Below are 72089 nucleotides of genomic sequence, written 5' to 3' on the forward strand. Positions count from 1 at the left end.
AAGAGAACGGAAATACAAACGGCATTTAAGCCGGACAAGCATGGTGAGGCTCCAGACACACTGAGGAAGCCGCCGATGGCACATTGAGGCGGAGAAACGCGTATGTGGAGGAGAAGAAAAGCGAGTGAGTTCTTTACTAACCGGCCGGCTAAAGCAAATTAATAACCGATCATCAGGCATACTCTGTATCAAGGCTTAATAGTTCAATAATCAGCTCGATACCCGGACATCCAGTGCTAAGGGGGAATAGGGAGTGTGCTCCCAGACCTGAATTATATTGCAGCCTATATTACATCCAGAGATAGCCTTGGGATCGTATGGTGGAGGAGACGGCTAATTTACTAGCTTGCTAAAACCACAAATCAATACCACATTTGCTGACTTATGGGACTGTTATAATTAATGATGAATATATAACATAAACATATAGACATAAGGGACTATAAGAATATTTGAATCCCTCATCGATATATATTCTCCAATCAATTTACGCATTGCAGGGACGCCTGCAATGTGATATGAGTTATTTGAAGCAGTGTCATAATCAGCAATACGGATAATTATACCATGTGTGCATTCAGTTCTTAAATTTGTGTTTTGTATTATATATTAATTCAGCACTATAATAGTGTTAGGAATCTGTATAAGTATATATATGCTATACTATATATATTTTTTTATGAAATCCGGCTGGTAATTGTTTAAATTATATTAAACTGTATTAGAAATAAAAAAAAAAAATTATATTGGATACTAAGCACGGTTCCTATCTGTTTTGTCTTGTTCTATTTAAGTGGTGGTAGAGAAACCAAGCCCCAGGAGCGTGCGGCTAATATCCAATTTAAACATCAGCGCCCCATTTTTTGCTTTTTTCTGTTGTGACTTAATTGGTTTGATTGAGGCAGCTTTTTGTTTTATATATTTTTGGGTAATAAATAATGTAATATATTATTTTATAGTATTTTTAAGATTATTGTTTTGTATAGAACTCATAAATTTTAGGAGCAATATTAAATAAATAGATAACGTATTTCTGTCATTGATATTGAGAATATTGGTGTTGACTGAATCGGTTTTTACCTTTCTGTTTTTGGAACAATGTCCATGCTTAAATATATCTCTCAGAGGATGGAGAGACGAGACACTTATATAAAAGGGAATGAAAAAAGTAATACCATAATGGAATTACCGCAGGAGGATCTCACACAAATGCACAGACTGTTCAATAACCTTGAGCATTTGTGCATTTCTGAGACCAAGCATTGGTGGGACCAGATATCGTTACAAAAGTATTTGGACGAGGGTCTGGTTCCTAGAGGCTTGAGAATTTTGAAGGAATCCACATTTAAAGAGGACAAAGGTTTCTCGGAGGAATGGAACAACACATTAGATAGCTGTTCTAAAGATCTAATGAAAATTTTAGTGAGATATAGAGAACGTAAAGTAAATGAACTACAGATAGAGATAGAGAAAGTTCATACATCACTCAAAACTTATGAGAAATTGGAGGAATATCAAATTAGAGATGGGAAGGTAAATAAAAAGTTAGAGGAGTTTGAAAAATCATTGATAGAAAGAAAGGAGCACAAAATGGAGAGAGATGTTATGGACTATCAGAGAGAAACTACTAGAACCTATAATAGAAGATCTAGATATAATGAGAAGGAAAATTATCAACAAAAATATTGGGAACAATTTGATAAATCCAAATCCCAGTTACGTCCAAACTATATGAAACCAAAGGGTAGGGGTAGGGGGAGGGAGGAACGTATAAACTCTAGAGATGAGCGCCTGAAATTTTTTTCGGGTTTTGTGTTTTGGTTTTGGGTTCGGTTCCGCGGCTGTGTTTTGGGTTCGAACGCGTTTTGGCAAAACCTCACCGAATTTTTTTTGTCGGATTCGGGTGTGTTTTGGATTCGGGTGTTTTTTTCAAAAAACACTAAAAAACAGCTTAAATCATAGAATTTGGGGGTCATTTTGATCCCAAAGTATTATTAACCTCAAAAACCATAATTTACACTCATTTTCAGTCTATTCTGAATACCTCACACCTCACAATATTATTTTTAGTCCTAAAATTTGCACCGAGGTCGCTGTGTGAGTAAGATAAGCGACCCTAGTGGCCGACACAAACACCGGGCCCATCTAGGAGTGGCACTGCAGTGTCACGCAGGATGTCCCTTCCAAAAAACCCTCCCCAAACAGCACATGACGCAAAGAAAAAAAGAGGCGCAATGAGGTAGCTGTGTGAGTAAGATTAGCGACCCTAGTGGCCGACACAAACACCGGGCCCATCTAGGAGTGGCACTGCAGTGTCACGCAGGATGGCCCTTCCAAAAAACCCTCCCCAAACAGCACATGACGCAAAGAAAAAAAGAGGCGCAATGAGGTAGCTGTGTGAGTAAGATTAGCGACCCTAGTGGCCGACACAAACACCGGGCCCATCTAGGAGTGGCACTGCAGTGTCACGCAGGATGTCCCTTCCAAAAAACCCTCCCCAAACAGCACATGACGCAAAGAAAAAAAGAGGCGCAATGAGGTAGCTGTGTGAGTAAGATTAGCGACCCTAGTGGCCGACACAAACACCGGGCCCATCTAGGAGTGGCACTGCAGTGTCACGCAGGATGTCCCTTCCAAAAAACCCTCCCCAAACAGCACATGACGCAAAGAAAAAAAGAGGCGCAATGAGGTAGCTGACTGTGTGAGTAAGATTAGCGACCCTAGTGGCCGACACAAACACCGGGCCCATCTAGGAGTGGCACTGCAGTGTCACGCAGGATGTCCCTTCCAAAAAACCCTCCCCAATCAGCACATGATGCAAAGAAAAAGAAAAGAAAAAAGAGGTGCAAGATGGAATTGTCCTTGGGCCCTCCCACCCACCCTTATGTTGTATAAACAAAACAGGACATGCACACTTTAACCAACCCATCATTTCAGTGACAGGGTCTGCCACATGACTGTGACTGATATGACGGGTTGGTTTGGACCCCCCCCAAAAAAGAAGCAATTAATCTCTCCTTGCACAAACTGGCTCTACAGAGGCAAGATGTCCACCTCATCTTCACCCTCCGATATATCACCGTGTACATCCCCCTCCTCACAGATTATCAATTCGTCCCCACTGGAATCCACCATCTCAGCTCCCTGTGTACTTTGTGGAGGCAATTGCTGCTGGTCAATGTCTCCGCGGAGGAATTGATTATAATTCATTTTAATGAACATCATCTTCTCCACATTTTCTGGATGTAACCTCGTACGCCGATTGCTGACAAGGTGAGCGGCGGCACTAAACACTCTTTCGGAGTACACACTTGTGGGAGGGCAACTTAGGTAGAATAAAGCCAGTTTGTGCAAGGGCCTCCAAATTGCCTCTTTTTCCTGCCAGTATAAGTACGGACTGTGTGACGTGCCTACTTGGATGCGGTCACTCATATAATCCTCCACCATTCTATCAATGTTGAGAGAATCATATGCAGTGACAGTAGACGACATGTCCGTAATCGTTGTCAGGTCCTTCAGTCCGGACCAGATGTCAGCATCAGCAGTCGCTCCAGACTGCCCTGCATCACCGCCAGCGGGTGGGCTCGGAATTCTGAGCCTTTTCCTCGCACCCCCAGTTGCGGGAGAATGTGAAGGAGGAGATGTTGACAGGTCGCGTTCCGCTTGACTTGACAATTTTGTCACCAGCAGGTCTTTCAACCCCAGCAGACTTGTGTCTGCCGGAAAGAGAGATCCAAGGTAGGCTTTAAATCTAGGATCGAGCACGGTGGCCAAAATGTAGTGCTCTGATTTCAACAGATTGACCACCCGTGAATCCTTGTTAAGCGAATTAAGGGCTGCATCCACAAGTCCCACATGCCTAGCGGAATCGCTCCCTTTTAGCTCCTTCTTCAATGCCTCCAGCTTCTTCTGCAAAAGCCTGATGAGGGGAATGACCTGACTCAGGCTGGCAGTGTCTGAACTGACTTCACGTGTGGCAAGTTCAAAGGGCATCAGAACCTTGCACAACGTTGAAATCATTCTCCACTGCACTTGAGACAGGTGCATTCCACCTCCTATATCGTGCTCAATTGTATAGGCTTGAATGGCCTTTTGCTGCTCCTCCTACCTCTGAAGCATATAGAGGGTTGAATTCCACCTCGTTACCACTTCTTGCTTCAGATGATGGCAGGGCAGGTTCAGTAGTTTTTGGTGGTGCTCCAGTCTTCTGTACGTGGTGCCTGTACGCCGAAAGTGTCCCGCAATTCTTCTGGCCACCGACAGCATCTCTTGCACGCCCCTGTCGTTTTTTAAAATATTCTGCACCACCAAATTCAAGGTATGTGCAAAACATGGGACGTGCTGGAATTTGCCCATATTTAATGCACACACAATATTGCTGGCGTTGTCCGATGCCACAAATCCACAGGAGAGTCCAATTGGGGTAAGCCATTCCGCGATGATCTTCCTCAGTTGCCGTAAGAGGTTTTCAGCTGTGTGCGTATTCTGGAAAGCGGTGATACAAAGCGTAGCCTGCCTAGGAAAGAGTTGGCGTTTGCGAGATGCTGCTACTGGTGCCGCCGCTGCTGTTCTTGCGGCGGGAGTCCATACATCTACCCAGTGGGCTGTCACAGTCATATAGTCCTGACCCTGCCCTGCTCCACTTGTCCACATGTCCGTGGTTAAGTGGACATTGGGTACAACTGCATTTTTTAGGACACTGGTGAGTCTTTTTCTGACGTCCGTGTACATTCTCGGTATCGCCTGCCTAGAGAAGTGGAACCTAGATGGTATTTGGTAACGGGGGCACACTGCCTCAATAAATTGTCTAGTTCCCTGTGAACTAACGGCGGATACCGGACGCACGTCTAACACCAACATAGTTGTCAAGGCCTCAGTTATCCGCTTTGCAGTAGGATGACTGCTGTGATATTTCATCTTCCTCGCAAAGGACTGTTGAACAGTCAATTGCTTACTGGAAGTAGTACAAGTGGGCTTACGACTTCCCCTCTGGGATGACCATCGACTCCCAGCGGCAACAACAGCAGCGCCAGCAGCAGTAGGCGTTACACGCAAGGATGCATCGGAGGAATCCCAGGCAGGAGAGGACTCGTCAGAATTGCCAGTGACATGGCCTGCAGGACTATTGGCATTCCTGGGGAAGGAGGAAATTGACACTGAGGGAGTTGGTGGGGTGGTTTGCGTGAGCTTGGTTACAAGAGGAAGGGATTTACTGGTCAGTGGACTGCTTCCGCTGTCACCCAAAGTTTTTGAACTTGTCACTGACTTATTATGAATGCGCTGCAGGTGACGTATAAGGGAGGATGTTCCGAGGTGGTTAACGTCCTTACCCCTACTTATTACAGCTTGACAAAGGGAACACACGGCTTGACACCTGTTGTCCGCATTTCTGGTGAAATACCTCCACACCGAAGAGCTGATTTTTTTGGTATTTTCACCTGGCATGTCAACGGCCATATTCCTCCCACGGACAACAGGTGTCTCCCCGGGTGCCTGACTTAAACAAACCACCTCACCATCAGAATCCTCCTGGTCAATTTCCTCCCCAGCGCCAGCAACACCCATATCCTCCTCATCCTGGTGTACTTCAACACTGACATCTTCAATCTGACTATCAGGAACTGGACTGCGGGTGCTCCTTCCAGCACTTGCAGGGGGCGTGCAAATGGTGGAAGGCGCATGCTCTTCACGTCCAGTGTTGGGAAGGTCAGGCATCGCAACCGACACAATTGGACTCTCCTTGTGGATTTGGGATTTCGAAGAATGCACAGTTCTTTGCTGTGCTGCTTTTGCCAGCTTGAGTCTTTTCATTTTTCTAGCGAGAGGCTGAGTGCTTCCATCCTCATGTGAAGCTGAACCACTAGCCATGAACATAGGCCAGGGCCTCAGCCGTTCCTTGCCACTCCGTGTGGTAAATGGCATATTGGCAAGTTTACGCTTCTCCTCCGACAATTTTATTTTAGGTTTTGGAGTCCTTTTTTTTCTGATATTTGGTGTTTTGGATTTGACATGCTCTGTACTATGACATTGGGCATCGGCCTTGGCAGACGACGTTGATGGCATTTCATCGTCTCGGCCATGACTAGTGGCAGCAGCTTCAGCACGAGGTGGAAGTGGATCTTGATCTTTCCCTAATTTTGGAACCTCAACATTTTTGTTCTCCATATTTTAATAGGCACAACTAAAAGGCACCTCAGGTAAACAATGGAGATGGATACTAGTATACAATTATGGACTGCCTGCCGACTGCAGACACAGAGGTAGCCACAGCCGTGAACTACCGTACTGTACTGTGTCTGCAGCTAATATAGACTGGTTGATAAAGAGAAGATGTCTATGTAACTATGTATGTATAAAGAAGACTGAAAAAAATCCACGGTTAGGTGGTATACAATTATGGACGGACTGCCTGCCGAGTGCAGACACAGAGGTAGCCACAGCCGTGAACTACCGTACAGTACTGTGTCTGCAGCTAATATAGACTGGTTGATAAAGAGAAGATGTCTATGTAACTATGTATGTATAAAGAAGAATGAAAAAAAACCACGGTTAGGTGGTATACAATTATGGACGGACTGCCTGCCGAGTGCAGACACAGAGGTAGCCACAGCCGTGAACTACCGTACTGTACTGTGTCTGCAGCTAATATAGACTGGTTGATAAAGAGAAGATGTCTATGTAACTATGTATGTATAAAGAAGAATGAAAAAAATCCACGGTTAGGTGGTATTACAATTATGGACGGACTGCCTGCCGAGTGCAGAGACACAGAGGTAGCCACAGCCGTGAACTACCGTACTGTGTCTGCTGCGACTGGATGATAAATGATATAAAAAATATATATATATCACTACTGCAGCCGGACAGGTATATATTATATATTATATAATGACGGACCTGCTGGACACTGTCTGTCAGCAGAATGAGTTTTATTTTTATAGAATAAAAAAAAAAAAAACACACAAGTGAAGTCACACGACGAGTGTTTAACTTTTTCAGGCAATCACAATATAAGTATACTACTAACTATACTGGTGGTCAGTGTGGTCAGGTCACTGGTCAGTCACACTGGCAGTGGCACTCCTGCAGCAAAAGTGTGCACTGTTTAATTTTAATATAATATGTACTCCTGGCTCCTGCTATAACCTATAACTGGCACTGCAGTAGTGCTCCCCAGTCTCCCCCACAATTATAAGCTGTGTGAGCTGAGCAGTCAGACAGATATATAATATATATAGATGATGCAGCACACTGGCCTGAGCCTGAGCAGTGCACACAGATATGGTATGTGACTGACTGAGTCACTGTGTGTATCGCTTTTTTCAGGCAGAGAACGGATATATTAAATAAACTGCACTGTGTGTCTGGTGGTCACTCACTATATAATATATTATGTACTCCTGGCTCCTGCTATAACCTATAACTGGCACTGCAGTAGTGCTCCCCAGTCTCCCCCACAATTATAAGCTGTGTGAGCTGAGCAGTCAGACAGATATATATAATATTATATATAGATAATAGATGATGCAGCACACTGGCCTGAGCCTGAGCAGTGCACACAGATATGGTATGTGACTGACTGAGTCACTGTGTGTATCGCTTTTTTCAGGCAGAGAACGGATATATTAAATAAACTGCACTGTGTGTCTGGTGGTCACTCACTATATAATATATTATGTACTCCTGGCTCCTGCTATAACCTATAACTGGCACTGCAGTAGTGCTCCCCAGTCTCCCCCACAATTATAAGCTGTGTGAGCTGAGCAGTCAGACAGATATATATAATATTATATATAGATAATAGATGATGCAGCACACTGGCCTGAGCCTGAGCAGTGCACACAGATATGGTATGTGACTGACTGAGTCACTGTGTGTATCGCTTTTTTCAGGCAGAGAACGGATATATTAAATAAACTGCACTGTGTGTCTGGTGGTCACTCACTATATAATATATTATGTACTCCTGGCTCCTGCTATAACCTATAACTGGCACTGCAGTAGTGCTCCCCAGTCTCCCCCACAATTATAAGCTGTGTGAGCTGAGCAGTCAGACAGATATATATAATATTATATATAGATAATAGATGATGCAGCACACTGGCCTGAGCCTGAGCAGTGCACACAGATATGGTATGTGACTGAGTCACTGTGTGCTGTGTATCGCTTTTTTCAGGCAGAGAACGGATTATAAAGTAAACTGCACTGTCCTCACTAGTAAACTCTCTCCACTCAGTCTCTACACTTCTACAGTAACAGTACTCCTCCTAGTCAGCTCCAGTAAATCTCTCTCAGTCTCTTATAATCTAAATGGAGAGGACGCCAGCCACGTCCTCTCCCTATCAATCTCAATGCACGTGTGAAAATGGCGGCGACGCGCGGCTCCTTATATAGAATCCGAGTCTCGCGATAGAATCCGAGCCTCGCGAGAATCCGACAGCGTCATGATGACGTTCGGGCGCGCTCGGGTTAACCGAGCAAGGCGGGAAGATCCGAGTCGCTCGGACCCGTGAAAAAAAACATGAAGTTCTGGCGGGTTCGGATTCAGAGAAACCGAACCCGCTCATCTCTAATAAACTCCATGGAAAAAGGAAAAAAAGAGAGAAATGATTGGGTGCATAAAAATAAATATCAAATACTAGATGCAAAGAGAGAACGAGGAGCTATACCGAAATAAGGGAATAAGCAGTCTCCCAAATATTCTGAAACAGATGATGATTGTCAAATCACACCTGGAGAGCCGTTTTTTTTAGGGGTGAACAGGTTTCAACCACAAATAAGGTGGCAGGGGTCACAGGGATTAAGAAAAAGGAGTCGAAATTTAGAGTCAGAGGATGTAGAGGGGGCAGAGGGAAACGAAATAAAAACACCTCGCAGGAGGTAAAAAACCCTAGAAGAAATAAAAATTCTGGAAAAGGAATATTTAATCTTTCAAACAAAGTTCTAAGTTCGGATGAAATTGATATCCTTGAAAAAGGACTTAATTATGCTCCAGTAACTAGACCCAATCTTTTTCAACTCTTTGTGGATTTGAACCGCTATGTGCGGATGTTGAGTAGGAAACGTTATTTTGCATTAAAACAGTTAAAATCTTTAAATAGTCAGGAGACTCCCATATTCTTGGATAACGATGATGATAAAGCCCTAACTATTTTAAAATCATTACAAAAAGAAGGAGGAGACAGTTATGAGAAGGAAATGCCTATATTTGATATTAAACGAAACCCTTTTAAAAAACAGTCGGACTTCTATCCTTTGAATTATAAAGGCCCATATATAGAGAGTTTCTATAAATCTACCCTTGCTAGTTTTAGAGAGGTATGTAAAAGAGCAGAGGGTCCACTTTACGGAGACAATTTGACCCCTGGGGAACGCAAAGCATTAGGTTTATTACAAAAAAATCATGAAATCACCATTAAGCCGGCGGATAAGGGTGGTGGGGTTGTAATTCTAAATACGATAGATTATGTGACGGAGTGTCACAGACAATTAGAAAATGAACAGTTTTATAAAAAAATGGATGCTAACCCCACCGCCCTTTTCCAAAGGCAATATGGAGATTTACTTGATTCTGCTCTCATGGGCGGTGCAATATCCAAAGAAACATTTAATTTTTTAAGTTGTACACATCCCATCACAGCCACGTTTTATTATTTACCAAAAATACATAAGTCACTTATTAATCCACCAGGTCGACCTATTATTTCGGGGGTTGGTTCTTTAACTAATAATCTATCTTTTTTTGTGGATCATCATTTACAGGGGCACGTAGAGAGTCTGAGATCATATATAAAAGACACTCAACATTTTTTGAATTCGATCAATAAAATACAATGGAAACAACATTATTATTTACTTACTTGTGACGTTGAGTCCTTGTATTCAAACATTCCGCATGCTAAAGGAGTGTTAGCGATTGAACATTATTTAAAACAAAGTGATATATCAGACTCTCTGCGTGCCTTTTTGTTGGATTCTATCACATTTATTTTGACACACAATTATTTTGTTTTTGATTCCCATTTTTATTTACAGACACGGGGTGCGGCTATGGACACGGGGTGCGGCTATGGGTGCCAGGTTCGCGCCGAGTTTCGCGAATCTATATATGGGGGTCTTTGAGGACACCCATGTGTGGGGGCGCGGACTGGGCGCGGACCTGGTATACTATGGCCGATATATAGATGACTTATTTATTATTTGGGGGGGGGGATTTAGAATCACTTATTAATTTTACAACTTCATTGAATGATAATGTTTTTGGTTTAACATTCACGTACAAATATAATAGCACGTGTATTAATTTTTTGGATATTGACCTGTCCATAGAGGGAGACAAAATAGTTACAAAAACTTTTATTAAATCTGTGGATCAGAATCGTTATTTGGATTATAAAAGTGCTCACAAGCGTGTCTGGAAGGACAATATCCCCAGGGGCCAATTTGTCAGATTACGTAGGAATTGTACAGAAATGTCCACTTTTCATGCACAAGCAAAAATATTGATGAATTCATTTTTAGAGCAAGGTTATCCACAGAATTTGTTAGAAAAAGCCCTAAATGAGGTGGTTAAGATATATAGAGAAGAACTATTGATACCTAGAACTATTGAAATAAAAAATAAGGAGAACATAACTAATAAACAAAAAAGTGGTCTTTTTTCGACTAAATATAATTGTTGTGCACAGCAAATTGGGCATATCATTAGAAAGAATACGTCCATGTTATTGTTGGATGAATTATTAAAGGCAGATGTGGATCCTAGGGGTACGGTTATATTTAGAAAGGCGGAGAATTTAAAATCAAAGTTGGTTGCTAGTCACTATGAGGATAAAAATGTGTTTAAGATAGAAAATACATGGTTACCTAAAAAACCTCTTGGTTTTCATAGATGTAGCAAAATAGACTGTCTATCGTGCAGCTATCTTCCCCGTAAAAGTGTGGATTTTCAGTCGTTTATTACGAAAGAGAAATTCCAAATAAAAGAATTTATTAACTGTATGTCCACATACGTTATTTATTTATTAACATGTATTTGCGGCAGACAATATGTAGGCCGCACTACACGAACATTTCATATACGTTTTATGGAACATAGACGTAACGTGAGGAATAATGCACAACACCCAGTAGCTAAACATATTATTCGTTGTTGTAAAGGAAATATTGAGGGAGTTACTATGATAGCCATAGAACAAATTAAACAAACTAAACGAGGGGGAAATAGATATGGACTATTGTGTAGGCGTGAAGCTTACTGGATTTTTCAGCTAGATACTATGCTGCCGAATGGACTTAACGATACTGTGGAGCTAAATGGGATTTAAGGAGTATGTGGGATGTTAAATTAATAAGGAGGAATATTAATCTAATTGCTGGGGTTTGGGAGTGTAGAGATATAAATATATATATATATATGCTATGTGTATATGTTTGTATAGATATATATTAATAAATCCTTGGAGGTAATTTTTGGGAGAGGGTTTTATGAGATTTTCTACTAAGGTTCGAATCTATATCAAGAAATTTATTTTGTCCCATATAATTAATAAATTAGAAGTAGGATATAGAATGGGTGTATTAAATAACTAAAAGTAAGTGAAAAATGTGGATATTTGAATTATATAAGTGCGTCAATTGATGGGAAACAATTATATAGATATTTTCATATACATGCATATAAATAATGGTCACACATGGAGGAGATAGATATTAGTAGTATTATGATACATATATTTTTCATTTATTAATAAAGGAAGATGAAAGGTATTTATATGTATATGTATATGCTTATTTATGCATAGGATAAATTGTTTATATATATTAGTGTAAGCATTTACAGAGATTTTTACACACATGGTGATATCTGTATAGGTGACTCTATAATCTAAATATTTATAAGATTTTCCGTGAGGATGCTGTGAAACGTCTGAATTACAGGTCACTGCTGACATTGATAATGAAGCTTGATTGCGGATAAGTGTCAGCGGAATATATCTCTATGTTCTGTGTATACTGAAAAGGAGGCTTGGAGCACGACGCACGGCGTGTGTGCAGTGAATCAAAGAGAACGGAAATACAAACGGCATTTAAGCCAAACAAGTATGGTGAGGCTCCAGACACACTGAGGAAGCCGCCGACGGCACATTGAGGCGGAGAAACGCGTATGTGGAGGAGAAGAAAAGCGAGTGAGTTCTTTACTAGCCGGCCGGCTAAAGCAAATTAATAACCGATCATCAGGCATACTCTGTATCAAGGCTTAATAGTTCAATAATCAGCTCGATACCCGGACATCCAGTGCTAAGGGGGAATAGGGAGTGTGCTCCCAGACCTGAATTATATTGCAGCCTATATTACATCCAGAGATAGCCTTGGGATCGTATGGTGGAGGAGACGGCTAATTTACTAGCTTGCTAAAACCACAAATCAATACCACATTTGCTGACTTATGGGACTGTTATAATTAATGATGAATATATAACATAAACATATAGACATAAGGGACTATAAGAATATTTGAATCCCTCATCGATATATATTCTCCAATCAATTTACGCATTGCAGGGACGCCTGCAATGTGATATGAGTTATTTGAAGCAGTGTCATAATCAGCAATACGGATAATTATACCATGTGTGCATTCAGTTCTTAAATTTGTGTTTTGTATTATATATTAATTCAGCACTATAATAGTGTTAGGAATCTGTATAAGTATATATATGCTATACTATATATATTTTTTTATGAAATCCGGCCGGTAATTGTTTAATTATATTAAACTGTTTAAATTATATTAAACTGTATTAGAAATAAAAAAAAAAAAAATTATATTGGATACTAAGCGCGGTTCCTATCTGTTTTGTCTTGTTCTATTTAAGTGGTGGTAGAGAACCCAAGCCCCAGGAGCGTGCGGCTAATATCCAATTTAAACATCAGCGCCCCATTTTTTGCTTTTTTCTAAGGTGAGTAAAGCCATGTTTCAATGTATATATTCAAGAAACTTTGAACCGCCTGCCCTTGGGGAACAACAGTCCAGCAATGGGTCATGCTGGGCTGTGTGGTTCCACAAGTGCAGGCGTGTCAAAGTGCTGACCACTGACACCACTCTGCCACTTCTGACCGCCTGCCCTTGGTGAACAACACAGTCCAGCAATGGGGTCATGCTGGGCTGTATGGTTCCACAAGTGCAGCCGTGTCAAAGTGCTGACCGCTTTCTTGACTCTGCCACTTGTGACCGCCTGCCCTTGGTGAACAACACAGTCCAGCAATGGGGTCATACTGGACTGTGTAGTTCCACAAGTGCAGCCATGTCAAAGTGCTGACCGCTTTCTTGACGCTGACACTTTGGAACGTCTGAGCCTGGGAACAACACAGTCCAGCATTGGGTCATGCTGGACTGTGTGGTTCCACAAGTGCAGCCGTGTCAAAGTGCTGACCGCTTTCTTGACTCTGCCACTTTGGAACGTCTGAACCTGGGAACAACACAGTCCAGCATTGGGTCATGCTAGACTGTGTGGTTCCACAAGTGCAGCCGTGTCAAAGTGCTGACCGCTTTCTTGACTCTGCCACTTTGGAACGTCTGAACCTGGGAACAACACAGTCCAGCATTGGGTCATGCTGGGCTGTGTGGTTCCACAAGTGCAGGCGTGTCAAAGTGCTGACCACTGACACCACTCTGCCACTTCTGACCGCCTGCCCTTGGTGAACAACACAGTCCAGCAATGGGGTCATGCTGGACTGTGTGGTTCCACAAGTGCAGCTGTGTCAAAGTGCTGACCGCTTTCTTGACTCTGCCACTTGTGACCGCCTGCCCTTGGTGAACAACACAGTCCAGCAATGGGGTCATGCTGGACTGTGTGGTTCTACAAGTGCAGCCGTGTCAAAGTGCTGACCGCTTTCTTGACTCTGCCACTTTGGAACGTCTGAACCTGGGAACAACACAGTCCAGCATTGGGTCATGCTGGACTGTGTGGTTCCACAAATGTTCTTTGGAAAGGAATGAACATGACATCTTTAGTGTCTTTACATAATATGTTTTTTTTTCCAGATATCTACACAGGAAAAGTAAAGAAGAACAAACACTACTTTTTGTTTTATTACATTTTATTTTTTAATCCAAAATTAAATACAATTATATTTCTTCAATAAATTTTTAAAATGAGAAGTTGTGTGTTTTTCTTTAAATAATTAGTAAATAAAATGTAAAATATGGCATTTCAGAGATGCAGTGGTATTGTGTTAGGTCACCCATGGTAGAGCAGGGGAACTGTCGTGTCCCTTTTCATCCAAGCTGTTTCCTGCAACTTGGGAAGGATACTCCGCAAGACCTGTGGAAGACAATAGTATGAGGTTCCAGGTATTGGTAATAGTGTCACCCTTCTAGGAAAAGACAAGGTACAAGCAACACTTGGACACAAGCAGGTTACAGCGGCCTTTGTCCCAAATGCAACCCTCCGGCACTTGAGAAACTACACATCCAAACATTCCCTGACACAGAGTAAGCATTGCTGTCAGGGCATGATTGGATGTGCAGTTTTGCAAATTCCGGAGGGATGCACCTTAGACATGCTGGGGTGACTTGGACAAGGGGGAGTTTTGGGAAATACATCTCACCTGAGGGGGGTTGTCTGGCACATGGCGGAGGTTCAGGTCCACATCACAAGTAGGTCGCCCATGGTACATCAGGGGTACTGTCGTGTCTCTTCACATCCACGCACCTTGGGAAGGATACTCCGCAAGACCTGTGGAAGACACTAGTATGAGGTTCCAGGTATTGAAAACAGTGTCACCCTTCTAGGAAAAGACAAGGTACAAGCAACACTTTGACACAAGCAGGTTACAGCGGCCTTTGTCCCAAATGCAACCCTCCGGCACTTGAGAAACTACACATCCAAGCAGGCCCTGACACTGCGTAAGCATTGGTGTATCAGGCCATGATTGGATGTGCAGTTTTGCTAATGGCGGAGGGCTGCACTTTGGACATGCCGGGGTGACTTGGACAAGAGGGAGTTTTGGGCAATACATCTCACCTGAGGGGGGTTGTCAGCTACATGGCGGAGGTTCAGGTCCACATCACAAGTAGGTCGCCCATGGTACATCAGGGGAACTGCCGTGTCTCTTCACATCCACGCAACTTGGGAAGGATACTCCGCAAGACCTGTGGAAGAGAATAGTATGAGGTTCCAGGTATTGGTAATCGTGTCACCCTTCTAGGAAAAGACAAGGTACAAGCCACACTTGGACACAAGCAGGTTACAGCGGCCTTTGTCCCAAATGCAACCCTCCGGCACTTGAGAAACGACACATCCAAACATGCCCTGACACTGCGTAAGCATTGTTGTATCAGGGTATGATTGGATGTGCAGTTTGGCAAATGCCGGAGGGCTGCACTTTGGACATGCCGGGGTGACTTGGGCAAGAGGGAGTTTTGGGCAATACATCTCACCTGAGTGGGATTGTCTGCTACATGGCGGAGGTTCAGGTCCACATCACAAGTAGGTCGCCCATGGTACATCAGGGGAACTGTCGTGTCTCTTCACATCCACGCAACTTGGGAAGGATACTCCGTAAGACCTGTGGAAGAGAATAGTATGAGGTTCCAGGTATTGGTAATCGTGTCACCCTTCTAGGAAAAGACAAGGTACAAGCCACACTTGGACACAAGCAGGTTACAGCGGCCTTTGTCCCAAATGCAACCCTCCGGCACTTGAGAAACTACACATCCAAGCATGCCCTGACACTGCGTAAGCATTGGTGTATCAGGGCATGATTGGATGTGCAGTTTTGCAAATGCCGGAGGGATGCACCTTAGACATGCCGGGGTGACTTGGACAAGAGGGAGTTTTGGGCAATACATCTCACCTGAGGGGGGTTGTCTGCTACATTGCGAAGGTTCAGTTCCACATCACAAGTAGGTTGCCCATGGTAGAGTTGGATAAACGGGTCCAATATTTGCATCAACCCAACAACAGGGAAAAACAGGGGGTAACCGGTCGTCAACAGGACAAAACTTTTAAAACAGACCTCGGAAGGTGCGTCAATAGGACGTAAAACTCTGAAATACATAAATAAAGATTTTTGTTTAGAACATTACAATCTCAGTTTACACGATAATACAAATGTTAGAAGTATACTCACAGGCAGTGGAAAAAAAGCTTTGGATCAATGTCCGTCGGGAATCATCTCCTTCGTCCATACCCACCGGTAGAGCAGAAGAACGGTTCCCACGTCGGAAAGCACTGCGACGAAGTGTCACTGGCAAACGGTTTGCGACACGTATGTTGTGTAAAATACAACAGGCATTTACCATGCCTCAAACCTTCGCCAGTGAGTACAAAAGAGCACCACCGGAAGTGTCTAAACATCTAAACCGGCTTTTAAGTACACCGAAGGCACGCTCAATTACTTGCCTTGATGCTTTTTGTGTCTCTTGGTAACGTTTTTCTGCTCTACCAACAGGATTAGACAATGGGGTCAAGAGCCACGATTTGTTGGAATAACCCGCATCGCCTATGGAAATGAAAAAAATGGTGGGTAATATAAAATAATAAAAAAATAAAAAAATAAAATAAAAACAATTACAATAAATACCTAACAGCCAGCCTACCCGGCATGTTTCCTGTTTCGAAATTGTCGAACAGCGATGACTGGCTTAGGATGAAGGAGTCGTGAGACGATCCAGGGAATCCCACAAAAATATTTAAAAATTTCATGTTGACATCACAGACCGCCTGTATATTCATGGAATGGAAATGTTTTCGGTTACGAAAACATTCTTCCGAATTCCGTGGCGTTCTGATCTGCACGTGGGTACAGTCAATCGCGCCCAGAACATTGGGAAAATTGTATTTGGTGAAAAAGCCAAATTTGATCTCACGACATCCGCTGTCCGTATCTGGAAATGTGATGAACTGGATCGTCAATTTGCGGAAAGCCCTAATGACCTGGGTTATACAGCGCGACAGTGTCGACTGTGAAAAACCGCATGTTTGAGACAAAGTAGGCTGGAATGTGCCTGACGCCAAAAAATGTAACGTAGCCAGCAGTTTCTGAAACCGCTGACTGCGCGATTGGTCCGTGCCCGAGGTTCCAGGTTGGCCTCCAACAGAGCGTACAGCGAATATATGTCGCGAGTCGATAAGCGATAATTTTGAATCACCTCGAACTCGCTGAGATCCTCCAGTTCACGTCTAGTGCGATACTGGCGTGGACGTGGAAATGAAACACGCAATACTGACTCACCCAATGCAGACATTTGCTGACCTTGATCCTGATGTTCAGCAGCCCTTTCTTCCTCCATGCTTGCAGCCAGCATGAACATCACAATCTGGTCAGAAAAAGGCTCCATTATTGTAGTCAGTAAAAAAATAGGATATAAATGTGTTAAAACGCAGAGATTTTCCTAAAAAAAACGATTCCACAAGAGAGCTGACTGTAATGGCTCCTTCTCCCTGAAGACTCAAACCCGGGAGTGAGGATAGGAGGGGCTTTGCAGAAGTGTATCCTGGGTAAAACTGTGGAATCATGGGTACATTTCCCTCAGCAGAGTGAAGAAAAAAATATTCTTTTAAAAAATCAATTAAATAATACTTGTGAGTCAAAAAAAGACAAACCAAGTAGATAATCCCTTCAAATATAAATAGATATGCTATTAGCAATCCAAAATGCAAAAAAAAATACATTTAAAAAATTTTTTTTATTAGATCCCGCCAGCAAAGTGAGGCGGAATTAAATTGACGAAATTGCTGTCGAAAAGCACTGTTGTCGAATCGACATTCTTCAATTGAATATACTTTTGTCGAAAAGCCGCATTTTGACCATTGCAGACATGTCGAATTTTGAAAATGTCGATTTGAAAAAAAGTCGAATCTGAAACGTCCGTTTTTTTGTCGAAAAGTAGTGTATTGCATTGACGAATCCAATTTTTTTTGTCGAAAATGCCCCGTTTTTCGACATTTCCATGTATTCGACCGCAATTGCATATGGCCCTATGTCTGTGTGTGGCGGCTCTTGATACACTAACTCTTGATACAAGCCTCTCCTGAACAACAAACAACGTCAGAAGCGTCTGTTTGGGCAAAAGAAAAATGAGAATCTATGGGGCATTGCCAAGAGAAAGATGAGAGACATGAGACTGAACAATGCAGAAGAGCTGAAAGCCGCTATTGAAGCATCCTGGTCTTCTGTAACACCTCAGCAGTGCCACAGGCTGATAGAATCCATTCCACACTGCATTGAGGCAGTAATTCATGCAAAATGGGCCCAAACCAAGTACTGAGTACATATTCCTCATTATACTTTTCAGAGGGCTGACATCTCTGAATTTAAAATCCTTTTTTTTATTGATTTTATGTAATATTCTAATTTTCTGAGATTTTGTATTTGGGGTTTTCGTAAGCTGTAAACCAGTCATCAAAATTGTAACAAATAAAGGCTTGAAATATCTTACTTTGCATGTAATGAGTCTATATAATATATTAGGTTCACCTTTTAAGTTGAATTACTGAAATAAATGAACTTTTGCACGATTTTCTAATTTTCTGGGTTTCACCTGTACGTAGTGGAAGGAAAAATTGACTACTTATTTAATTTTATTTTAATTTGTTTGATTTTAATATTTTAAATGAATCATTGGTGAATGTCTTTATTGCATAGACAGCTATTTTTATTGGTTATTGCACTAATCTGACTTTTACTATTCCGACTTTTACTTTTACTTTGATTTTACATGTCCTGATTTAAGCCGTCTATGCCCTTGGGCATCAGCCTTAGTAGATCACGTTGACGGACTTGTAGCATCATGACTTGTGGCAGCACCTGCAGTACTAGTATGTGCTTCCTGCTCTCCTCTTAATTGTTCATCCTCCATATCTATCAACAAACATGAACCAAGTGGGGTACAGCAAACACCACAATTTGAACAGTAAAATGTGCCACCTACAGTGTCACAATATGTGTATGCGTCAGAGATAAAAATATAACACTAGGGTTTACTTTCACCTAGTGTCGCACATTATTTGTGTAAATCAAAAATAGTAATCAAACATTGCAGTTTAATTTCAACCACAGTGTTGCATAATACGTGTATGAGTATGAAAATATATTACTGTGGTGCCACCTTCACCAACATTGTCGCACAATATGTGTATGAGTCAGAAATAGTAATCAAACACTGTGGTTTAATTTAACCAACAGTGTCAGAGTATGAAAATATATTACTGTGGTATTACCTTCTCAGTGTTGCACAATACGTGTATTAGTATGAATATATATAATTGTGGTATCACCTTCACAGTGTTGCACAATACGTGTATTAGTATGAAAAAATATTACTATGGCACCACCTTCACCAACAGTATTGCAGAATATGTGTTTGAATACTAAATAATAATAATATACTGTGGACTGACTGGCAATGTCACAGTACATATGAAAATGAAAATAAATAAAAAATTGTATAGTACACTGGGGTACAGCAGAAACATATATATATATATATATATATGTGTGTGTGAACAAAGCATGAGGTAGTAAAGGCGACCGCTGGTGTCAATCAGATGCAGAGGATAGGCAGTTGCAAAAAAAATTAAAATTTATTTAAACTGTGGTGCACTAAAACAAAATAGAGTAAAAAAGTGGAATTTTATACAGTAAAAATAATATAATATGCACAGGGGGGTAAATAAAAATGCTTAAAAAATTACAATTGACATAAAAAATGGTACATGGGACATAAAAACAAATAGGATTAAAAGAGTCAAAAAAATTAAAAAAAGGAGTAAGATAGCTTAATTTAGTAGTTGAGGTTTAGATCAAAGCAGCACCCAACGCGTTTCGTCCTGTCTGGACTTCATCAAGGGGTATATACACACACACACACACACACACACACACACACACACACACACACACACACACACACATATATCCACGGTTAGCTTGGCCTTTTTGCTGCGCCCAGGCACAACATGGTATATTTACATAAACCCTTCATCTATTGTTCTCAGCTGCAATACAATACAGAGAACAATACAGCAGGGGATTAACTCATTACAGCAGGGGATTAAATCCGACTGCACAGTCTCAGTTAATCCTATTAAAGGCCAAGATAAACGTGGACCTATATATATATATATATATATATATATATAATACTTGTACTTTAGGCTTTTTAGCTTTTATTATTTTAATTTTACAATGGGGCAGAGCCCCTGGATGGATGGACAGATCACCACTAGGTAGACAGAGTACACCTTGTCAGATACAGCAGATGACAGTCAGATCACTCCTGGACTGATACTGATTGGACACATCATCCCCTGGATGTACACAGTATACTAGGTTTTTAATTAACACTGGGACAGAGCCCCTGGATGTTTGGACGGATTCAGTATGATATCCCAGCTGTGGATCCCGGCGGTCAGGAGACCGACGCAGGAATACCGGTGGTGAGCACAGTGTGTCCCCTCGCGGGCTTGCTGCGCTTGCCACACTTTGGGCTGGTGACAACCTTTTAGTCGCCACAGGGTTATATTCCCCCTCGGGTGATGGCATGGACCTCCACCCAAGTAGGGATTCAGGTCGGTGGTCAGGATTGCCACCGCCAGTATTTCACCGGTTGTTGGGATTCCAGCGTCGGTATCCTGACCGCCGGGATACAGCAGCCGGCAACTTGAATTCCTCCCAAATGGACAGATCACCACTAGGTAGACAGAGCAGAGGCGTCACCAAGTGTGGTGACACCCGGTGCGCGCCCCTGATGTACTGCCGCGATCGCGGCAAAAAGGGGGCGTGGCCTTACAGCTAGGGGCGTGGCTTCGCGGGGATACTGGCATCGTCACTCTGGGGGCGTGCCCAGCATCTCCGGAGATGCTGGGCTTCCCCCAGAGACGGTCTCAGTGTGCTGTCGGCTCCTCTTCTGTGACAGGAGCCGGGTGCTGTAGCGGAATTTCACACTGCAGCACCTGGCTCCTGTCACTGCGGAGGAGCTGACATTTGGTGTCACCCCCTCCAGGTGTCACACCCGGGTGCGGGCCGCACCCCCCGCACCCGACTTGTGACGCCACTGAGACAGAGCACCCCTTGTCAGATACAGCAGACTACAGACAGAGCACCCATGGACTGATACGGATAGGACACTGATGAGGGGTATAATTTTCTCTTCTATCCCCTCCTCCTTTTCTCTATCTGCCCTATTGTTTGTATTATATTACTATATTTCATATCTTTGAAGCAAATGTATAATTCTAACCCTTTAGTGATTTATAATAATTCATCACTAATTGTGTACCTTTTAATAACAAACCCGCAGAGGTTGCATCTAGACATATATATCTTTAAATCATTAGGAATACTCTATTAATGTAAGAATGCACGCCAGTCATATAGAATGTAAATCGTAAGGATGTATTTCAACAAACAATTGCTACTCATAGAATTCACTTCTATCATTAAACAGTATTGGTCAAATACAATGCAAGTCACCATATAATAGTTTCACAGGTTCAAGCTATATAAGAAAGAAATAGTATGAAAGAAGTGTGAGAGATGTATGTATGTGTGTGTATATATTTATTTATTACTAGGGAGATATCTATCCATACACTCGGCAAATCACAGATTCCATAAAATGAAACCCTAGATTTATTGATAGATATTGGAAAAATATCTATCTGAAAAAACATCTAAAGGGATTGGTTTTGGTTTATGTACTGTATGTGTGTGTGTGAGTGTATGCGGGGGAGGGGCAGCATGTGACTGCATGGTCCACAGACCGCTTGGGACAGAAGTTAAACTCCATTTTGGGAAAACTCCCATGATTCCAAAGTCTGTAACACTTGGTTCAAAAGTGGATGCCAGTGGCCATTTTAGGTTTCAGGTACAAACACATGGCATTCTATGCTAGGCCATAAAGTCACATAGCAGAAGCCATTTTATAAACTACATATCTCTGAAAGACTCCACTATATTCCAGAATGTATAAGCTACAACATAATGCATATCTGCTGATTTTACAATTCCAAGCAAACACAGTATCTCAATAACCAGAGCATATTGTATGCTGGCTATACTATATAATGTAGTCAGTAATTATATACCAACTCCGGTCAGTACCTTTGAGACAAACATATCCTCCTTTATGCTAACTTATTCCAACCTTCCAAGACCAACATTGCATGCTGTCCATGCTGAGCCATCGCAAGACCAGATCACCAAGTAACCACAAATACCAGCATGCTATTGCTACAAGCACATGACCACAGTAACAAAAGGATGTATGTGTCGACTTCTATATTTCAGCAAGATACACTATATAAAACCACTACAATCTGTTATAAATCACCATACCAGGATTGCTATGCTACAGATTGTCTAATGTTCCAATTACCATTACAGATCACATAAAAAGCACCATTAACCTTTAAGTCATATGTATTTACAAATTAACTATTCTATGTCAAACGTTTCCCAACTACCACAAACATATATTTAGCTATTCCATGTCATTTATCTATGAGATATAGAGAGTATGATACTTAGTCATCCAGGGGAAAAGCCTGCAAGCATCCCCGGCGTTTGGAGGCCCATGCTTCTGAGAGAGTCTCTGTAGCTGTGTCCAGCTACTGTACATCTGTCTCAGTGGTTCAGGGCAAGTGGTCTCGGATTTCAAGTAGGTATATCATACCTGCAACTTGTGGGTGTGTCTTTCACGCACCCCTTGTCAGATACAGCAGATGAGAGACAGAGTACCATTGTACTGATACACCAGCCCCACAGCAACTAACATCCCAACGACGGACCACACCCCCTAAATGTTGGCCAAATGCCTGCTGCCATGCCCCCTCCCACCCAGCGACTGTCTCTGCCTGTATATCGGGCAGAGGTGATCGCTAGCCTAAGACAGCCGTCGGCTGCCTGCCATGCGCCGGCGCATGCGCAGTTCAGACCCGATTGCTGCTGTGCGAAAACGCAGAGCAGCGATCATGTCTGAATGACCCCCTAAGTGTGTTCTCAAGTGCTATGTGTCAGTCTGACCTTTTTTTAAAAAAAATCTACAAAATGCCATTTGTACCCACTGTCCACTTAACCACAGATATGTGTACACGTGGTAGTGGGCAAACTAAAGATTATATGACTGCGACAGCCCACTGGGTGGATGAATCACCTTCATCATCAGCAGCAGAAGCATTGTCTTATTAAAAGTAAGCTCATTCAGAGGCAGGCTACTCAATGTATCACCGGCTTCACCAACAGGCATACCACTGACAACCTCTTAGAAAAGCTGAGGGATGTCATAGCAACATGCCTTAACCCACTTGAACTCTCCTCAGGATTTGTGTTTCTGATAATGCCACAAATATCATAAAAGCATTACAGCTGGGTAAAAAAATTAAAGGGGCGTGCAGGAGATGCTGTCTGTTGTTCAAAAAATTTTGGGACATTTTCGTCATTCAGCAAAAACATGCAGGAAATTGCAACACCTGCAAGAACAGTTTAATTTGCCCAATCATCAACTGAAGCAAGAGGTGGTAATGAGGTGAAACTCCACCCTTTAAACAGTATGCTTCAGCGGATGGAAGAACAGCAAAAAGCCATCTATAGTTATGCAACAAGCAATGACTTTGGGAGAGAAGGAGGATGTACCTTAGCCTAGCACAGTGGAGAGTACATTTTGTCTTGTGCAACGTGCTCAAACCCTTTGAAGTAGCCACCTGGGAAGTGAGTGCTGACACTGCCAGCTTGAGCCAGGTGATTCCACTAATTAGGCTTTTGGAAAATCAGCTAGAGAAATTGAAGGAGGAGATAAAACAAAGCAAATCGCAAACTATGCCAGACTTTCGCTTCGCCATGATCCAAGGTTTGCCAATATCTTGAAATTGGATTACTACATTTTGGCAACCATACTTGATCCTAGGTTTAAGTCATATGCTGTTTCTTATTTTCCAACTGACCCAGATCTTAAGAGATGCAAAGAGCTCCTGGTGAGCAATTTGGCAGCTCAAGTGACACATGGCACTACAATGTCTCCTTCAGTTTCTTCCTCATGAGATTTTTGATAGAAAATGAGTTCCACTTTCTTGTATCAGAGAATGGCGAGGTTCTCAATCATACACCATGAGGATATCCACTTGGAACTTCCAGATTGTGTCACAATCTCAAAGATAAAAGCAAAAAGAATCTAGTGCAATATTGTCTGATATACAAGATAAAATGAATTTTTATTACATTAGACTCACAATAACATAGAATTAAAACAGCATATCACCACATATAGTGGTAGGGGATCACATAAGCTCAAAGTTCCACTTCGTTACCCGTCCCAGATGGAATAAGTCCTTTTTTGGTATACAGACTATTTTAACAAACTGCAGACATAGGGATCTGGAATCAAGATTGGCTAAAGCAGAAATGAAATGGATTTTTAAACTAAAAACATTGGTTCCTAATGGGTTAAATGGAGAATTTGAAATGAAATGGTTTTTATAACTTTTATGATGTTTACAATTTTTTAATACATTCCCTCTTTCCTTCTCTTACATATGTATGGACTTTTCATGGACATTTCATGGACTTTTGTGGATATTTCTGTTTATTTATTGATGCACGGCGCTTTGAAGGACTTTCTGTAATGTATGAGGCTAGTTCCGGGTTCAACACCGCTTTGGAACACAATCAGAATCCCGCTGAGACGCAAAGAGAAGTTCCGGGGTGACGTCACTTCCGCTTGAGAACGAGAGATATACGCGACGTCACGTCCGTGAGGAGTGTCGTTCTGGATGGTTTCCTGTTGTGTTTGTCGGACGCTTAAATGTTTTCAGGAACAGGAAGTTCCTATTGGTGTTATGGACGCTTAATTGTGACGGACTTTTTATGATGTCATTTCCGCTGATGTCATGTTATGAGGCTGTGGCGGGAAAATGAAATCCAATTAGAAGGGGTATAAATATAGGAGGTTTAGCACTACTCACCATGCTTCTGATGAAGGACCTGGTGTCCGAAAAGCTTTAGGCTGCTGGTGAGAACATCCAAAGGGAGAGCTCTTTTCTGTCCAATACTTACCTGAGGAGGTGTAAGGAACCCGGGCCGTCATTCTCCAATCCCTTATTCCATCTGGGACGGGTAACGAAGTGGAACTTTGAGCTTATGTGATCCCCTACCACTATATGTGGTGATATGCTGTTTTAATTCTATGTTATTGTGAGTCTAATGTAATAAAAATTCATTTTGTCTTGTATATCAGACAATATTGCACTAGATTCTTTTTGCTTTTATCTTTGATATTGTGACACAATCTGGAAGTTCCAAGTGGATATCCTCATGGTGTATGATTGAGAACCTCGCCATTCTCTGATACAAGAAAGTGGAACTCATTTTCTATCAAAAATCTCATGAGGAAAGTACTCTATTCAGTGATATGCGCCATTGTGAGATGCATTTTTTGTAGTTGATTTATTGTTATGGTGTAATTGTGAAGTGCCATTGTTTCTCCTAGGCTGCAATTCACGGTTTAGCGTATTCAAGATCCTTCCTGTGTCTTATATCCTTCAGTTTCTTCGCAAGCAGCCAGGGTAAAAAAAGTCAACACAACATTTTGACATTTGGTCGGGTCTAAATGAATTGCCCATCATTTTTGACACCTCTACAGTAACTCCATTTGATATGGTCATCATCCAAATTAAGGTGGAGGATTATTTTCATGAAACCATAAAAATAGGCATGTCACAGAGTTCCTTCGAGTACTGGAAGGGGAAAAAAGGCAATTTGGAGGCTCTTGTACAAATGGCTTTGCATCACTTGAGCTGCCCACCTTCCAGTGTGTACTCAGAGTTTTCTGCACAGCCGGTAACCTTGTCAGTGATCGGTGTAGGAGGCTACTTCCAGAAAATGTGGAAAAGATGATGTTCATCAAAATGAACTGGAAATTCCATGAGGACAACCTTTCTTGGCAATTATGTCAAAGTACAGAGACTTCTGTAATGGTGGATTCCAGCTCAGTGGCAAACGCAGGATTTCTAGAGGGGGTTTCCAAATGCAATCTGCAAATATCCCACTCTGCGGAATATGGAATACAGTATAGATGATCTATAGTATAGGCTGAATCAAATATATTTCAATAAAATAAATAAGATAATTGGTCAGGAAAAAGTTAAACATACTATAATAAATAAATGCACAAACATTATAGAACCAGTACTGCACATTCTAAACACACATTCTCCCACCTCACGGTAAGGCACCTGTCTCTTCTTACTGGTAACTACTCTTTGGTCCAGTGCACTGAATGAGGGCTCAGAACCACACACACAGCAAACTTAATAGAAAAAACTGCTACCACTGGGCATGATGCGGCAGTGACTTTAGTAATTGTATTATATACCATTGGTAATGTTGTCATAATTTGCCCCCCCCCCCCCCCCCCCCCCCCCTGCGTTTGCCTATGCAGCTGGGATGAATTAATATTGTGTGAGGAGGATGTACATACTGATGAGGGTGAGACTGAGGATGGCAATGATGATGACATGTAGACACTGTAGAGCTGCTGCCTTAAGTCGATTGGTAGGTTGTTTTGCGGGGCCCAAAGATACCAAGTACTTCAGCCACAAAAGCTGCAATCCTCACTGGAGAGCTTGGTTTGTTAAAGTGTGCATGTCCTTTTTTAAATCCACAATAAGGGTGGGTGGGAAGGGCCCAAGGACAATTGCATCTTGTTAATTTCTCGCACTGCTGTGTGTTAGTGTTTCATAGATATACTATAAACTGCTGTGTGTTTATGCAGCTGCTCTGTTGCTTAGTAAACCAGCTAGCTCCCTGCAGACTTTGGCCTAAAGTGGATGAAGATAACAGTGTGAGCAATAAGGTGGTCAAAATTGAGTGGAAATGGATGGAAACTAATGTTATTGAGGTTAATAATACTCTAGGGACAAAAAATGTCCCAAATTAAGTGATTTTAGCTTTTTTGTAAATTTTTGAAAAAAATCAAAATCTAAAGCTAGTCATGGTGATTTGGCAAAGCCAAAGATGGCTGACGAATTAGAACCAAATCCAAATCCATCAAAAATGGCCCGGTGCACATCTCTACAACACACACATACCCTATAAGTCAGCACAAACTCCCTGTAATTAAACATTCACATATCTTGCAATGCAACACACAAAGGCCCTCATTCCGAGTTGTTCGCTCGCTAGCTGCTTTTAGCAGCTTTGCACACGCTAAGCCGCCGCCCTCTGGGAGTGAATCTTAGCATAGCAGATTGCGAACAAAAGATTAGCAGAATTGCGAATAGAAATTTCTTAGCAGTTTCTGAGTAGCTCCAGACTTACTCCTACACTGTGATCAGTTCAGTCAGTTTCGTTCCTGGTTTGACATCACAAACACACCCAGCGTTCGGCCAGACACTCCCCTGTTTCTCCAGCCACTCCCGCGTTTTTCCCAGAAACGTCAGCGTTTTTCCGCAAACTCCCATAAAACGGCCAGTTTCCACCCACTTCCTGTCAATCACACTACAATCACCAGAACGATGGAAAAATCTTCGTTAGGCCGTGAGTAAAAAAACAAACTTTTGTGCTAATTTACTTGGCTTAGGCGCACTGCGAACATTGCGCATGCGCGGTTTGCGAATAATCGCTCCGTAGCGAAAAAAACTAACGAACTAACAACTCGGAATGACCCCCAAAATGCAGCACATATATATTGTGATTAGAGATGTGCGGTGGACACTTTTTGGGCTTTGGATCTGGATCACCGTTCGTGTTTTGGATCTGGATTGGCTTTGCCAAAACCACCCTTTTGGGATTTGGTTTTGGATCTGGATTTTTTTTTTTACAAAAACATAAACAGCTAAAATCACAGAATTTGGGGGTAATTTTGATCCTACAGTAATATTAACCTCAATAGCATTAATTTCCACTCATTTTCAGTCTATTCTGAACACCTCACACCTCACAATATTGTTTTAAGGCCAAAAGGTTGCACCAAGGTAGCTGGATGACTAAGCTAAGCGACACAAGTGGGCGGCACAAACACGTGGCCCGTCTAGGAATGGCACTGCAGTGGCAGACAGGATGGCAGTTTTAAAAACTAGGTCCCAAAGAGGACACAATGCAAAGGAAAAAAAAGAGGTGCAAGATGGAATTGTCCTTGGGCCCTCCCACCTACCCTTATGTTGTATATACAGGACATGCACACTTTAACACACCAATCATTTCAGTGACAGGGTCTGCCACAAGAATGTGGCTCAAATGATTGGTTTGTTTGGGCCCTCACAAAAAAGAAGTAATTCATCTCTCCTTGCACAAACTCGCTCTACAGAGGCAAAATGTCATCCTCATCCTCAGATTCCTCATACCTTTCAGTGTTTACATCCTCATCCTCACAGAGTATTAATTTGTCCCCACTGGAATCCACCATCACAGGTCCCTGTGTACTTTCTGGAGGCAATTGCTGGTAAAGGTATTCCTAGAGGAGTTTATAATTAATTTTGATGAAGATCATCTTCTCCACATTTTCTAGAAGTATCCTCCTATGCCGACCGTTGAGAAGGTTACGGGCTGCACTAAACACTTTTTCGGAGTACACACTGGAGGGGGGGGGGGGCAACTTAGATAAAATAAGGCCAGTTTGTGCAAGGGCCTCCAAATTGCCTCTTTTTCCTACCTGTATACAGTCTGACATGCCTACTTGGATGCTGTTACCGATATAATCCTCCACCATTCTTTCAATGGTGACAGCATCATATGCAGTGACAGTAGACAATGTCAGTAATTGTTGGCAGCTCCTTCAGTCTGGATCAGATGTCAACACTTGCTCCTGACTGCCCTGCATCACCGCCAGTGGGTGGGGTAGGAAATTTTATTCTTTTCCTTGCAGCCCCAGTTGTGGGAGAAAATGAAGAAGGAGCTGTTGACGGGTCACATTCCACTTGAGTTGACAATTTTCTCACCAGCAGGTCTTTGCTCCTCTGCAGACTTGTGTCTGCCAGAAAGAGAGATAAAACGTAGGCTTTAAACCTAGGATCAAGCACGGTGGCCAAAATGTAGTGCTCTGATTTCAACAGATTGACCACCTTTGAATCCTAACATAGTGAATGAAGGGCTCCACCCACAAGTCCCACATACTTAGCGGAATTGCTCCATCTTAGCTCCTCCTTCAATTTCTCCAGCTACTTCTGCAAAAGCCTGATGAGCGGAATGACCTGACTCAAGCTGACAGTGTCTAAACTGACTTTACGTGTGGAAAGTTCAAAGGATTGGAGAACATTGCACAACACGAAACTCATTCTCCACTGTGCTTGAGTTAGGTGCATTCTCCCTCATTTGTACAGTCAATCGCGCCCAGAACATTGGGAAAATTGTATTTGGTGAAAAAGCCAAATTTGATCTCACGACATCCGCTGTCCGTATCTGGAAATGTGATGAACTGGATCGTCAATTTGCGGAAAGCCCTAATGACCTGGGTTATACAGCGCGACAGTGTCGACTGTGAAAAACCGCATGTTTGAGACAAAGTAGGCTGGAATGTGCCTGACGCCAAAAAATGTAACGTAGCCAGCAGTTTCTGAAACCGCTGACTGCGCGATTGGTCCGTGCCCGAGGTTCCAGGTTGGCCTCCAACAGAGCGTACAGCGAATATATGTCGCGAGTCGATAAGCGATAATTTTGAATCACCTCGAACTCGCTGAGATCCTCCAGTTCACGTCTAGTGCGATACTGGCGTGGACGTGGAAATGAAACACGCAATACTGACTCACCCAATGCAGACATTTGCTGACCTTGATCCTGATGTTCAGCAGCCCTTTCTTCCTCCATGCTTGCAGCCAGCATGAACATCACAATCTGGTCAGAAAAAGGCTCCATTATTGTAGTCAGTAAAAAAATAGGATATAAATGTGTTAAAACGCAGAGATTTTCCTAAAAAAAACGATTCCACAAGAGAGCTGACTGTAATGGCTCCTTCTCCCTGAAGACTCAAACCCGGGAGTGAGGATAGGAGGGGCTTTGCAGAAGTGTATCCTGGGTAAAACTGTGGAATCATGGGTACATTTCCCTCAGCAGAGTGAAGAAAAAAATATTCTTTTAAAAAATCAATTAAATAATACTTGTGAGTCAAAAAAAGACAAACCAAGTAGATAATCCCTTCAAATATAAATAGATATGCTATTAGCAATCCAAAATGCAAAAAAAAATACATTTTAAAATTTTTTTTTATTAGATCCCGCCAGCAAAGTGAGGCGGAATTAAATTGATGAAATTGCTGTCGAAAAGCACTGTTGTCGAATCGACATTCTTCAATTGAATATACTTTTGTCGAAAAGCCGCATTTTGACCATTGCAGACATGTCGAATTTTGAAAATGTCGATTTGAAAAAAAGTCGAATCTGAAACGTCCGTTTTTTTGTCGAAAAGTAGTGTATTGCATTGACGAATCCAATTTTTTTTGTCGAAAATGCCCCGTTTTTCGACATTTCCATGTATTCGACCGCAATTGCATATGGCCCTATGTCTGTGTGTGGCGGCTCTTGATACACTAACTCTTGATACAAGCCTCTCCTGAACAACAAACAACGTCAGAAGCGTCTGTTTGGGCAAAAGAAAAATGAGAATCTATGGGGCATTGCCAAGAGAAAGATGAGAGACATGAGACTGAACAATGCAGAAGAGCTGAAAGCCGCTATTGAAGCATCCTGGTCTTCTGTAACACCTCAGCAGTGCCACAGGCTGATAGAATCCATTCCACACTGCATTGAGGCAGTAATTCATGCAAAATGGGCCCAAACCAAGTACTGAGTACATATTCCTCATTATACTTTTCAGAGGGCTGACATCTCTGAATTTAAAATCCTTTTTTTTATTGATTTTATGTAATATTCTAATTTTCTGAGATTTTGTATTTGGGGTTTTCGTAAGCTGTAAACCAGTCATCAAAATTGTAACAAATAAAGGCTTGAAATATCTTACTTTGCATGTAATGAGTCTATATAATATATTAGGTTCACCTTTTAAGTTGAATTACTGAAATAAATGAACTTTTGCACGATTTTCTAATTTTCTGGGTTTCACCTGTACGTAGTGGAAGGAAAAATTGACTACTTATTTAATTTTATTTTAATTTGTTTGATTTTAATATTTTAAATGAATCATTGGTGAATGTCTTTATTGCATAGACAGCTATTTTTATTGGTTATTGCACTAATCTGACTTTTACTATTCCGACTTTTACTTTTACTTTGATTTTACATGTCCTGATTTAAGCCGTCTATGCCCTTGGGCATCAGCCTTAGTAGATCACGTTGACGGACTTGTAGCATCATGACTTGTGGCAGCACCTGCAGTACTAGTATGTGCTTCCTGCTCTCCTCTTAATTGTTCATCCTCCATATCTATCAACAAACATGAACCAAGTGGGGTACAGCAAACACCACAATTTGAACAGTAAAATGTACCACCTACAGTGTCACAATATGTGTATGCGTCAGAGATAAAAATATAACACTAGGGTTTACTTTCACCTAGTGTCGCACATTATTTGTGTAAATCAAAAATAGTAATCAAACATTGCAGTTTAATTTCAACCACAGTGTTGCATAATACATGTATGAGTATGAAAATATATTACTGTGGTGCCACCTTCACCAACATTGTCGCACAATATGTGTATGAGTCAGAAATAGTAATCAAACACTGTGGTTTAATTTAACCAACAGTGTCAGAGTATGAAAATATATTACTGTGGTATTACCTTCTCAGTGTTGCACAATACGTGTATTAGTATGAATATATATAATTGTGGTATCACCTTCACAGTGTTGCACAATACGTGTATTAGTATGAAAAAATATTACTATGGCACCACCTTCACCAACAGTATTGCAGAATATGTGTTTGAATACTAAATAATAATAATATACTGTGGACTGACTGGCAATGTCACAGTACATATGAAAATGAAAATAAATAAAAAATTGTATAGTACACTGGGGTACAGCAGAAACATATATATATATATATATATATATATATATGTGTGTGTGAACAAAGCATGAGGTAGTAAAGGCGACCGCTGGTGTCAATCAGATGCAGAGGATAGGCAGTTGCAAAAAAAATTAAAATTTATTTAAACTGTGGTGCACTAAAACAAAATAGAGTAAAAAAGTGGAATTTTATACAGTAAAAATAATATAATATGCACAGGGGGGTAAATAAAAATGCTTAAAAAATTACAATTGACATAAAAAATGGTACATGGGACATAAAAACAAATAGGATTAAAAGAGTCAAAAAAATTAAAAAAAGGAGTAAGATAGCTTAATTTAGTAGTTGAGGTTTAGATCAAAGCAGCACCCAACGCGTTTCGTCCTGTCTGGACTTCATCAAGGGGTATATACACACACACACACACACACACACACACACACACACACACATATATCCACGGTTAGCTTGGCCTTTTTGCTGCGCCCAGGCACAACATGGTATATTTACATAAACCCTTCATCTATTGTTCTCAGCTGCAATACAATACAGAGAACAATACAGCAGGGGATTAACTCATTACAGCAGGGGATTAAATCCGACTGCACAGTCTCAGTTAATCCTATTAAAGGCCAAGATAAACGTGGACCTATATATATATATATATATATATATATATATATATATATATAATACTTGTACTTTAGGCTTTTTAGCTTTTATTATTTTAATTTTACAATGGGGCAGAGCCCCTGGATGGATGGACAGATCACCACTAGGTAGACAGAGTACACCTTGTCAGATACAGCAGATGACAGTCAGATCACTCCTGGACTGATACTGATTGGACACATCATCCCCTGGATGTACACAGTATACTAGGTTTTTAATTAACACTGGGACAGAGCCCCTGGATGTTTGGACGGATTCAGTATGATATCCCAGCTGTGGATCCCGGCGGTCAGGAGACCGACGCAGGAATACCGGTGGTGAGCACAGTGTGTCCCCTCGCGGGCTTGCTGCGCTTGCCACACTTTGGGCTGGTGACAACCTTTTAGTCGCCACAGGGTTATATTCCCCCTCGGGTGATGGCATGGACCTCCACCCAAGTAGGGATTCAGGTCGGTGGTCAGGATTGCCACCGCCAGTATTTCACCGGTTGTTGGGATTCCAGCGTCGGTATCCTGACCGCCGGGATACAGCAGCCGGCAACTTGAATTCCTCCCAAATGGACAGATCACCACTAGGTAGACAGAGCAGAGGCGTCACCAAGTGTGGTGACACCCGGTGCGCGCCCCTGATGTACTGCCGCGATCGCGGCAAAAAGGGGGCGTGGCCTTACAGCTAGGGGCGTGGCTTCGCGGGGATACTGGCATCGTCACTCTGGGGGCGTGCCCAGCATCTCCGGAGATGCTGGGCTTCCCCCAGAGACGGTCTCAGTGTGCTGTCGGCTCCTCTTCTGTGACAGGAGCCGGGTGCTGTAGCGGAATTTCACACTGCAGCACCTGGCTCCTGTCACTGCGGAGGAGCTGACATTTGGTGTCACCCCCTCCAGGTGTCACACCCAGGTGCGGGCCGCACCCCCCGCACCCGCCTTGTGACGCCACTGAGACAGAGCACCCCTTGTCAGATACAGCAGACTACAGACAGAGCACCCATGGACTGATACGGATAGGACACTGATGAGGGGTATAATTTTCTCTTCTATCCCCTCCTCCTTTTCTCTATCTGCCCTATTGTTTGTATTATATTACTATATTTCATATCTTTGAAGCAAATGTATAATTCTAACCCTTTAGTGATTTATAATAATTCATCACGAATTGTGTACCTTTTAATAACAAACCCGCAGAGGTTGCATCTAGACATATATATCTTTAAATCATTAGGAATACTCTATTAATGTAAGAATGCACGCCAGTCATATAGAATGTAAATCGTAAGGATGTATTTCAACAAACAATTGCTACTCATAGAATTCACTTCTATCATTAAACAGTATTGGTCAAATACAATGCAAGTCACCATATAATAGTTTCACAGGTTCAAGCTATATAAGAAAGAAATAGTATGAAAGAAGTGTGAGAGATGTATGTATGTGTGTGTATATATTTATTTATTACTAGGGAGATATCTATCCATACACTCGGCAAATCACAGATTCCATAAAATGAAACCCTAGATTTATTGATAGATATTGGAAAAATATCTATCTGAAAAAACATCTAAAGGGATTGGTTTTGGTTTATGTACTGTATGTGTGTGTGTGAGTGTATGCGGGGGAGGGGCAGCATGTGACTGCATGGTCCACAGACCGCTTGGGACAGAAGTTAAACTCCATTTTAGGAAAACTCCCATGATTCCAAAGTCTGTAACACTTGGTTCAAAAGTGGATGCCAGTGGCCATTTTAGGTTTCAGGTACAAACACATGGCATTCTATGCTAGGCCATAAAGTCACATAGCAGAAGCCATTTTATAAACTACATATCTCTGAAAGACTCCACTATATTCCAGAATGTATAAGCTACAACATAATGCATATCTGCTGATTTTACAATTCCAAGCAAACACAGTATCTCAATAACCAGAGCATATTGTATGCTGGCTATACTATATAATGTAGTCAGTAATTATATACCAACTCCGGTCAGTACCTTTGAGACAAACATATCCTCCTTTATGCTAACTTATTCCAACCTTCCAAGACCAACATTGCATGCTGTCCATGCTGAGCCATCGCAAGACCAGATCACCAAGTAACCACAAATACCAGCATGCTATTGCTACAAGCACATGACCACAGTAACAAAAGGATGTATGTGTCGACTTCTATATTTCAGCAAGATACACTATATAAAACCACTACAATCTGTTATAAATCACCATACCAGGATTGCTATGCTACAGATTGTCTAATGTTCCAATTACCATTACAGATCACATAAAAAGCACCATTAACCTTTAAGTCATATGTATTTACAAATTAACTATTCTATGTCAAACGTTTCCCAACTACCACAAACATATATTTAGCTATTCCATGTCATTTATCTATGAGATATAGAGAGTATGATACTTAGTCATCCAGGGGAAAAGCCTGCAAGCATCCCCGGCGTTTGGAGGCCCATGCTTCTGAGAGAGTCTCTGTAGCTGTGTCCAGCTACTGTACATCTGTCTCAGTGGTTCAGGGCAAGTGGTCTCGGATTTCAAGTAGGTATATCATACCTGCAACTTGTGGGTGTGTCTTTCACGCACCCCTTGTCAGATACAGCAGATGAGAGACAGAGTACCATTGTACTGATACACCAGCCCCACAGCAACTAACATCCCAACGACGGACCACACCCCCTAAATGTTGGCCAAATGCCTGCTGCCATGCCCCCTCCCACCCAGCGACTGTCTCTGCCTGTATATCGGGCAGAGGTGATCGCTAGCCTAAGACAGCCGTCGGCTGCCTGCCATGCGCCGGCGCATGCGCAGTTCAGACCCGATTGCTGCTGTGCGAAAACGCAGAGCAGCGATCATGTCTGAATGACCCCCTAAGTGTGTTCTCAAGTGCTATGTGTCAGTCTGACCTTTTTTTAAATAAAATCTACAAAATGCCATTTGTACCCACTGTCCACTTAACCACAGATATGTGTACACGTGGTAGTGGGCAAACTAAAGATTATATGACTGCGACAGCCCACTGGGTGGATGAATCACCTTCATCATCAGCAGCAGAAGCATTGTCTTATTAAAAGTAAGCTCATTCAGAGGCAGGCTACTCAATGTATCACCGGCTTCACCAACAGGCATACCACTGACAACCTCTTAGAAAAGCTGAGGGATGTCATAGCAACATGCCTTAACCCACTTGAACTCTCCTCAGGATTTGTGTTTCTGATAATGCCACAAATATCATAAAAGCATTACAGCTGGGTAAAAAAATTAAAGGGGCGTGCAGGAGATGCTGTCTGTTGTTCAAAAAATTTTGGGACATTTTCGTCATTCAGCAAAAACATGCAGGAAATTGCAACACCTGCAAGAACAGTTTAATTTGCCCAATCATCAACTGAAGCAAGAGGTGGTAATGAGGTGAAACTCCACCCTTTAAACAGTATGCTTCAGCGGATGGAAGAACAGCAAAAAGCCATCTATAGTTATGCAACAAGCAATGACTTTGGGAGAGAAGGAGGATGTACCTTAGCCTAGCACAGTGGAGAGTACATTTTGTCTTGTGCAACGTGCTCAAACCCTTTGAAGTAGCCACCTGGGAAGTGAGTGCTGACACTGCCAGCTTGAGCCAGGTGATTCCACTAATTAGGCTTTTGGAAAATCAGCTAGAGAAATTGAAGGAGGAGATAAAACAAAGCAAATCGCAAACTATGCCAGACTTTCGCTTCGCCATGATCCAAGGTTTGCCAATATCTTGAAATTGGATTACTACATTTTGGCAACCATACTTGATCCTAGGTTTAAGTCATATGCTGTTTCTTATTTTCCAACTGACCCAGATCTTAAGAGATGCAAAGAGCTCCTGGTGAGCAATTTGGCAGCTCAAGTGACACATGGCACTACAATGTCTCCTTCAGTTTCTTCCTCATGAGATTTTTGATAGAAAATGAGTTCCACTTTCTTGTATCAGAGAATGGCGAGGTTCTCAATCATACACCATGAGGATATCCACTTGGAACTTCCAGATTGTGTCACAATCTCAAAGATAAAAGCAAAACGAATCTAGTGCAATATTGTCTGATATACAAGATAAAATGAATTTTTATTACATTAGACTCACAATAACATAGAATTAAAACAGCATATCACCACATATAGTGGTAGGGGATCACATAAGCTCAAAGTTCCACTTCGTTACCCGTCCCAGATGGAATAAGTCCTTTTTTGGTATACAGACTATTTTAACAAACTGCAGACATAGGGATCTGGAATCAAGATTGGCTAAAGCAGAAATGAAATGGATTTTTAAACTAAAAACATTGGTTCCTAATGGGTTAAATGGAGAATTTGAAATGAAATGGTTTTTATAACTTTTATGATGTTTACAATTTTTTAATACATTCCCTCTTTCCTTCTCTTACATATGTATGGACTTTTCATGGACATTTCATGGACTTTTGTGGATATTTCTGTTTATTTATTGATGCACGGCGCTTTGAAGGACTTTCTGTAATGTATGAGGCTAGTTCCGGGTTCAACACCGCTTTGGAACACAATCAGAATCCCGCTGAGACGCAAAGAGAAGTTCCGGGGTGACGTCACTTCCGCTTGAGAACGAGAGATATACGCGACGTCACGTCCGTGAGGAGTGTCGTTCTGGATGGTTTCCTGTTGTGTTTGTCGGACGCTTAAATGTTTTCAGGAACAGGAAGTTCCTATTGGTGTTATGGACGCTTAATTGTGACGGACTTTTTATGATGTCATTTCCGCTGATGTCATGTTATGAGGCTGTGGCGGGAAAATGAAATCCAATTAGAAGGGGTATAAATATAGGAGGTTTAGCACTACTCACCATGCTTCTGATGAAGGACCTGGTGTCCGAAAAGCTTTAGGCTGCTGGTGAGAACATCCAAAGGGAGAGCTCTTTTCTGTCCAATACTTACCTGAGGAGGTGTAAGGAACCCGGGCCGTCATTCTCCAATCCCTTATTCCATCTGGGACGGGTAACGAAGTGGAACTTTGAGCTTATGTGATCCCCTACCACTATATGTGGTGATATGCTGTTTTAATTCTATGTTATTGTGAGTCTAATGTAATAAAAATTCATTTTGTCTTGTATATCAGACAATATTGCACTAGATTCTTTTTGCTTTTATCTTTGATATTGTGACACAATCTGGAAGTTCCAAGTGGATATCCTCATGGTGTATGATTGAGAACCTCGCCATTCTCTGATACAAGAAAGTGGAACTCATTTTCTATCAAAAATCTCATGAGGAAAGTACTCTATTCAGTGATATGCGCCATTGTGAGATGCATTTTTTGTAGTTGATTTATTGTTATGGTGTAATTGTGAAGTGCCATTGTTTCTCCTAGGCTGCAATTCACGGTTTAGCGTATTCAAGATCATTCCTGTGTCTTATATCCTTCAGTTTCTTCGCCAGCAGCCAGGGTAAAAAAAGTCAACACAACATTTTGACATTTGGTCGGGTCTAAATGAATTGCCCATCATTTTTGACACCTCTACAGTAACTCCATTTGATATGGTCATCATCCAAATTAAGGTGGAGGATTATTTTCATGAAACCATAAAAATAGGCATGTCACAGAGTTCCTTCGAGTACTGGAAGGGGAAAAAAGGCAATTTGGAGGCTCTTGTACAAATGGCTTTGCATCACTTGAGCTGCCCACCTTCCAGTGTGTACTCAGAGTTTTCTGCACAGCCGGTAACCTTGTCAGTGATCGGTGTAGGAGGCTACTTCCAGAAAATGTGGAAAAGATGATGTTCATCAAAATGAACTGGAAATTCCATGAGGACAACCTTTCTTGGCAATTATGTCAAAGTACAGAGACTTCTGTAATGGTGGATTCCAGCTCAGTGGCAAACGCAGGATTTCTAGAGGGGGTTTCCAAATGCAATCTGCAAATATCCCACTCTGCGGAATATGGAATACAGTATAGATGATCTATAGTATAGGCTGAATCAAATATATTTCAATAAAATAAATAAGATAATTGGTCAGGAAAAAGTTAAACATACTATAATAAATAAATGCACAAACATTATAGAACCAGTACTGCACATTCTAAACACACATTCTCCCACCTCACGGTAAGGCACCTGTCTCTTCTTACTGGTAACTACTCTTTGGTCCAGTGCACTGAATGAGGGCTCAGAACCACACACACAGCAAACTTAATAGAAAAAACTGCTACCACTGGGCATGATGCGGCAGTGACTTTAGTAATTGTATTATATACCATTGGTAATGTTGTCATAATTTGCCCCCCCCCCCCCCCCTGCGTTTGTCTATGCAGCTGGGATGAATTAATATTGTGTGAGGAGGATGTACATACTGATGAGGGTGAGACTGAGGATGGCAATGATGATGACATGTAGACACTGTAGAGCTGCTGCCTTAAGTCGATTGGTAGGTTGTTTTGCGGGGCCCAAAGATACCAAGTACTTCAGCCACAAAAGCTGCAATCCTCACTGGAGAGCTTGGTTTGTTAAAGTGTGCATGTCCTTTTTTAAATCCACAATAAGGGTGGGTGGGAAGGGCCCAAGGACAATTGCATCTTGTTAATTTCTCGCACTGCTGTGTGTTAGTGTTTCATAGATATACTATAAACTGCTGTGTGTTTATGCAGCTGCTCTGTTGCTTAGTAAACCAGCTAGCTCCCTGCAGACTTTGGCCTAAAGTGGATGAAGATAACAGTGTGAGCAATAAGGTGGTCAAAATTGAGTGGAAATGGATGGAAACTAATGTTATTGAGGTTAATAATACTCTAGGGACAAAAAATGTCCCAAATTAAGTGATTTTAGCTTTTTTGTAAATTTTTGAAAAAAATCAAAATCTAAAGCTAGTCATGGTGATTTGGCAAAGCCAAAGATGGCTGACGAATTAGAACCAAATCCAAATCCATCAAAAATGGCCCGGTGCACATCTCTACAACACACACATACCCTATAAGTCAGCACAAACTCCCTGTAATTAAACATTCACATATCTTGCAATGCAACACACAAAGGCCCTCATTCCGAGTTGTTCGCTCGCTAGCTGCTTTTAGCAGCTTTGCACACGCTAAGCCGCCGCCCTCTGGGAGTGAATCTTAGCATAGCAGATTGCGAACAAAAGATTAGCAGAATTGCGAATAGAAATTTCTTAGCAGTTTCTGAGTAGCTCCAGACTTACTCCTACACTGTGATCAGTTCAGTCAGTTTCGTTCCTGGTTTGACATCACAAACACACCCAGCGTTCGGCCAGACACTCCCCTGTTTCTCCAGCCACTCCCGCGTTTTTCCCAGAAACGTCAGCGTTTTTCCGCAAACTCCCATAAAACGGCCAGTTTCCACCCACTTCCTGTCAATCACACTACAATCACCAGAACGATGGAAAAATCTTCGTTAGGCCGTGAGTAAAAAAACAAACTTTTGTGCTAATTTACTTGGCGTAGGCGCACTGCGAACATTGCGCATGCGCGGTTTGCGAATAATCGCTCCGTAGCGAAAAAAACTAACGAACTAACAACTCGGAATGACCCCCAAAATGCAGCACATATATATTGTGATTAGAGATGTGCGGTGGACACTTTTTGGGCTTTGGATCTGGATCACCGTTCGTGTTTTGGATCTGGATTGGCTTTGCCAAAACCACCCTTTTGGGATTTGGTTTTGGATCTGGATTTTTTTTTTTACAAAAACATAAACAGCTAAAATCACAGAATTTGGGGGTAATTTTGATCCTACAGTAATATTAACCTCAATAGCATTAATTTCCACTCATTTTCAGTCTATTCTGAACACCTCACACCTCACAATATTGTTTTAAGGCCAAAAGGTTGCACCAAGGTAGCTGGATGACTAAGCTAAGCGACACAAGTGGGCGGCACAAACACGTGGCCCGTCTAGGAATGGCACTGCAGTGGCAGACAGGATGGCAGTTTTAAAAACTAGGTCCCAAAGAGGACAAAATGCAAAGGAAAAAAAAGAGGTGCAAGATGGAATTGTCCTTGGGCCCTCCCACCTACCCTTATGTTGTATATACAGGACATGCACACTTTAACACACCAATCATTTCAGTGACAGGGTCTGCCACAAGAATGTGGCTCAAATGATTGGTTTGTTTGGGCCCTCACAAAAAAGAAGTAATTCATCTCTCCTTGCACAAACTCGCTCTACAGAGGCAAAATGTCATCCTCATCCTCAGATTCCTCATACCTTTCAGTGTTTACATCCTCATCCTCACAGAGTATTAATTTGTCCCCACTGGAATCCACCATCACAGGTCCCTGTGTACTTTCTGGAGGCAATTGCTGGTAAAGGTATTCCTAGAGGAGTTTATAATTAATTTTGATGAAGATCATCTTCTCCACATTTTCTAGAAGTATCCTCCTATGCCGACCGTTGAGAAGGTTACGGGCTGCACTAAACACTTTTTCGGAGTACACACTGGAGGGGGGGGGGGGGCAACTTAGATAAAATAAGGCCAGTTTGTGCAAGGGCCTCCAAATTGCCTCTTTTTCCTACCTGTATACAGTCTGACATGCCTACTTGGATGCTGTTACCGATATAATCCTCCACCATTCTTTCAATGGTGACAGCATCATATGCAGTGACAGTAGACAATGTCAGTAATTGTTGGCAGCTCCTTCAGTCTGGATCAGATGTCAACACTTGCTCCTGACTGCCCTGCATCACCGCCAGTGGGTGGGGTAGGAAATTTTATTCTTTTCCTTGCAGCCCCAGTTGTGGGAGAAAATGAAGAAGGAGCTGTTGACGGGTCACATTCCACTTGAGTTGACAATTTTCTCACCAGCAGGTCTTTGCTCCTCTGCAGACTTGTGTCTGCCAGAAAGAGAGATAAAACGTAGGCTTTAAACCTAGGATCAAGCACGGTGGCCAAAATGTAGTGCTCTGATTTCAACAGATTGACCACCTTTGAATCCTAACATAGTGAATGAAGGGCTCCACCCACAAGTCCCACATACTTAGCGGAATTGCTCCATCTTAGCTCCTCCTTCAATTTCTCCAGCTACTTCTGCAAAAGCCTGATGAGCGGAATGACCTGACTCAAGCTGACAGTGTCTAAACTGACTTTACGTGTGGAAAGTTCAAAGGATTGGAGAACATTGCACAACACGAAACTCATTCTCCACTGTGCTTGAGTTAGGTGCATTCTCCCTCATTTGCCTATATCATGGGTGGATGTATAGTCTTAAATGGCCTTTTGCTGCTCCTCCATCCTCTGAAGCATATACAGTGTTGAATTGCACCTCGTTACCACCTCTTGCTTCAGGTGATGGCAGGGCAGGTTCAAGAGTGTTTGCTGGCACTCCAGTCTTTGGCACACAAATGCTAAATGTTGAAAGTGGCCCGCAATTTTTCGGGGCAACCGGCAGCATCTCTTGCATGCCCCTGCCATTTTAAAGAAAAACTGTGCATCACCAACTTAATTGTATGTGCAAAACATGGGATGTGCTGTAATTTGCCCAGATGTAATGCACGCACAATTAGGGAAATTTACTAAGCTTCCGATTTTGACCGAGATGGTGTTTTTTCTTCAAAGTGTCATCTCGGGAATTTACTAAACTCAAATCACGGCAGTGATGAGTGCATTCGCATTTTTATTACGGCTGTGTAGTAAAAATACGAATGAATACACCATCGGTCAAACGCGGCTGTTTAGATCTAGAACTCGGTCATTTACTAAGCATTCGTAATTGAAATCTCTACCGTGAAAATGGATTTGCGGCCGGGAAAAATTACTAATCGTACAAAAAGCCTAAAAAAAAGTAGACCTGCTTTTGAGAGGCGTGTTTACATGTGTTGTCAATTCTACATTAGTCACACCTGACTTTTTGGACCTTTAAAAGGGGCCCAAGCACATTTTTCACCACTCTCAATCTGAAATGGCTGCTACTGTGTGTAGTACTGCTGTCTTGTTTGCTGGGGGATACCTGACACTGCTCCATGAGGCTACAATAAACCCTGGCCAGGAAACTCAACAGGGTAAGCAGGTTGTACATGTTCCGCGTAGGCTGGCCATGGCTTGTTTTTTTAGGGACTTTAAACGATATCAAGTTTGCTGATGACCATGTTATACAGATGCTCAGACTAAATGTAATTAATTTTTTCACTCTGTATGACCTTGTCAAACTGACCCTAGACCCTGAGACAGCACGCTCTCGCTCTGTCTCAGGCCTGCACAAACTCCTGCCTGTGTTGCACTTTATGGCTACCGGCAGCTTCCAGCCTGTGACTGGAATGTAATTAGTATCTCACAGGCCACCTTTTAAAAATAGTTAATTCAGGTGAGTTAAAACATACATACACGTCTATGTCTAAGTGGTGCTTCTGTAATGTAAGAGAAAACAGTATTGTATTGATTACAGGTCATGACACTCACCTTTAATTTTTGAAGGGCCACTCAGGTTTTGGATGTCTTGGATGGCTACATAGATGCCTCTCTCTGCTTCCCTACCGAGGAGTCACAGTGGTATGCAGTCAGGGTAGCTTTATCTGATCTTGCGGCCATGGACAATGTGCTAGGTGACATAGCTTAGACACATGTTGAGTTGAGGACATCTAGGGGCAGGCAATATATTTCTAACAACCAACATCTGGCCCAAGACACTAATGTGCATGTGGAGCTAATTAACCAATACAGATATTGCGTGTTCACAATGTATTAATTTAAACACACAACTTTTTGAGACCAATCTAAAAGAAAAAACACTGTAATGGTCAATATATTCTGACCGAACATAATTATTGTGGGTTTTTTTTGTGTGCTGGGTGCCGAGGATTGTGCTGGCTCGTTGGTGCGGGTTCGACTTGAGCGTCGGACTGGGGAATGAACAGAGGTGTGGCTTGGTGTCGTTGTCCCAGAACTAGATGTGGCATGGTGTGATGCCAACACACTAAGGCTTTGGCTTAGATTGTTCAAGCTTGCTATGAGCTGAGTGTTAGCGGCAGTGTTGTTAGCTATCATGCGTGAGAGGTTGTCGTTGATTATTTGGTTGTGTTGTATTATCTGTATAAGTGATTGTTGCTGCCGCTGCTGATCATCCAAGATGCGTTGGAGGTTTGACTGCATTTGGGTGTTGTCTGCCCTCATCTGTTCCATGGAGTTAGCGATTCGGCCCACCTGCACTATAAGTCTGCCTGAGTTGCGACTCAGTCTAGGCAAATGATGGGGCAGACTTGACAGGTATTGGCTGTGGGTGTTGAGGCTTGCGCAGTATTGCGCCTGTTGTGACGACCAACGGCTCCAAAACTCAGGGCCCATTTGTGTGTCAACTTGTGTTGTGCTTAATTGGGGGCTGCAGGATGTTTGGGGTGGTTGGGGTATGTCCTGTGGCGTGGTTGTCTGAGTCGGATCAATGGGCTGCAGGTGGAGTGTGAAGGTCTCCTGGTCACGTTCCTGCTGGGCATCCTCGGTGATGATGCCTGGGTCTGTATGGGGTTGAAGATAGCCACTATTTAGTAAATATGTAGCATTGGTCTTACTATAGCTTTACCTCAACATGCATTACTTCTTAATATTAATGTTGAAATTGCTAAATAGATTGTGGCATAAACTTAACTATGTTGCTCACCTTATTTTAAAAATATGTGGCTTCTAACGTTCACTACTCATTTTTTTTTTTGGTTAAAGGGGGAATAGTAGGATTCTGAGCCATAATTACTGTTTAAACACGAAGAACTATAACAAATACAAAGTACTACATTTACATATTGGGTATGAAGCTTCCTTTGGAACAACACACACAATACAATAAATGTGTTGGCCAATACACTAATACATTGTTCAAGGCAGTCAGTGGTCTGCCAAAATAGAAAAAAAATATAGTGGCCTAAAATGTACACATTAACAATGGATGAAAAAGTATTAAGGTGCCCTATGTTTAGAAGTGGTGTTGTTGGCCATGCAAAACAATTGGATGAGACTTAACATTTCTGTTGTTTTTTTACTTCAACAATTATGTTTCAAAAATGTGTTGATATGGCCTACATCCCATCTGACAAATATCCATCTAAAAATACCTTAACACCATCTGCTTGTTGTTGTTGATTATTGCAAGGATGACTGGTCATTAGTGAATTTTAATTTTCAATGTACTAACAGTGGGGCAGATGTATAAACCTGGAGAAGGCATAAGGAAGTGAAAAACCAGTGATATGTGCAAGGTGAGAAAGGCACAAGGCAAACAGATCCAATATGTACATTAACAGTTGTGTTTATTTTGTACTGCTGCCTTTATCACCTTGGACACATCAGTGTTTTTTCACTTCCTTATGCCTTCTCCAGGTTAATAAATCAACAACACTGTTTGTTTGTTTACTTATTTACATGTAATTGTATGTTTACTCACCAGACAACTATGGGGATTTTGGATCCTCACTTTGGGGGCTGGCCAATAGAGCTAGTGGTGGCACGGCCGACACTGCGGAGATGCGCCGTTGGGGTGGTGATGCTGGTGCTGGAGCAGGAGCCTCAAGACGGCGTCTCTTGGGTGGCCTCGTTGCCACAGTAACCGAGCCCTGTGATGGGCGCCTTAGTGTCGGTGGATTTGCCGAAGAAGAACCTGTGTGATAAGAAAATCATTTAAATGTTGTGTTTCTATTAGAGATGAGCGGGTTCGGTTCCTCTGAATCCGAACCCGCCCGAACTTCAGGTTTTTTACACGGGTCCGAGCAGGCTCGGATCTTCCCGCCTTGCTCGGCTAACCCGAGCGCGCCCGAACGTCATCATCACGCTGTCGGATTCTCGCGAGGCTCGGATTCTATCGCGAGACTCGGATTCTATATAAGGAGCCGCGCGTCGCCGCCATTTTCACACGTGCATTGAGAGTCATAGGGAGAGGACGTGGCTGGCGTCCTCTCCGTTTAGAGAAGAGAGAGACACAGTATTTTCGGGGAGCATTATTAGGAGGAGTACTACTGTATACTACTATACTACTTGCTGAAGTGATATTTATAGATTAGATAGTGTGACTGTAAGTGTATTATCTGACTTGTGGGGGAGACACTGACAGTGGGGAGCAGTTAGAGTCTGAGAGCAGGACTCAGGAGTACATATAACGTACAGTGCACACTTTTGCTGCCAGAGTCAGTGCCACACTGCCATTGTTGTGACCACACTGACCACCAGTATAATAATATATTTTGTGATTGTCTGCTTAGGCCTCGGAGTACTAGTTGCAAGTTGCAACGTGACCTGTCCTGAAGTGACCACCAGTTTAATAATCAATCACCACCAGTTTAATATATATATATATATATATATATATATATAATTGTATATAATATATATATATATATAATATTGTATACCACCTACCCGTGTTTTTTTTTTTTTTTCATTCTTCTTTATACATACTACTATAGTAGCTTACTGTAGCAGTCTGCGGTGCTGTGCTGACCTGACAGTGTCCAGCAGGTCCGTCATCAGTCATTACATAATAAATATATATAGTACCTGTCCGGCTGCAGTACTAGTGATATTATATTGATTTCATCTCATTATCAATAATTTATCATCCAGTCTAGACTCTATATTAGCAGCAGACACAGTACGTTAGTCCACGGCTGTAGCTACCTCTGTGTCGGCACTCGGCAGTCCATCCATAATTGTATACCACCTACCCGTGGTTTTTTTTTTTTCTTTCTTCTTTGTACATACTACTATAGAGTATAGTAGCTTACTGTAGCAGTCTGCGGTGCTGCTGAGCTGACAGTGTCCAGCAGGTCCGTCATCAGTCATCATTACCTAATAAATATATTATCTACCTGTCCGGCTGCAGTACTAGTGATATTATATATACATACATATATATATTGATTTCATCTCATTATCAATCATCCAGTCTATATTAGCAGCAGACACAGTACGTTAGTCCACGGCTGTAGCTACCTCTGTGTCGGCACTCGGCAGTCCATCCATAATTGTATACCACCTACCCGTGGTTTTTTTTTTTTCTTTCTTCTTTGTACATACTACTATAGTATAGTAGCTTACTGTAGCAGTCTGCGGTGCTGCTGTGCTGACAGTGTCCAGCAGGTCCGTCATCAGTCATCATTACCTAATAAATATATTATCTACCTGTCCGGCTGCAGTACTAGTGATATTATATACACATACATATATATATTGATTTCATCTCATTATCAATCATCCAGTCTATATTAGCAGCAGACACAGTACGTTAGTCCACGGCTGTAGCTACCTCTGTGTCGGCACTCGGCAGTCCATCCATAATTGTATACCACCTACCCGTGGTTTTTTCTTTTTCTTTCTTCTTTGTACATACTACTATAGTATAGTAGCTTACTGTAGCAGTCTGCGGTGCTGCTGAGCTGACAGTGTCCAGCAGGTCCGTCATCAGTCATCATTACCTAATAAATATATTATCTACCTGTCCGGCTGCAGTACTAGTGATATTATATATACATACATATATATATTGATTTCATCTCATTATCAATCATCCAGTCTATATTAGCAGCAGACACAGTACGTTAGTCCACGGCTGTAGCTACCTCTGTGTCGGCACTCGGCAGTCCATCCATAATTGTATACCACCTACCCGTGGTTTTTTTTTTCTTTCTTCTTTGTACATACTACTATAGTATAGTAGCTTACTGTAGCAGTCTGCGGTGCTGCTGAGCTGACAGTGTCCAGCAGGTCCGTCATCAGTCATCATTACCTAATAAATATATTATCTACCTGTCCGGCTGCAGTACTAGTGATATTATATATACATACATATATATATTGATTTCATCTCATTATCAATCATCCAGTCTATATTAGCAGCAGACACAGTACGTTAGTCCACGGCTGTAGCTACCTCTGTGTCGGCACTCGGCAGTCCATCCATAAGTATACTAGTATCCATCCATCTCCATTGTTTACCTGAGGTGCCTTTTAGTTGTGTCTATTAAAATATGGAGAACAAAAATGTTGAGGTTCCAAAATTAGGGAAAGATCAAGATCCACTTCCACCTCGTGCTGAAGCTGCTGCCACTAGTCATGGCCGAGACGATGAAATGCCAGCAACGTCGTCTGCCAAGGCCGATGCCCAATGTCATAGTACAGAGCATGTCAAATCCAAAACACCAAATATCAGTAAAAAAAGGACTCCAAAACCTAAAATAAAATTGTCGGAGGAGAAGCGTAAACTTGCCAATATGCCATTTACCACACGGAGTGGCAAGGAACGGCTGAGGCCCTGGCCTATGTTCATGGCTAGTGGTTCAGCTTCACATGAGGATGGAAGCACTCAGCCTCTCGCTAGAAAACTGAAAAGACTCAAGCTGGCAAAAGCACCGCAAAGAACTGTGCGTTCTTCGAAATCCCAAATCCACAAGGAGAGTCCAATTGTGTCGGTTGCGATGCCTGACCTTCCCAACACTGGACGTGAAGAGCATGCGCCTTCCACCATTTGCACGCCCCCTGCAAGTGCTGGAAGGAGCACCCGCAGTCCAGTTCCTGATAGTCAGATTGAAGATGTCAGTGTTGAAGTACACCAGGATGAGGAGGATATGGGTGTTGCTGGCGCTGGGGAGGAAATTGACCAGGAGGATTCTGATGGTGAGGTGGTTTGTTTAAGTCAGGCACCCGGGGAGACACCTGTTGTCCGTGGGAGGAATATAGCCGTTGACATGCCTGGTGAAAATACCAAAAAAATCAGCTCTTCAGTGTGGAGGTATTTCAACAGAAAAGCGGACAACAGGTGTCAAGCCGTATGTTGCCTTTGTCAAGCTGTAATAAGTAGGGGTAAGGACGTTAACCACCTCGGAACATCCTCCCTTATACGTCACCTGCAGCGCATTCATAATAAGTCAGTGACAAGTTCAAAAACTTTGGGCGATAGCGGAAGCAGTCCACTGACCAGTAAATCCCTTCCTCTTGTAACCAAGCTCACGCAAACCACCCCACCAACTCCCTCAGTGTCAATTTCCTCCTTCCCCAGGAATGCCAATAGTCCTGCAGGCCATGTCACTGGCAATTCTGACGAGTCCTCTCCTGCCTGGGATTCCTCCGATGCATCCTTGCGTGTAACGCCTACTGCTGCTGGCGCTGCTGTTGTTGCTGCTGGGAGTCGATGGTCATCCCAGAGGGGAAGTCGTAAGCCCACTTGTACTACTTCCAGTAAGCAATTGACTGTCCAACAGTCCTTTGCGAGGAAGATGAAATATCACAGCAGTCATCCTGCTGCAAAGCGGATAACTGAGGCCTTGACAACTATGTTGGTGTTAGACGTGCGTCCGGTATCCGCCGTTAGTTCACAGGGAACTAGACAATTTATTGAGGCAGTGTGCCCCCGTTACCAAATACCATCTAGGTTCCACTTCTCTAGGCAGGCGATACCGAGAATGTACACGGACGTCAGAAAAAGACTCACCAGTGTCCTAAAAAATGCAGTTGTACCCAATGTCCACTTAACCACGGACATGTGGACAAGTGGAGCAGGGCAGGGTCAGGACTATATGACTGTGACAGCCCACTGGGTAGATGTATGGACTCCCGCCGCAAGAACAGCAGCGGCGACACCAGTAGCAGCATCTCGCAAACGCCAACTCTTTCCTAGGCAGGCTACGCTTTGTATCACCGCTTTCCAGAATACGCACACAGCTGAAAACCTCTTACGGCAACTGAGGAAGATCATCGCGGAATGGCTTACCCCAATTGGACTCTCCTGTGGATTTGTGGCATCGGACAACGCCAGCAATATTGTGTGTGCATTAAATATGGGCAAATTCCAGCATGTCCCATGTTTTGCACATACCTTGAATTTGGTGGTGCAGAATTTTTAAAAAAACGACAGGGGCGTGCAAGAGATGCTGTCGGTGGCCAGAAGAATTGCGGGACACTTTCGGCGTACAGGCACCACGTACAGAAGACTGGAGCACCACCAAAAACTACTGAACCTGCCCTGCCATCATCTGAAGCAAGAAGTGGTAACGAGGTGGAATTCAACCCTCTATATGCTTCAGAGGTTGGAGGAGCAGCAAAAGGCCATTCAAGCCTATACAATTGAGCACGATATAGGAGGTGGAATGCACCTGTCTCAAGCGCAGTGGAGAATGATTTCAACGTTGTGCAAGGTTCTGATGCCCTTTGAACTTGCCACACGTGAAGTCAGTTCAGACACTGCCAGCCTGAGTCAGGTCATTCCCCTCATCAGGCTTTTGCAGAAGAAGCTGGAGACATTGAAGGAGGAGCTAACACGGAGCGATTCCGCTAGGCATGTGGGACTTGTGGATGGAGCCCTTAATTCGCTTAACAAGGATTCACGGGTGGTCAATCTGTTGAAATCAGAGCACTACATTTTGGCCACCGTGCTCGATCCTAGATTTAAAGCCTACCTTGGATCTCTCTTTCCGGCAGACACAAGTCTGCTGGGGTTGAAAGACCTGCTGGTGAGAAAATTGTCAAGTCAAGCGGAACGCGACCTGTCAACATCTCCTCCTTCACATTCTCCCGCAACTGGGGGTGCGAGGAAAAGGCTCAGAATTCCGAGCCCACCCGCTGGCGGTGATGCAGGGCAGTCTGGAGCGACTGCTGATGCTGACATCTGGTCCGGACTGAAGGACCTGACAACGATTACGGACATGTCGTCTACTGTCACTGCATATGATTCTCTCACCATTGAAAGAATGGTGGAGGATTATATGAGTGACCGCATCCAAGTAGGCACGTCACACAGTCCGTACTTATACTGGCAGGAAAAAGAGGCAATTTGGAGGCCCTTGCACAAACTGGCTTTATTCTACCTAAGTTGCCCTCCCACAAGTGTGTACTCCGAAAGAGTGTTTAGTGCCGCCGCTCACCTTGTCAGCAATCGGCGTACGAGGTTACATCCAGAAAATGTGGAGAAGATGATGTTCATTAAAATGAATTATAATCAATTCCTCCGTGGAGACATTGACCAGCAGCAATTGCCTCCACAAAGTACACAGGGAGCTGAGATGGTGGATTCCAGTGGGGACGAATTGATAATCTGTGAGGAGGGGGATGTACACGGTGATATATCGGAGGATGATGATGAGGTGGACATCTTGCCTCTGTAGAGCCAGTTTGTGCAAGGAGAGATTAATTGCTTCTTTTTTGGTGGGGGTCCAAACCAACCCGTCATTTCAGTCACAGTCGTGTGGCAGACCCTGTCACTGAAATGATGGGTTGGTTAAAGTGTGCATGTCCTGTTTATACAACATAAGGGTGGGTGGGAGGGCCCAAGGACAATTCCATCTTGCACCTCTTTTTTCTTTAATTTTTATTTGCGTCATGTGCTGTTTGGGGAGGGTTTTTTGGAAGGGACATCCTGCGTGACACTGCAGTGCCACTCCTAGATGGGCCCAGTGTTTGTGTCGGCCACTAGGGTCGCTTATCTTACTCACACAGCTACCTCATTGCGCCTCTTTTTTTCTTTGCGTCATGTGCTGTTTGGGGAGGGTTTTTTGGAAGGGACATCCTGCGTGACACTGCAGTGACACTCCTAGATGGGCCCGGTGTTTGTGTCGGCCACTAGGGTCGCTTATCTTACTCACACAGCTACCTCATTGCGCCTCTTTTTTTCTTTGCGTCATGTGCTGTTTGGGGAGGGTTTTTTGGAAGGGACATCCTGCATGACACTGCAGTGCCACTCCTAGATGGGCCCGGTGTTTGTGTCAGCCACTAGGGTCGCTTATCTTACTCACACAGCTACCTCATTGCGCCTCTTTTTTTCTTTGCGTCATGTGCTGTTTGGGGAGGGTTTTTTGGAAGGGACATCCTGCGTGACACTGCAGTGACACTACTAAATGGGCCCGGTGTTTGTGTCGGCCACTAGGGTCGCTTATCTTACTCACACAGCTACCTCATTGCGCCTCTTTTTTTCTTTGCGTCATGTGCTGTTTGGGGAGGGTTTTTTGGAAGGGACATCCTGCGTGACACTGCAGTGACACTCCTAGATGGGCCCGGTGTTTGTGTCGGCCACTAGGGTCGCTTATCTTACTCACACAGCTACCTCATTGCGCCTCTTTTTTTCTTTGCGTCATGTGCTGTTTGGGGAGGGTTTTTTGGAAGGGACATCCTGCGTGACACTGCAGTGACACTCCTAGATGGGCCCAGTGTTTGTGTCGGCCACTAGGGTCGCTTAGCTTAGTCATCCAGCGACCTAGGTGCAAATTTTAGGACTAAAAATAATATTGTGAGGTGTGAGGTATTCAGAATAGACTGAAAATGAGTGTAAATTATGGTTTTTGAGGTTAATAATACTTTGGGATCAAAATGACCCCCAAATTCTATGATTTAAGCTGTTTTTTAGTGTTTTTTGAAAAAAACACCCGAATCCAAAACACACCCGAATCCGACAAAAAAAATTCGGTGAGGTTTTGCCAAAACGCGGTCGAACCCAAAACACGGCCGCGGAACCGAACCCAAAACCAAAACACAAAACCCGAAAAATTTCCGGCGCTCATCTCTAGTTACTATGTGTTTGCAGAATATGTGTATACAGTTAAATCTTACCGGCATTGCCACCATCTGCATCTCTTGGCAGTGTTGGCTGTGGCCTGGCTGTGCTGCTTCTCTGGCGTACTGTAGAAATATGAAGAATGTCCTTATGAACATACTATGTTGGTGATATGTTTTTACAAATTCATTATTGTGATGTAAACATATGTGGTACCTGATGATAATTAAACTAAATGATGCTTATGCATTTCTGCCTGACGTCATTGGGTGCGTAATCTTTAATTTAGCATAAATTATGGAAAAAATACAATACACAAAGGCGCATAATGCAAACAATTATACTACTTAAAAACAAAACGTCGTAGCTTGACACAACCACAATATTGCACGCTAAGGACCCAATTTTGGATAATAAAAATAAAACACTAGTCAAAAATATCTTGTAAAAATTGGAAACATCACAACCAAATATGCAATCTAAAACACATCAGCAACACAAAGGGCAACCCATAACAACACACAATATTCATAAATGATATGAAATGTAGTTACAAAAAACCTTTGTTTGAAATTAAAAAAATTAAAAGCATGAAAACACACCTACAAACATTTACTTTTGACTTCCAACACCAGAAAAACTCAAAGGAAACCAGTAATAATTAAAAAAAAAAAAAAAAAAAACAGACTACATCACCAACACATTAGAAGAATGAACAAACTGACAACCACAATTAGCTAGAAGACATTTCAGACAACTAAGGACAAAGCACACATGATTAAATTGTTTATAAAAAAACACAAATAACTCACCATCCTGCCTTGGCCGATCCGAATCCCGGACATAAGTGGCACCAACCACTTCTTGAGGAATGAGTGCATGCACAGGCTCCTCCCAATCGCGGTAAGATGCACGGAAGGGGGGTCCACCCCCGGTTTGGCGGGCCGATTTAGCCTCCTTGGCCATCTTCGCCTTGACACGGCGCTTTATGTCGTAAAAACGCTTACGGCACGTGTCCTTGGTCCGCCTCACCACACCCTCACTATTCACAGCCGCAATGACCTTCTCCCACAGAACGCTCTTCCTGCGTGACGACACCTTTGCAGCATCATGGCCAAACAACTGCCGATGATGCCTCATCAGCTCCCGCACCAAAGCCATATTTTCAGCATAGCAAAATTTGACATTGCTGCCAGTCTTTGTAGTGGTGCGTGGCTGCGGAGCCACAACACCATCACTATCACTGGAGGCCGCAGCAGCAGCCACCCCCTCCTCCTCACTAACCTCCTCCACCTCACTAACCTCCTCCCTCTCACTCACCTCCTCCCTCTCACTCACCTCCTCCACCTCACTTACCTCCTCCCTCTCACTCACCTCCTCCACCTCACTCACCTCTGACTGGGACATAATCAGGACAAACAACAAATAACACTGAGAAAAAAAAACAATAAACACACTCCTCCACTACCACTACACAACACACACCAAACACACACACACACACTCACTCACTCACTCACTCACTCACAAACAATGACAATAAACGTTAAATAAAAAACTATGACAAAAAAGTAAACAAACTTTTAAATAACTACACAACAAGTATGACAAGACTACTTACAAACACAGTACAGCACTCAACAATCGCAAAAAAAACTTCTCAAATCCTCCACAAACTCCAAACAACTCTCCAACTCCTAACACACCTTCCTCTCACCTGTCCACTAGCTAAACCCATGAGGTGCTGACGGTTTGGGGCGTTTTTATAGTAATGTGCACAGACACTCCTCCATCACGAATCAAACCAATCACGGACGAGTGACAAAAACGAAACTTAGAAAAAAAACGCGTCCGTGAACGGACAAACACTGCCGTAACCAAAATGTGACGCAGTCATAAAAAAACCACATAACACAGCCGCAAAACCAATAAATCGGCCGCATTCTACCTCACAAAACTATGAATGACATTGACATCGGAAAACACGAAAAAGAAAAATACGACAGCTTAGTTAATTAGTCGTAATAAATTCAAAAAGTTGCACAATTACACATTCGATGTCATTCGTGATGAATCTCACTCCAAATCGGTACTAATACGAATTTTTGTAAATATACCCCTTAGACTCTCCTGGGGATTTGTGAAATCGGACAACGTCACCAATATTGGGGTATATTTACTAAAATTCGTATTAGTACCGATTTGGAGTGAGATTCATCACGAATGACATCGAATGTGTAATTGTGCAACTTTTTGAATTTATTACGACTAATTTACTAAGCTGTCGTATTTTTCTTTTTCGTGTTTTCCGATGTCGATGTCATTCGTAGTTTTGTGAGGTAGAATGCGGCCGATTTATTGGTTTTGCGGCCGTGTTATGTGGTTTTTTTACGACTGCGTCACATTTTGGTTACGGCAGTGTTTGTCCGTTCATGGCCACGGTTTTTTTCTAAGTTTCGTTTTTGTCACTCGTCCGTGATTGGTTTGATTCGTGATGGAGAAGTGTCTGTGCACATTACTATAAAAACGCCCCAAACCGTCAGCACCTCATGGGTTTAGCTAGTGGAGAGGTGAGAGGAAGGTATGTTAGGAGTTGGAGAGTTGTTTGGAGTTTGTGGAGGATTTGAGGAGTTTTTTTGCGATTGTTGAGTGCTGTACTGTGTGTGTAAGTAGTCTTGTCATACTTGTTGTGTAGTTATTTAAAAGTTTGTTTACTTTTTTGTCATAGTTTTTTATTTAACGTCTATTGTCATTGTTTGTGAGTGAGTGAGCGAGTGAGTGAGTGAGTGTGTGTGTGTGTGTGTGTGTTTGGTGTATGTTGTGTAGTGGTAGTGGAGGAGTGTGTTTATTGTTTTTTTTTCTCAGTGTTATTTGTTGTTTGTCCTGATTATGTCCCAGTCAGAGGTGAGTGAGGTGGAGGAGGTGAGTGAGAGGGAGGGAGGAGGTGAGTGAGGTGGAGGAGGTAAATAAGAGGGAGGAGGTGAGTGAGAGGGAGGAGGTTAGTGAGGTGGAGGAGGTTAGTGAGGAGGAGGGGGTGGCTTCTGCTGCGGCCTCCAGTGATAGTGATGGTGTTGTGGCTCCGCAGCCACGCACTACTACAAAGACTGGCCGCAATGTCAAATTTTGCTATGCTGAAAATATGGCTTTGGTGCGGGAGCTGATGAGGCATCATCGGCAGTTGTTTGGCCATGATGCTGCAAAGGTGTCGTCACGCAGGAAGAGCGTTCTGTGGGGGAAGGTCATTGCGGCTGTGAAAAGTAAGGGGTGTGGTGAGGCGGACCGAGGACACGTGCCGTAAGCGTTTTTACGACATAAAGCGCCGTGTCAAGGCGAAGATGGCCAAGGAGGATAAATCGGCCCGCCAAACCGGGGGTGGACCCCCCTTCCGTGCATCTTACCGCGATTGGGAGGAGCCTGTGTGTGCACTCATTCCTCAAGAAGTGGTTGGTGCCACTTATGTCTGGGATTCGGATCGGCCAAGGCAGGATGGTGAGTTATTTGTGTTTTTTTCTAAACAATTTAAGCATGTGTGCTTTGTCCTTAGTTGTCTGAAATGTCTTCTAGCTAATTGTGGTTGTCAGTTTGTTCATTCTTCTAATGTGTTGGTGATGTAGTGCTGGCCTGGCCAACCTGTGGCTCTCCAGCTGTTGTGAAACTACAAGTCCCATCATGCCTTGCCACAGTTTTGCTATTCGGGAATGCTAAAACTGTGGCAGGGCATGCTGGGATGTGTAGTTTCACTACATCTGGAGAGCCACAGGTTGGCCAGGCCTGATTTTGTTTTTTGTTTGTTTTTAATTATTACTGGTTTCCTTTGAGTTTTTCTGGTGTTGGAAGTCAAAAGTAAATGTTTGTAGGTGTGTTTTCATGCTTTTAATTTTTTTAATTTCAAACAAAGGTTTTTTGTAACTACATTTCATATCATTTATGAATATTGTGTGTTGTTATGGGTTGCCCTTTGTGTTGCTGATGTGTTTTAGATTGCATATTTGGTTGTGATGTTTCCAATTTTTACAAGATATTTTTGACTAGTGTTTTATTTTTATTATCCAAAATTGGGTCCTTAGCGTGCAATATTGTGGTTGTGTCAAGCTACGACGTTTTGTTTTTAAGTAGTATAATTGTTTGCATTATGCGCCTTTGTGTATTGTATTTTTTCCATAATTTATGCTAATTTAAATATTACGCACCCAATGACGTCAGGCAGAAATGCATAAGCATCATTTAGTTTAATTATCATCAGGTACCACATATGTTTACATCACAATAATGAATTTGTAAAAACATATCACCAAAATAGTATGTTCATAAGGACATTCTTCATATTTCTACAGTACGCCAGAGAAGCAGCACAGCCAGGCCACAGCCAACACTGCCAAGAGATGCAGATGGTGGCAATGCCGGTAAGATTTAACTGTATACACATATTCTGCAAACACATAGAAACACAAAATTTAAATGATTTTCTTATCACACAGGTTCTTCTTCGGCAAATCCACCGACAATAAGGCGCCCATCACAGGGCTCGGTTACTGTGGCAACGAGGCCACCCAAGAGACACCGTCTTGAGGCTCCTGCTCCAGCACCAGCATCACCACCCCAACGGCGCATCTCCGCAGTGTCGGCCGTGCCACCACTAGCTCTATTGGCCAGCCCCCAAAGTGAGGATCCACAATCCCCTCAGTTGTCTGGTGAGTAAACATAACAATTACATGTAAATAAGTAAACAAACAGTGTGTTGATTTATTAACCTGGAGAAGGCATAAGGAAGTGAAAAAACACTGATATGTCCAAGGTGATAAAGGCAGCAGTACAAAATAAACACAACTGTTAATGTACATATTGGATCTGTTTGCCTTGTGCCTTTCTCACCTTGCACATATCACTGGTTTTTCACTTCCTTATGCCTTCTCCAGGTTTATACATCTGCCCCACTGTTAGTACATCGAAAATTAAAATGCACTAATGACCAGTCATCCTTGCAATAATCAACAACAACAAGCAGATGGTGTTAAGGTATTTTTAGATGGATATTTGTCAGATGGGATGTAGGCCATATCAACACATTTTTGAAACATAATTGTTGAAGTAAAAAAACAACAGAAATGTTAAGTCTCATCCAATTGTTTTGCATGGCCAACAACACCACTTCTAAACATAGGGCACCTTAATACTTTTTCATCCATTGTTAATGTGTACATTTTAGGCCACTATATTTTTTTTTCTATTTTGGCAGACCACTGACTGCCTTGAACAATGTATTAGTGTATTGGCCAACACATTTATTGTATTGTGTGTGTTGTTCCAAAGGAAGCTTCATACCCAATATGTAAATGTAGTACTTTGTATTTGTTAGAGTTCTTCGTGTTTAAACAGTAATTATGGCTCAGAATCCTACTATTCCCCCTTTAACCAAAAAATAAATGAGTAGTGAACGTTAGAAGCCACATATTTTTAAAAAAAGGTGAGCAACATAGTTAAGTTTATGCCACAATCTATTTAGCAATTTCAACATTAATATTAAGAAGTAATGCATGTTGAGGTAAAGCTATAGTAAGACCAATGCTACATATTTACTAAATAGTGGCTGCCTTCAACCCCATACAGACCCAGCCATCATCACCGAGGATGCCCAGCAGGAACGTGACCAGGAGACCTTCACACTCCACCTGCAGCCCATCGATCCGACTCAGACAACCACGCCGCAGGACATACCCCAACCACCCCAAACATCCCACAGCCCCCAATTAAGCACAACACAAGTTGACGCACAAATGGGCCCTGAGTTTTGGAGCCGTTGGTCGTCACAACAGGCGCAATACTGCGCAAGCCTCAACACACACAGCCAATACCTGTCAAGTCTGCCCCATCATTTGCCTAGACTTAATCGCAACTCAGGCAGACTTATAGTGCAGGTGGGCCGAATCGCTAACTCCATGGAACAGATGAGGGCAGACAACACCCAAATGCAGTCAAACCTCCAACGCATCTTGCATGATCAGCAGCGGCAGCAACAATCACTTATACAGATAATACAACACAACCAAATGATCAACGACAACCTCTCACGCATGATAGCTAACAACACTGCCGCTAACACTCAGCTCACAGCAAGCTTGAACAATCTAAGCCAAAGCCTTAGTGTGTTGGCATCACACCATGCCACATCTAGTTCTGGGACAACGACACCAAGCCACACCTCAGTTCATTCCCCAGTCCGACGCTCAAGTCGAACCCGCACCAACGAGCCAGCACAATCCTCGGCACCCAGCACACAAAAAAAAATACAATAATAATGTTCGTCAGAATATATTGACCATTACAGTGTTTTTTCTTTTAGATTGGTCTCAAAAAGTTGTGTGTTTAAATTAATAAATTGTGAACACGCAATATGTGTATTGTTTAATTAGCTCCACATGCACATTAGTGTCTTTGCCAGATGTTGGTTGTTAGAAATATATTGCCTGCCCCTAGGTGTCCTCAACTCAACATGTGTCTAAGCTATGTCACTCAGCACATTGTCCATGGCCGCAAGATCAGATAAAGCTACCCTGACTGCATACCACTGCGACTCCTGGGTAGGGAAGCAGAGAGAGGCATCTATGTAGCCATCCAAGACATCCAAAACCTGAGTGGCCCTTCAAAAATTAAAGGTGAGTGTCATGACCTGTAATCAATACAATACTGTTTTCTCTTACATTACAGAAGCACCACTTAGACATAGACGTGTATGTATGTTTTAACTCACTTGAATTAACTATTTTTAAAAGGTGGCCTGTGAGATACTAATTACATTCCAGTCACAGGCTGGAAGCTGCCGGTAGCCATAAAGTGCAACACAGGCAGGAGTTTGTGCAGGCCTGAGACAGAGCGAGAGCGTACTATCTCAGGGTCTAGGGTCAGTTTGACAAGGTCATACAGAGTGAAAAAATTAATTACATTTAGTCTGAGCATCTGTATAACATGGTCATCAGCAAATTTGATATCGTTTAAAGTCCCTAAAAAAAACCAAGCCATGGCCAGCCTACGCGGAACATGTACAACCTGCTTACCCTGTTGAGTTTCCTGGCCAGGGTTTATTGTAGCCTCATGGAGCAGTGTCAGGTATCCCCCAGCAAACAAGACAGCAGTACTACACACAGTAGCAGCCATTTCAGATTGAGAGTGGTGAAAGATGTGCTTGGGCCCCTTTTAAAGGTCCAAAAAGTCAGGTGTGACTAATGTAGAATTGACAACACATGTAAACACGCTTCTCAAAAGCAGGTCTACTTATTTTCAGGCTTTTTGTACGATTAGTAATTTTTCCCGACCGCAAATCCATTTTCACGGTAGAGATTTCAAATACGAATGCTTAGTAAATGACCGAGTTCTAGATCTAAACAGCCGCGCTTGACCGATGGTGTATTCATTCGTATTTTTACTACACAGCCGTAATAAAAATACGAATGCACTCATCACTGCCGTGATTTGAGTTTAGTAAATTCCCGAGATGACACTTTGAAGAAAAAACACCATCTCGGTCAAAATCGGGAGCTTAGTAAATTTCCCTATAAGTGGGGTAAGCCATTGTGCAATGATGTTCCTCAGTTTCCGTAAGATGTTGTCAGTGGTGCATCTCTTATGAAAACCAGTGATACACAGCATAGCCTGCCTAGGAACGAGTTGGCATTTGTGAGATGCTGCTGCTGGTGCCCAGTGGGCTGTCACAGTCATGTAGTCCTTAGTTTGCCTTGCTCCACTTGTCCATGGTTAAGTGGACAGTGGGTACAACCGCATTTTTCAGGACACTGAGGACACTTTTCTTAATGTCCCTGTACAGTCTGGGAATCGCTTGCTTAGTGAATTGGAATCTAGACAGGATTTGGTACCGGGGACACAGTACGTCCATCAACTGTCTAAATCCCACTGCACTAATTGCAGATACTGGATGCACGTCTAACACCAGCATAGTTGTTATGGCCTCAGTAATCCGCTTTGCAACAGGGTGACTGTTGTCATATTTGGACAGCCAATTGCTTAGGTGAAGTAGTACAAGTGGTCTTCTGACTTCCTCTCAGGGATGATGATCGACTCCCAGCAGCAACAGCAGGGGCAGCAGCAGGCATACCACTCAAGGATCCTCTGGAAGAATCCCGGATAATTGAGGACTCGTCAGTCATGCCAGTGACATGGCCTGCAGGACTACTTACATTCCTGACTGAGGAGAAAATTTACGTTTTTGGTGGTGTGGATTGCAAGAGCTTGGATCCAACAGAAGGGATTTAGGTGTCAGTGTACTGCTTACGCTCTTACCCAAAGTTTCTGGACTTGACAATGACTTCTGATGAATGCGCTGCAGGTGACGCATAAGGGAGGATGTTCCTAGGAGGTAACGCCCTTATCCCTACTTATTATGGATTGAAAAATGCCACACATGGCTTGACACCTGTTTTCCGGATTTGTGGAGAAATAATTCCACACTAAAGAGGTGGCTTTTTTGGTATTTTGCCCAGGCATCACAATGGGCTTTTTCATCCCATGGACAACAACTGTCTCCACTGGTGCCTTATTCAAACAAACCACATCACCATCAGAATCCTCATTGTCAACTTCCTCCTCAGCGCCAGCTACACCAATATCCTCCTCATCCTGGTTTACTTCTACAGTGACATCCTCAATCTCAATATCAGCAACTGGACTGGTGGTGCTCCTTCCAGAACTTGCAGAGGGCATGCAAATGATAGTAGTAGCCTGCTTTTCCCATACAGTCTTGGGAAGGTTAGGCCTAGACTTCGCAAGTGCGGACACACTTGAACTCTCTTTGGTGATTTGTGATATCTCTGAACGCACAGTTGTTTTTTTCCTGTGCTTTAACAAGTTTAATTTTTTTTCGAGAGGGAGGAGGACTTCCAACCTCATGAGAAGCTGAACCACCAGTCATGAACATAGGCCAAGGCCTTAGCCTTTCCTTGCCACTTCGTGTAGTGAATGGCATATTGCCAATTTTATGTTTCTCATCAGATAATTTTTCTGGTTATTAGTTTTTGCTTCTTGGATTTTACATGCCCTCTATGACATTGGCCATTGGCCTTAGCAGATGACGTTGATGGAATTGCATTGTTTGCATCGTTAATGTACTGATTGGTGGCAGCAGCAGTTTCAGCACTAGTACTACTAGGAACTGAAAGTGGTTCCTGATCTTCCACTATTTTTTACTTCAAATTTTTGTTCTCCATTTCGCAGACCAGCACCTTTATTAATGCAGCACACAGAGCAGTGCCCCTTTATTTTCACAGCAGCCCTGTAATGTTATAGCATACAACACAGGGCCAGTGTACTTTTATTTAAACTACAGCACCCCTGTATTTTTAAAGCATACAGGACAGGGCTAGTGTTATGCACACCAGTGCCAGCAGGAATGTACTGGTGTCTGAACGGAGAGGGATGCAAAACAAATGAACTCACAGACAGACTGGGGAATATGACATTACATACATAGAAGGTGATAGGGTAACAAAATAAACACAAAGTGAACAGAGAAGCCCAAAGGCTAAGAAACTGGGTGTCTCCCTAGTATTAGGAATGCTCAGATGGAAAGAAGTTGTGATTTAATACGTAGAGAACCCGAAATGCTGTTGCTAAGGGCAACAGCAAAACCCTAAAGGGTTACCAACGGGTGTGGCAGTAAACTCCTTGGTCAGAGATGGAATAATAGACACAAGGAGAGTCTCCACAATCCTAGTCCTCACTTGCAGTGCACTGGTTCAGCTTACTGCCACTAAACTGACACCTGAACACCTTGCACAGTGAGAAAGGATTTTGGCAGGCAAGTCTGAGAATACAGCCGCAAACTTGCTAGGTTCACAGAGTAGCAAAAGAACCCCAGCAGGTTAAACGACTGACTCCAGTCTTACTGCTAGGTCTGGATTGGCAGAGTGTAATACCAAATCCCAAGGCCTATTTGCAGTAAGCAACAAACAAATACAAAGTTTACACAGTACTAGCTAGCTTTCAGGAACTGACTAACCAACAAAGATTCAGCAGCATCTGCCTAACCTGAGAAGAGGGTTTATATAGCAGGTGCTGTCCACGCCCCACTCAGACCTCACAGACTGTGAGCACAAAAACCAGCACCGGATCCCCTGCCGTGCACAGAGCCTGTAACCACTGCACAGCAAAAGACCCGAACCGGAGTATCAGCTACGCTCAGGTTACTCCGCTAGCACTTGTCTCCCGGGTGCCATGATGATGTGGCAGCACAGAGCAGGAGACCCTAACAGTACCCCCCCTCTGACGAGGGGTCAAAGAACCCCTACCACCGAGTTTATCGGGGAACTGCGAGAAGAAAGAGCGTAACAGTCTGGGGGCATAAAGATCACAACTGCGCACCCACGACCGCTCCTCCGGGCCATACCCCTTCCAGTGCACCAAAAATGACAGCCGACCCCGAACCATCTTGAAGTCAAGAATCCTTTCAACAACAAACTCCCTCTGGCCACGTATCAGAAGAGGGGAAGGTCTTCCACTGGAAGAAGGATTACTAATCGCCCGTTTTAAAAGGGAGCAATGAAATGTTTTATTGATACCCAAAGAACGGGGTAGATCTAACTGAAATGCCACCGGATTGATAACCCTAGTGATCTTATAAGGACCGATGAACCGGGGGCCTAACTTATGAGATGGCTGTCTCAACTTCAAATTCTTGGTAGACAACCAGACGAAGTCTCCTAATTTGAAGCTGCAGGGTCTTTTCCGCTTATCAAAAACCCTTTTGGTCACTAATGACACAGACACAAGGGCTTTCTTCACTTTCCTCCAAATACCTCTAAGGACCGAAACCACAGAGGAACCACCAGGCGTGGAGTCCTCGGGGTCAAAAGAATTGGCTTAGGATGATGCCCATACACACAAAGGAAGGGAGAGATCCCTGTAGCAGAGTGAGCCGCGTTGTTATAGGCAAACTCCGCCATGGACAGATGAGCAACCCAGTCAGTCTGACACTTGGAGACATAACACCTGAGGAACTGCTCCAAGGACTGGTTCACCCTTGCAGTCTGCCCATTAGACTGCGGATGGTAGCCTGACGACAAGCTGACAGAAATCTGGAGATCGGAACAAAATGCCCTCCAGAATTTGGCCACAAACTGGGATCCGCGGTCAGAGACCACATCAAGTGGCAACCCGTGGAGGCGCACAACATGCAGCATAAATAATTCAGACAGGCGTCTGGCCGATGGCAGCCCAACCAATGGAACGAAGTGCGCCATCTTCGAAAACCTGTCCACGACAACCCAGATGGCTGTCATCCCCGAGGATTTGGGCAAGTCCACCACAAAATCCATTGAAATGTGGGTCCATGGCTTAGATGGAATAGAGAGTGGATGTAATGGGCCAACAGGAACCCCTCTAAGAGTCTTATTTCGGGCACAGATGTCACATGCCCGAACCCACTGATCCACATCCCTAGCCACCGAGGGCCACCACACCGCCCTAGATAGCAACTCCCGAGTTCTGGCAATACCCGGGTGACCTGCCGACTTCTTGGCATGGAATTCCAGGAACACTCGCTGTCTTAACCTAGGAGGCACAAACAAAAGACCTACCGGAAGGTCTGGAGGAGCCTGCTCCTGTGCTCTAAGGACTAATGACAAGAGGTCCTGGGTAATGCCCACTTTAATACATGATGGGGACACAATGGGCAATGGCTCCTCGGTGGTCTCCTGGATTGGAGCAAAACTCCGCGAGAGCGCATCAGCCTTGATGTTTTTTGACCCAGGGCGATATGTTATCAAAACATTAAAGCGAGCAAAAAACAAAGCCCATCGTGCCTGCCTGGCATTGAGGCGCTTCGCTGACTCTAAATATGCCAAATTCTTATGGTCGGTGAGAATTGAGACCACAAACTTAGCCCCCTCAAGCCAGTGTCTCCACTCCTCGAGTGCATCCTTAATAGCCAACAATTCCCGGTTACCCACATCATAATTCATCTCGGCAGGCGAAAATTTACGGGAAAAGTAAGCACAGGGATGAAGGCGATTATCAGACACCCCCATCTGAGAGAGTACTGCCCCAATACCCACCTCCACCACAAAAGGACGCTCTGGATCTGGGTGTCGCAGCACCTTGGCCGAGACAAATGCCCTTTTGAGACGGGCAAAAGCCGCTTTGGCCTCACAAGACCAGTGAGCAACATCCGCCCCTTTCTTAGTGAGTGCCACCAAGGGCGCCACTATAGACGAAAATCCAGCGATAAATCGTCTATAAAAATTCGCAAAGCCCAGAAAACGCTGAAGCGCCTTCAAACTAGTGGGCTGCACCCAATCCAGGACTGCCTGTACCCTGGAACCCTCCATTTGGAAACCTTCTGGGGAGATAATATATCCTAGAAATGCGATTTGCTGAACTTCAAATTCGCACTTCTCCAGCTTCGCCCCAAGCCGGTGGTCTCTGAGTTTCTGGAGGACTAAGCGTACATGCTTCCGATGTTCCTCCAGGGAATGGGAGAAGATTAGGATGTCATCTAAGTATACAACTAAGAATCTATCCAAATATTCCCTGAGCACATCGTTCATGAAGTCCTGGAAGACTGCCGGGGCATTACAGAGCCCAAAAGGCATCACCAAATATTCATAATGCCCTGAGTGGGTATTAAAGGCAGTCTTCCATTCATCCCCCTCTCTTATTCGGATTAGATTGTACGCACCGCGTAGGTCAATCTTAGAAAAAATGGTGGCAGTACGAAGCTGGTCAAACAAGACCGAAATGAGAGGCAGTGGGTTTAAGTTTTTAATCGTGATACGGTTCAATTCCCTGAAGTCGATGCAGGGTCGCAACGAACCGTCCTTTTTACCCACGAAGAAGAACCCCGACCCAACTGGAGACTGTGAAGGTCTGATAAATCCCTTAGCCAAGTTCTCCTGAATGTACTCTGCCATAGCCTGAGTCTCAGGACGTGACAGGGAGTACAACCTGCTCTTGGGAAGCTTAGCATTCGGCAACAAATCAATGGCACAGTCATAGGGGCGATGGGGAGGTAGTACCTCTGCAACTCTTTTGGAGAACACGTCCGCAAAATCTGCATAACATCCTGGCAATCCTGGCAAACTTAGCTGCGAAAGCCTGACTGGAAGGCTCAAGCAACTCCTGAAACAATCAGTACCCCAACTAAGAATCTCCCCAGAGACCCAGTCAAATTGAGGATTGTGGGCCCTTAACCAGGGTACCCCCAACACCAATGGGGCAAAAGTACAGACAGTCACATAAAAGGACAATTTTTCAGAGTGTGTGGCTCCAATAAACAAAGAAATCTGGCTAGTGCAAGAGGTAATTTTACCCTGGGATAATGGTTCCCCGTTTAACCCACAAATCTCAATTTCCGATGCCAAGGGTACTAAGGGAACAGAGTGTTTCAGGGCGAATTGGCGGTCCATAAAAACCCCGTCGGCCCCACTGTCCACAAAGGCCTCAGTCTTGACAGTTTGACCGAGGATCTTCAAGGTCACCGGAATGATAAAAGTCTTCTTGGGAAATTCTGACTTCTGGCCTGACAGGATATTTCCCATCACCCTCAGGCCCTGAAGTTTTCCGGCTTTTCTGGGCATGATACTACCACATGACCTTTATTCCCACAGTACAAACATAACCCCTGCTGTCTCCTCCGCGTCTTCTCACGCGAGGAGAGGCGGGTAGCCCCAATCTGCATAGGCTCCTCGGAAAATTCCTCAGAGTCTGAGGTTCCCTTGGGAAAGAAGGAAACCTCGGTCTCCCTTTCAAGCCTGCGCTCTCTCAGCCGTCTATCCACCCGAATGGATAACTGCATGAGCTGATCTAAGCTATCAGGCAAGGGATATTGTACCAGTTGGTCTTTTAACTGGTTAGAAAGACCTCTTCGGTACTGGTGTCTCAGGGCAGGGTCATTCCACTGGGTATCATGGGCCAACCTCCGAAACTCCGTACAATAAACCTCAACTGGCCTTCGCCCTTGCTTAAGGATCTAAATCTGAGCCTCGGCTGAGGCCGTCTTGTCAGGGTCATCATACAACATGCCCAGTGCCGTAAAAAAAGCATCAACACTTTTAAGCGATGGACAGTCAGGCTGCAACCCATATGCCCAGACCTGTGGGTCTCCTTGTAGCAAGGAAATCACTATGCCCACCCGCTGAATCTCCGACCCAGAAGACTGAGGCCTAAGCTGGAAATATAGCTTGCAGCTCTCCTTGAAACAAAAGAACTGCGAGCGATCTCCAGAAAAATGATCCGGGAGATTTACTTTCTGCTCCTTAACCCCTGAAGGCACTGCTGCTGCGGGAGCTCCGCCAGCGGCCTGCGAGGTGTGCATTTTAATGGACAAATCATTAAATTGTCGAGTCAGGACCTGCACCTGATCGACCACCTGTTGCAAAGTATTTTGAGGGGTATGCTCCATATTCCCACAAAATTTCAACAGGAGTATTAGGCTGCTGAAAATGTTATGCACACCAGTGCCAGCAGGAATGTACTGGTGTCTGAACGGAGAGGGATGCAAAACAAATGAACTCACAGACAGACTGGGGAATATGACATTACATACATAGAAGGTGATAGGGTAACAAAATAAACACAAAGTGAACAGAGAAGCCCAAGGCTAAGAAACTGGGTGTCTCCCTAGTATTAGGAATGCTCAGATGGAAAGAAGTTGTGATTTAATACGTAGAGAACCCGAAATGCTGTTGCTAAGGGTAACAGCAAAACCCTAAAGGGTTACCAACGGGTGTGGCAGTAAACTCCTTGGTCAGAGATGGAATAATAGACACAAGGAGAGTCTCCACAATCCTAGTCCTCACTTGCAGTGCACTGGTTCAGCTTACTGCCACTAAACTGACACCTGAACACCTTGCACAGTGAGAAAGGATTTTGGCAGGCAAGTCTGAGAATACAGCCGCAAACTTGCTAGGTTCACAGAGTAGCAAAAGAACCCCAGCAGGTTAAACGACTGACTCCAGTCTTACTGCTAGGTCTGGATTGGCAGAGTGTAATACCAAATCCCAAGGCCTATTTGCAGTAAGCAACAAACAAATACAAAGTTTACACAGTACTAGCTAGCTTTCAGGAACTGAATAACCAACAAAGATTCAGCAGCATCTGCCTAACCTGAGAAGAGGGTTTATATAGCAGGTGCTGTCCACGCCCCACTCAGACCTCACAGACTGTGAGCACAAAAACCAGCACCGGATCCCCTGCCGTGCACAGAGCCTGTAACCACTGCACAGCAAAAGACCCGAACCGGAGTATCAGCTACGCTCAGGTTACTCCGCTAGCACTTGTCTCCCAGTTGCCATGACGACGTGGCAGCACAGAGCAGGAGACCCTAACAGCCAGCACCCCTGTATTCTCATAGCACCCATGTATTTATAAAGCATACAAAACAGGACCAGTGTACCTTTGTTTTAACAACAGCACCCCTGTATTTTTACAGCATACATGACAGGGCCAGTTTACATTTATTTTAACAACTACATTCCTGTATTTTTACAGCATGCAGAAAAGAGGGCCAGTGTACATTTATTTTAACAGCAGCATTATCACTTCACCCCTGTATTTTTACAGCATACAGGACAGGGCCAGGTTACATTTATTTTAACTACAGCACCCATGTATTTTTACAATATACAGGGCAGGGCCAGTGTACATTTATTTTAACTACAGCAACCCTGTATTTTTACAGCGTACAGGACAGGGCCAGTGTACATATATTTTAACAGCACCCCTGTATTTTTACAGCATACAGGACAGGGCCAGCACCCCTGTATTTTTACAGCATACAAGACAGGGCCAGTGTACATTTTTGTTTTCACAGCACCACTGTAATTTTATATGATACAAGAAAGGGCCAGTGTACCTTTACAACACTATGGCATTTTTTTACAGCATACAGGACAGAACCAGCACCCCTGTATTTCCATATTACCCCCACATATTTTTACAGCATACAGAACAGTGCCCCTGCACAGCACAGTAACAGGACAGCAACACCCATGTACAGCTGAAGCACCCATAACAGCACAGGACACCACAGTGACAGAACAGCACCCCTAGAGAGCACACACTGACCTCACCCGACACCACCACCCACAGAGAGACAGAGGTCTGTCTCCCTCACTCTCCAAGTCTGGAGTGAAAATGGCGGTGACACATGGCTCTATATATGGAATTCAAAACCCATGAGAATCCGACAGCGGGATGATGACATTTTGCCTTGTTCTGGGATCCGAGTCTGGCAAGAAGTCCCGAGCTCAGACTGTGACGTTCGGGGAAGTTCGGTTCTCTGAGAACAGAACCCGCTCATCTCTAATTCTAATTTATAGAAATGATAGCATGGTGCATCTGTACCCATTCCTTTTTCAATCTCCTGCATGATATGAAGGGAAACGGAGCTAAAATAGATTTTCAATTAGGCACAGCACTAAGGGTGAGTGGTGGAGGGGGAATGTGGAAGTGTGCGTAAAGTGTTCCTAGTGTAAATGTAGCAGATGTTTGGGTGTGAAAAATAACTGAATGAATTGTATGTGAATGCAACATCACTTATTCTAAAATAAAAGTTGGAGAAGTCACAGAGCTTTCCTTTATAATGAGTCTCTTGAATTAAATAGTCCATCTCAGTCTCAGTGTCACCACAAAGGGAGCCCTCTGGAGTGGTTATAAGTTTATTCTGGAGTTTGTGATCCCTGTGAATGAGTGCACTAACACGGATGGCATATTTTAGTCATCATAAAATTCTGTTTTCTTTCCATATGTACCGTAGCTTCCCAAACTCCGCTATTACTGTCCGGGTTTAAGGATATCCAAGCTTGAGTATACAATAGATGCGTACCTCCCAACTGTCCCAATTTTTGTGGGACAGTTCCGTTTTTTGTGACTGTCCAGCTCTCCCACCCGTAGGCCGCAATGTCCCGCGGTGGGCAGTTGGGAGGTTCCTGTCATTGCTGCCCTGCAATAGTCTATTCAGTGAAGACAGAGGTAGAGGGGGCATGCCAGCAGCTCAAAGAGCATTAGGCATGCCCCCTTAGTGACGGTAAACGGTGGTGTGGCTCACGATTATGGCACTGCCGCGAGGCTCCTTTCGGATAGGCTATGCCCCCTTTTGCGCACACGAGGGAGTCCCGCTTCTTTCATTGAAAATGTTGGGAGGTATGTAGATGGTTAAATCAAATTGACTGAGATATTAATTAAGTCACTCAAGCATGGATTTCCTTAAAACCTGGACTGTAATGGCAGAGTTTGAGATCCCCAAATACTGTAGAGTTCTGCCCACCTTAAAAAAGATCGGGGCATATGTATGAAAGCTTGGAGAGAGATTAAACAGCGAAAGATAATGCACCAACCTATCAGGTTCTAAGTGCCATGTTACAGGCTGTATTTTAAAAATGGCAGTTAAGAGCTGATTGGTTCATTGGAATATCTACAGTATATTGGATGCAGGGTGTGTGGTGCATACGGGCCCCTAGGTCTGGGGGGTCCAACACCGCACACACTGCACCCATGTTTAATCATTTACCTTTTCGGAGTCCCACGTTGGCACTCCAGCAGAAATCACAGTCAAAATGGCCGCTGCACATGTGCAGCAGAGATTAGTCACCAGAAAATGGTGTGCACCATGTTTCCAGAGACCTGCACATGCGCAGTAGACTCTGGCACATTGCCAGTCTACTGCACTGTAGGGAGGAATGGGGCTTACGCAGATTCTGCACACAGGCCCCCTCCTCTGTTAAACCGTCCCTGGTTTGGTTGGTACTTTATCTCTCGCCAAGCCATGATACATATGCCCCATTATCATGCAAACACAGTCAGTAATTTGTAGAACTGAAAATTTAGCTTTCGTTTATACACCTTGTCCAGTTCCTCAGTGATGTCACTGGTTTCTTTCTAGTGAATTCATAGGCTGCATTAATATTGGTTCACACAAAATGGCTGCATCTACTGTGTTTTTACAACCCAATTACAATAGAAACCAATTAGTGGCAAAAAAAAGACAAGAGATTCCAGTTTCTGAGGTGTTTTTGCCCTTTATTGCATTTTGTTATGATTTGTTCCCGGAGGCAGGGACCAGAGGTGGAGTATAAAACAGGAGCAATAAATAATTTGGCTTTTAAGGAAGGTGAACGCTGTGCACAAATAACAACAGAGCTTCAGTGACTTAGGATTCAGACACCATGGTTATGAACTCTGTGAATACAGATGAAAGTACTCTGGTTAGGGGGAAACAAAATCTTTACATACAATATTTGAAATTGAAAAATAAAATTAAGATTTATGGTATATTTTGCTGCAATTTACAACTTTGTTCTTATGTAAATGTGTGTAATAAAATCATATTCCAAGAAAAGAAATGCAAAATAGGAGAATACATTATTAATTATTATTATTATAATTATTATTATTTACTTTTGCAATTGTATAGATGTCGCATACATTGTACATTATGAGTTTGTTATACTTTTTTTGGTAATGTTGTCTGTGTGCTGCCATTTAATTAAACAAATCTTGTTTCAAACCTCTGACTTCTCGGACATTTAGGGCAGATTCAATGAGCCCCACTAATTGCCATGGGCTTATACAGTGGCTGGGGTTATTCAATTGTAGGCTGCTGCAGCCCATGATAGGCCTGCAGGCTCCACTTATTGTGGAAATCCACGGTAAGGAGAGAATTCTGCCCTTATCGCGGGTGATGTAAACTTATGGGCACTTATCTCGGAATCTATGAGTTAATGCTGGTTAGCTGCAGATTTACTGTGTGATGAACAAGGCTTGTAATTGAATAGCTCCAGGCTGAGGTTGCAAGCCCTGTACCTTCCACGGTAATTAGTGTAGCTAATTGAATCTGGCCCTTAGGGTTTTTACTATTAAAAGCATTGCCCTTTTAAATTTAAGCCTTAAACGTGCCAGTTTTCCTACCTACTTCTCAATTTGAATCTCCACCTTAATATCTCAAATCATACTACTTATAAAGTCAAGACAGTTATTCCCCTTTTCCACTGCTCAGACCAGAGGTTCTCAAATGTGGGCCTCAAGGCACCCCAACGGACCAGGTTTTAGGTACAGTATATACAATGGTTCAGCACAGATGGTTAAACCAAATTAACTAAAGTGCTAATTTAGTCACCTGTGACCAAGCATGGATAAACTTAACACACTGACCATTTGGGTGGCTTAAGGACAGCATTTGAGAACCTCTGGCTCAGGATATTGCCAGGACTACTTGAGTCGCGGCTCACTGGAAAAGGGTCCTTGAAAAATAAGGGTAAAGCTGCAGTGTAAACAGGTGACCTGGGTCTCGTTAAAAGCCTATGGAAAGTTGTCTCACTTGTGCTTGGAGATGATATCATCTCTAGGGTAGCCAATACCGGGATCGGCGGGAACCCGGCCTAAAATTGTCCAGGATTCAATCCTGGGATTGGAGCTTCCAATTCTGAGGATTTCCGGATTGGCCACCACCTTAGTTTTTTCTATAATGGGCATCATTGAATGTCCGTATGAGGCTCAGACCCTGCCTGGCTCACCCTGCTCAGCTCCCCTTGGCCCGGCTGTGCGCACTGCGCAGCATGACTTGAAGGTCAGAGGTCATGCTGCGCAGCCAGATGCCCGCCCTGCACTGCCTTGCACCTCACAGCAAGTGGCCCACCCTCCCTCTTGTCCACATTAGGGTGAGTTATCTTGGCTGGGCTGGGCTGGGCAGGGCAGGAGGGGTGGGGCACATTGAAAAGAAGCCAATTCCGGGAATCCCGGGATTTATCATTTTTCAATCCCGATTCCCTAGATTGAAAAAATGGCCCGGGATTGGCCACCCTAGTAATCTCCAAGCGGCAGCAGAGGGAACACTCGGATCCAGCCTGCAGTGTGAACGGGGTTTCTGTGACATGTCTTGAAATCTGTGCTCAATTGCCTGGGTCGGATCTGGGTTTTAAGTGGAAAAGTCCTATAAGGGGCCTAAGAGCTAATATTTATAGATTGTATATTTTCTATGACACCTTATGCATCTAGAATG

General features: G+C 43.2%; 1 protein-coding gene across 1 annotated transcript in view; it reads right to left on the reverse strand.

Annotated features, from left to right (window-relative positions):
• Nucleotides 1-70107: 70107 nt before the first annotated feature.
• Nucleotides 70108-72089, reverse strand: part of LOC135057176 (parvalbumin, muscle-like) — a 13274-nt gene continuing 11292 nt past the window's right edge. Inside the window, exon 5 of the mRNA XM_063963074.1 lies at nucleotides 70108-70270. Within this exon, the coding sequence (XP_063819144.1) occupies nucleotides 70242-70270 (29 nt within the window). The 3' untranslated portion in view covers nucleotides 70108-70241. The remainder of the gene's footprint in view (nucleotides 70271-72089) is intronic.

This window comes from Pseudophryne corroboree, chromosome 3, assembly GCF_028390025.1.
Source record: "Pseudophryne corroboree isolate aPseCor3 chromosome 3, aPseCor3.hap2, whole genome shotgun sequence".
Classification (NCBI taxonomy): domain Eukaryota; kingdom Metazoa; phylum Chordata; class Amphibia; order Anura; family Myobatrachidae; genus Pseudophryne; species Pseudophryne corroboree.